At 40.7% G+C, this 61,673-nt stretch overlaps 1 protein-coding gene across 1 annotated transcript; it reads left to right on the top strand.

The window, feature by feature from the left end:
- Positions 1-17,563: 17,563 nt before the first annotated feature.
- GYS2 (glycogen synthase 2) lies at positions 17,564-59,985 on the top strand. Its single transcript, XM_037515271.2, has 16 exons — positions 17,564-17,684; positions 22,405-22,586; positions 25,314-25,505; positions 29,405-29,587; positions 33,054-33,198; positions 33,479-33,596; positions 33,769-33,889; positions 37,203-37,309; positions 39,070-39,129; positions 40,850-40,928; positions 42,273-42,386; positions 53,325-53,451; positions 56,461-56,556; positions 57,869-58,032; positions 59,074-59,154; positions 59,628-59,985. Exons 1-16 carry the CDS (start codon positions 17,564-17,566, stop codon positions 59,847-59,849), a joined length of 2,112 nt encoding a protein of 703 aa, XP_037371168.1. The 3' UTR covers positions 59,850-59,985.
- Positions 59,986-61,673: the final 1,688 nt, after the last annotated feature.

The raw sequence follows: 61,673 nt of genomic DNA, 5'->3' as shown, positions 1-61,673 counted from the left end.
CATAGCCTCCCCATTATTAGCACTGTTTAGCCGGAATAGGACATTTGTTATAAATGATGAATCTACACTGACATGCCATTACCACCCAGTGTTCATAGTTTGCTAGGGTTTGTACTCCAGGTACATTAAATGGATCTGGACAAATGTGTCAGGTCATGTATCCATCAGTATAATATACACAGTACTTGGATTGCCCTGAAAATTCTGCTGATTGCCATATTTTAAGGTTCTCTTGAAGTAGAAACTAGAGAGGATGGATGGTGATTACAAAGAAGCCCATTTTATTTTTCTAAAGGAAGAATCTCTTAAAAAAAAAACTTTCTAAATTGAAATCAACTTTGTTTGAGTTAGATCTATTGGCTAATGAAAGAAAAGGAATTCAGGCTGAATTATCCAGACCTAGCCTACTGGGAGACAATTTAATATAGGCTCAAGAGAGAGACTTAAGTCAGATTTCCTCTGCCAGTTTCTAAATTACATATACTAATATCTAGGGTTTGGGGAATGTTGAAAACAGGGACTTTGTTATCACATAAAATTTGGGTTTCATGCTGATTTGGTCATCGATCAACAGGGGCAATTTCCTATTTAACTACTAACTCAATTTTCTCATCTATGAATTAATGATAAAAATGGTGCTGCTTCAATACAGGTTGTGTAATTTAAAAAAGTTTGTCAACTTTTTATTTTGCCAAACAAAGACACTGAGCAAAATGCAACCATCTATTTTTATCACCAGACATAAAAATAGATATTATAATGCCAAAAGAATTAGGATCATAATCTCAAATATATTAGCTGTTCTGGCCCATCAACAGAAAGGCATAACCCCTGGAATGGCAGAGCTCTGAGCTGGAAGAGGCCTGAATGCTTAGTTTTTGTGGGTCTGCTACACCAGTCATAGACTGCCTGCTTCCAGACTATTTTTACAATAGGAGAAAATGAAGTCCTGTCACTCACTGTTGGCTAATTCTAGCTAACTAAACAGTGGCACACTCCATAACACTTTATTCATAATAACCAACCATATGGCAAAGTACCTGTTACCTAATGCCTCCCTAGCTTCTTGAGAAATAGACGTAAACAATAAACAGCAAAACAAGGGGCTATGAAAGTAAGAGAAAACAGTACTGGTATTCTCCGTTGGAGCACTTTAGCTATTTTCTTTTTTTAAGATTTATTTATTTATGCACACAAGAGCTGGGGCACAGGCAAGAGATGTGGGGGGGAGGGGAAGGATCTACCAGAGACAAAGTGGGGAACAGAACAGGCAGACTGAAACACACTGCTGAGGGGAGCAGCGGGCAAGACCAGAGAGGTCTGCTGCGCCATGTGGGTTTCTCCCTGGCTGGCCGGGAATCGAACTCGCGCTGCAGAGGCTGTGGACTGCCCCATAGTGCGGTGCTTAACCCCTTGCTCCATCAGGGAGGCCCAGCTATTTTCTTATACTGCACAGAAAATGAAACTGTTAGGCTTGCCTGGGAGTAGACACCCAGTAACCCTAAGTAGTTAATACATGGATTCAGATATTCCATGAGCCAAAATACCAAATACAAAACCACACACTCTTTGGGACTGATAGTTTACCCACAGAGGAAAGTTCAACTGATAGTTTTAGCACTGGAAGTAATCTTGGCCCAAATTATTTTACAGAAGAGAAACAGAAACTCAAGTACTAAATGATTTGTCTAAATGCAACCAGGCTAGTGAGTGCATTCCTTCAAACTGGCTAAAACAAATGGAATAAAAAGGAGGAAGGGCTGGTCAGGGCACCTAATTGAAAAACCTAGAAGTGGGGCCTCCCCTGGTGGCACAGCCACTGGGCTGCGAAGCTGCCCGCAGCCTCTGCAGTGCCGGTTCAATCCCCGACTGCTGGCGAGGGTCCCACATGGCACGACAGATCTCTCCTACCATGCCCGCTGCTCCCCTCAGCAGTGTATTTTGTCGGTCTGGGTCTGCCTGTTCTGTTCCCCACTCTGGCTCTGGTGAATTCTCTCACCCTCCTGCGCTTCTGACTGTACCCAGTGCTTGTATAAATAAATAAATAAATCTTTAAAAAAAAGGAAAAACCTAGAAATGGAACTGACATTAAGCAAAATTATACTCAGAAGTGAACAACTGCCAGCAAGTTTATCGACTTTTTCTCCAACTTTTCCACTTTTCTTTCCTTTGTGTATTTATGTGCTTGTCAGGTTCTGTGTAGTGACATTGTGGCTAGAAGCTCCGGCCTTCCATCCTCTCATGCTCAGTCTCCTACTCGACCTACTGCATTTGGATCTCATTGCATCTTTTTGACTGTCACAAGTCAATGAGCCTCCCTGAACCTTTCTCCATGGCCTGGGAGATGCTGTGCTTTCACTGATGGTGACTTGGGTTTCTGGAGCCAAAGCCCATAAACTGAGAGTGGTGAAGAAAAAGGGTCTTAGAAGAAATTTATGGGGCTATGACCAGATATTGGAGAACTGGACCCTAGGTGATAATAGAATACCTGTTGTCAAATCCTATTCACAATTCTTCCTATTACCCCATTTTATTGCCTGATGGAATAACTGTGTCCCAATAGCCAGGTAAATAAATGCTTTTCCTTAGACCTGAATTCCGTCTCAGTGAAGTTAAGTCAAATTCAGGCTTTCGAGAGAAAACCACTGCATTTTCCCTTGTAATATCTGGCTCAACTTGATTTTTGTTATTACTGCTTCTCCCATATAGAAACAGTATCCACTGCTTTAGAAAACTGGGAGATAAAAGGAGCCCAGGAGTCCTGTATCCAGTTTTTGGAGTAAACACAAATGAACAGAGAATTAACAAAATGAACAGAGAATTAACAGGGGACGCTAGCACACTAAACAGTCTATCCTTGCCTCCAGGGAAGTAAAAAACATAGAAGAGTAGTGATAAGAGATGTTTCAGTTTCTCAAAGTACACAAAGCCCTAGTGTGCAACTGATACACTTCCAGAGTCATAGCTCTTTGCTTCAAATGCACGTAATCTCAATGCCAGGTTCTTCACTTTAAAATGTAGTGAATAAGGATCTAGATGAGGTGCCATGTAGGAGAAGACTCAATTATAAAACCCCACACACATATATTACTATCATAAAATAACAGTATAGTGAAAAAATCCCAAGTACCATGACAATTCTGAAAAGTAAATCTTTGTGGATTGAGAGATACCTTTGGAGGAGATTTAGATAAGTGGAAAGGATTATGAATAATTCAGCACTATGACGGAGTTGGGGGAACCATTACATACAAACCCCACACCCTAAACCAGGATTATTTCTAAATGAATCAAAGATAGGAATGCAAATATAAAAAAAAAATATGTTTTAAAAGAAAATGATTCATTCCTTCATATGACTGGGAGGGTATTTCTAACTATGTCCCCAGATCTAGAGGCATTAAGGAAAAGAATGGTTCAATATTCAACCACAGGAAAAAAAGAACAGGTAAGGACAAATCTTCCTCATGTAGAAGGATTTCCCAGAAACTGATTTCTTAATCATAGAAAAATAATCAAAGGACTCTGAATAGAAAGATCACCAAAAAATGCAAATTTCTATAGAATTTGTGGGAAAAACTCTCAATTTCATTCATAAGAACTGCACATTAAAAGTACTTTGGTATGGGGCCTCCCCAGGTGGTGCAGCGGTTGAGCGCTGGGTTGCGAAGCTGCCAGCAGCCTCTGCAGCGCCTGTTCGATCCGCGGCTGCTCCCCAGCCACCGGAGGAGGGTCCCACATGGCGCGCAGACCTCCCCTGTCGCCCGCTGCTCCCCTCAGCAGTGTGCTTCGGTCCCTCTGCCTGTTCTGCTCCCCACTCTGGCTCTGGTGAATTCTCTCACCCTCCTGCGCTTCTGACTGTACCCAGTGCTTGTATAAATAAATAAATAAATCTTTAAAAAAAAAAAAAAGAAAGTACATTGATATGTTCTTTTTATTGATAAAGCATTTGTTGCTATACCATTGCTATACCTTTTTCACCTAGTAGGAAAAAAAACCAGACGTTTGATGACACTATCTATTAACATGACTATGGAGAAATGGAACTCACATGTTGCTAGAAGTAGCACAAATTGTTAGAATCTTGTGGAGAACAATTTGGCAACATCTATCAAAATTGTAAAACTATATGCTTTTGACCGAGGACTTCCATTTTGGGTGATTAATCCTACATGCTAGCTCAGGAGCGACAAGATGTATATTCTAGTTTAGTCAGGCAGCACTGGTTATACTGTCTCAAGATAGGAAACAATTGAATGTGTACCTATGGAGAAGTGTGAAAGTACAGTTATTCATTTACTAGGGTACTACTCCATGTGTAAAAGCATTCCATACCCTCTACACATCAATACAGAAAGATGCATTGGTTAGTTGAAAGAATGGTGTGCAGCAAAGTGGACAGAGAAACAGAAAATTCTTTATATTTCATTGTATGTACATTAAGAGCCTTTAAAGCTATAAAGGAGTCCATGCACCTTCAAAATTAACAGGGAGACCTGGGGTGGAGGAATGAGGTGGACCCAGACATCTTAAAAAAGGAGTGTTTTATTTTTATACTTTCTGACATCTGAAGCAGGTGAATATATTAAATTTTTGAAATTAAAAAAATGTTAAAAATAGTTTGCAATGTAAAAAAAACAAGAGCAAATATATTATAATCTTCAGACATTTTGGTAGATCAATTTTGTTTCCCTTTTTTCCTACAGTGTAGAAAAAATTACAAAAACAATGAATCGTTCATGAAGTGTCCTTTGCAAACATTCCGCATGTTCTAGTCATGATTTGTCTTTGGATGCTCTTGCCTCGGTCATAAGTAAAGCAAGCGATGGCATCACAGCATTGACTGTAAGAGCTGCTCACCATTGTTCTACAACTCAGAGCCCACAAAGCTTTTTCAAGAGCCTTTAAATTTCTCTTGGGAAGCCTGATGATATTACACTGTACAAGACCTTTTCTTTGTAGTAATGAGTAAGTAAGAAATATCATTATAAGAAATAAATTCTGTGTCTTTTTTCAAGCCCATGAAACCAGTTGTTTGTAAATAGACACTGTTTCAGGATCATTTGAATCTAACATTGAGACAAGTTATTTCCTTACTTCTAGACTATTAGCTTGAAACCCATGGAAGTTAATGATAGAGAAAGCACCACTCTTTACATATTCTGAATTCTTTTATCTTTCCTCAGATAACAGAGGACAGACTTCATGATGTCAAAACTGAGTGATAGGAAGGAAAAACAAATTCTTATATCCCTGGAAGACAGATTTAATTTACTTAAAGTAACCGTGAAATTTTATTATAAGGGATCAGAGAATCCATACAGGTGATGAGATTATTATGAGATGAATCTGGTTTGGGGTGAAAACAGCATTCCAAAAACAACAAAAACCCTGAGGTTTAGAAGGGTTCAGCAACACAGAGGATCTTACTCTGAGGGAGAAAAATCAATTAGGAGATGATGACAACTCTCTTCCCAGGTAATCTCCTGTCTGTTCTATGACATGGTATTCGGCCGCCTGCATGACAAAACACCCACGGTTGCTGGGCACACCCCCTTAGCGATATGGAACCAGATGGCCCCCTGGTTTTGTAGACGCCCACCTGATGCCAGGCAGCTGATGTTTTCAATTCATGCCGATGACTTAAATGGTCCTCCCTAATCAGATTCTCATTCCCATGCAAAGGATATTTTTAACAGTAGACAAAATAACACAAATATATTAGTCAAGGGCTTTGTAAGGAGATCTCTTGTGCTCACTTACAATTTAAAGATTTATTGTCCTTGTTTCTATCCCTAATAATTATGTACAGGTAGTGGGAGAAAGGAGAGAGTGCTCACCATGCTTGACACAAAAGGTCCTAAACAGTACTAGCTCAACTGCATTTTAACAGAACATAGGCTAAAAGACCTACTTTACATGTAACTATTATGTAATATTCATAGAGAATCATAAGTTTTTTTCTGTAAGTCATTTTGAATACATCCTAAAATAATATTGTTATATATTTTAAAATTAAATACATTTTCAAGTCTCAACCCATGCAATAAATAGTCATTGAATTTTTTTTAAAGATTTATTTATTTATACAAGCACTGGGTACAGTCAGAAGCGCGGGAGTGTGAGAGAATTCACCAGAGCCAGAGGGGAGAGCAGAGCAGGCAGACTGATGAAGTACACTGCTGAGGGGAGCAGCGGGTGGCAGGAGAGGTCTGCGCACCATGTGGGACCCTCACCTGGAGGCCTGGGATTGAACCGGCACTGCAGAGGCTGCGGGCAGCTCCGCAACCCAGTGCTCAACAGCTCTGCCACCAGGGAGGCCCAGAAGTCATTGAATATTAATAATAAAATGTATGTGGACACCTAAACCCTTTTAAAAACAAAAGGTACAAGGGATTGATTTTTTTTTTTAATTTTTATTTGCAAACACTGAGAATGGAATAAGAGAAATGAAATTAGTCCTACTTCATGGACTAATTAATAGAAAGTTTGGAGCAAATTTCGAGGCTGATTCATAGTTAAGGAGTTTTACTTAAGGGATCCAGTTTTAAACTTATTCCTAGATATCTGTTATCCCTTCCTGTTATTCTTTTTTTTTTAAATCACATTTGCATATGATCCAGCAATTCCACTCCTAGGTATTTACCCAAAGGACACAGAAACATCAATTCCAAAGAACACCTGCACCCCTATGTTTATAGCAGCACTGTTTACAATAGCTAAGCTTTGGAAACAACCCAAATGCCCAAAAATAGATGACTGGATCAAGAAGATGTGGTACATATATACCATGGAATATTACTCAGCATTCAAAAAAGATAAACACATGCAATTTGCAGCAACATGGATGGCGCTGGAAGGGATCATGCTCAGCGAAATAAGCCAAAAAGAAAAAGAAAAATACCAGATGGTCTCACTCATAGCAGGAATCTAGAAAACTTAAATAAGGGACCAGGAAAATGAATATAAGGAAGTGAAAATCAAGATCAACAAAAAACTATGAACCAGAGACACTTTTTGGAGGGTGGGGGGCGGGAGGGGAAGGATTGGGGTCAGAATGGGGCGTTTGCAATTGTATGGGGGAATATAAAAATAAAATTTATTATTTTAAAAAAAAAAATCACATTTGCATTAAAAAAAAACCCTTTAGCTGTCAAGTGGCAGGAGTAGATCTATGGAAAACACCGCAAGAGGTGATTATAATCTAGATTAGGGTGGTGGTAAAGAAATGGAGAGTACAGGGATTCTGCAGATATGGACAAGATTATATCCATTGGATTTAGGAGCGGTAAGCCATGGTTAGGCATGCAGATTCTAGAAGAAGGTCGCCTGACACTTGTTAACTGCGTAACTTTAAACCAGTCCATTAACTTTGGCCTCAGCTTTCAGATAAGTAATACTGGTCCTTCACACTCAGGGATATTATGTGAAATAAATACTTGCCAGATATAAATTGCCTCAAATACTGCCTAGCACATGGAGTGCTCTGGAAATGAGTGATGCTATCAGCTTAGATATGAGGGATGTAGATGGAGAAGGAGTCAAAGAGGACTCTCCTAAATGAAAACCATTATATTTAAACATGGCTAGAATTTGTTTAGAATGAAAAAGATAAGGGCAAGTAATCACTAACTTTCAAGATGGTAGCAATCTAGAAGATGTGACTCTGTTCTCAGTGAGGAAATGACTCTCTTCAAAAAGTGATTAAAAACAAAAGGACACCATTTTGCCAAGAAATGCTGAAAATCAAAGAGCAAAATCACAAGTAGCTTCTTCAGATGCCACCAAGCACTAACGTCAAAATGATAGAAGAAACTGTTCCTTGAGCAATATGAAATCAACTGCAACCTCCTTGGGAAGCTATTGAGATGCAGTCATGCACCCATTCCTTCAGCAAGTATTCTGGAGTTTTGCTATAATGTGTCAGACAATTGGCAAGTGGCAGGGAAACAGAATTGACCAGGACAATGGAGTTCCTATCTACCTATAGATTAGTATGGAACGTCAGTGTGAAACAAAAGAAAACCCAAGAAATTGTTTAAAATAAAACTAATCTGTAATTTTAAAATTGGTAAAAGATAGAGCTGATAGTGTAAAAAATATTAGAAAAATTACTAGGGCCTCCCCTGGTGGTGCAGGCAGTTGAGGGCCGCACTGTGAAGCTGTCCACAACCTCTGCAGCGCCAGTTCGAGGGTCCCGCACGGCGCAGCAGACCGCTCCTGTCTCGCCTGCTGCTCCTCTCAGCAGTGTATTTCATCAGTCTGCCTGTTCTGTTCCCTGCTCTGTCTCTGGTGAATCCTCTCAACCTCCTGAGAATCTGGCCTGTACCCGGTTCTTGTATGTATGGATAAATAAATAAATCTTTAAAAAAAAAAAAAAAGAAAAATTACTAAACATGATAAAGGCTGTGTTTCAGAGGTGAATAGCAAGCATTATATTAAAATATTAATATTTAAAGCATTCTCATTAAAATCAGGAAAACAGATGCTGGTCATTGTTACATGAAAATATTTGGAATATTCTAGCTATTGTAATCAAATGAAAATGAAACATGTTATAAATATTGGGAAAGAATTACAATCTTTAGATGATTGCCTATCTAAAAAGAATCTAGTAAAAACCACTAAAACTTATCAGGTAAATAAAACAATATAGTAAGATGGCAGTTACAAGATAACTGCAAATATCAATAGCTTTCCTTCATACTAGAAGAAATTAAAAGGTGAAATGGAAAAAAAATCTCATTTCATATGTCACACTAATAAGGCTTTAAAATACTTATAAATACATTAAAGAAAGTAAAATCTTATAGGAAAAAAATTTAACTTATATTTATTGAGGTGATGTTGATTTACATCACAATATGCACCTTAGAGGTACAGGTTTAAACCCCTACTGTTACAGGATAGGGAGAGGGGCACCCCCAAACCTGCCTCCTCTAAATTGGTTCTGTCATCCTTCGAATCAAGACAAAACATACTCTAGTGTGTAAGGCTTCAGTGGAAACAAACTTTAATACAACTAGTGTGTAATACAGAAAAGGGGAACAATGGGGAGGAATTAAGTTTCAAATCAAGCACCTGAAGTTACTCATCCCCTCATGGTTAAATGCCCAGCCAAACAGGGTTGGCCCAAAGCAGGGCTCTGAGGCCCGAAAGCTGCCACAAGTCTAAAGCACCTTGTGGTGGGGACCCATAGAAAAGGATCAGAAAGAGCCAGACAAGTCTGGAAGGAAAAGAGCAAAATCAAAAAGCAAAAGCAAAGCTGCCACTGCTAACCTCCCCATGGGTCTCTCACCTACATCTGTTTCAACCAGTCCAGGTCCAAAAAGCAGTGCAGCTTCTTCACATCTCTCTCTGCTCCATGTGCCTCCTCCAGGTCTCCTTCTTGCTCTCCATCCTACTTCTTTCCTTCCTAAGTCTTCTCTCCAGCTTCTTTTCCTCCCTGCTCAGCTTCACCCTCCCTTGGGTGGGGCAGGGAACCTAGAAACTCCCCTTATCCTGGGGACCACCCTGTTACGCTACACCCACCCCCAAAGCCCCAGTAATCCTTCATTAGAAACCCCTCTCCTCTTTGCTCTTACCCCTCTATTCCTCCCTTCTGGTAGCCTCTCCACTTCCCTTCTCCTCCTGGATGTCTTAGATCTATGGTCAGCTTTCAAGGTTTGTCTTTGTCTAACCTTTTGTTTGGTGTCTCTACAACTTACAAATTATAATAATTTTATGAACTACAGAATTTACTAACAAAAAGACTTGACTACAGAAATACAGTACCTGTGCAGTATCTGTCCCTCTCAGTATAAAATTACTTTGTGTTCCCAGAAGAATCTGAATTAATTGATACTTCTGTTTTGGTAGAGGGAGGTGTGTAGAGGTGGTGGTGATTTGGGTAGGGGTGGGTTTTTCCCAGCACAATGGAACCAGATAAGATGCTTCAAGTACAATATCAACATGGTAGTAGTTCCTATTAAGAGGATCGTTGTGACTGCTCTATGGAAAATGGATTCTGTGTGTTTGTGGCAGGAAGGAGAACTAGGGCTATGTGGTAAGACTAGTTAGGAGTATGAAGGCTAACGCAGACAACAGGATATAGCTAAGGGGGACATGGACTGTGCTGTTGGCAGAGGCAAGAGAGAAATGCATACCTTGAGATATATTTACAAGAAAAACTGATAGGGCTTAAAATAAACTTGGAATGTATCCAGATGCAGAATGAAAAATCTGGGAGCATTTATAAGGACCGTGACATGAGATACTAATTCCCAGTGCGGGGTGGGACATCATGAGCCAGATTGCCAGGAGATGTTTTGGAAAGTACCAATAAAACCTGGGCATCCCAGGAAGAAGAGAGATGGAGAAATGAGTAGAAGAAGGTTTTTCTCTTGATCACATCTAGCTAAGGGCTTTCTGTCGTTCCTTGCCAAGAAATAGAAATTAATAACAGAACTGCCATTTGCATTTGCTACATAGATTACACTAAGATTGTTTAAAAAGTAATCAGTTATTTATGGCATCAAGTGAATTCTTCCACTCTTACTGAATCTGTTGTTTTCATAAAATCCTAAGTAATGAAACACCCTAGAGAGGGCTATGCATTAAATATCTCAAGGGGTGAAGACTACCTGAATGCTACTAAGGCTTCTGCAATCCAGAGTAAGAAACATGGGTGAGTGTATTGCTCATGGTTTAGTTTTAACAAATCTAGTATCCACATGGTACACTGACTCTGGAGGATGATGAATTAAATTGCATCAGGGGAGGATCCATCTCTACCTGAGAGGTTTCAGGAGATCAATTCTCCTTGAGAACCTATTCACCATTACAAAAAGAGAGAGAGAGAGAAACAGATGTTTAGGACAGATAACTTTCTCTTCTTGTTATTCTACAAACTGCCCTGCTCCTTCCCAAAGAGACAAAGCTTTTTATTTCAAATGCTGTACTTTGTATTTGTATGTGGTTATTAACACTTACAGAATATTTTAAAGTTGTTAAGAGACTAAACCTTAAAACTTTTCACCAACCAAAAAAAAAGGTAACTGTTGGACAGTGACAGATGTTAACTGGACTTACTGTGATGATCGTATTGCACTGTGTACAAATAGTGAATCATGATGTATAATGGAAACTAGTAAGTGTCAACTATACCTCAGTAAGCAAACAAAGAAATAAATGCATTTTGGTAGAGTTGAGTTTCTAATGTTCTTGAAAGCTAAGACAAAATTCTTAATACTAATTTATAAAATGATACACATGACCCAATATGTCCCTAATGCCCCTGTGGTGTGACAAAGGGCACCAGGTGTCGAATTAACTGTTTGTAAAAAACTTTAAAAAGCCATTCTTTGTTATATGCAGAATTCACCCAGTTTCAAATATGTGGAACTTTTCTCTTATAAAATAATTTAAATATCTTAAAATTTCAAATTAAGATGTTTATTTATCTTTGAGACAAAAAAAGCTTTAAAAATTACTTTCAAAAACAAAGGAATAGACAAAACCAAACCAAAAACAAACCCTGGAAATCTGACTGTAGGATTGATGCAGAGGGTGGAGAGTAAGTGGAGAAGGGCCCCAAGGGATTACAGTGGAGGGCTATGAAAATAATAATAATAATAATAAAGTAATATTGAAAAAATAATAATAATAACAAAATTAAATAAATAAAAAGAACTTCCAATTATTTTCCCACAAGTAATCTTATGGACACAATATGTTCTATTCTGGAATCAAGACCCTAATATTAACCAGTTGTAAAATTGTGAAAATAAGTGCTTTTAGAACAAACAGTATCTTTGAACTTCAATCCAGAAGTAAATCTGGTATAGGATTTAAGGGCTCAACATTTCTTTTTAATTGCATACCTCTAACCTAGTGTTTCCATGTATTAGCCTATATCACTTGAAGGTAAGAACTTTAAGGATAATTGCTAAATAGATAATAAACAACTTTTAATTTTAATACTTCCTTACTTATTTTAGAAGACACTGCATGCTTATATTCTGATTATTCATTTCCTGAACATATGGGAGAGGTATCTGCTTGCACTACAGTTAGTTTAACTTTTCTGATTGGGCCATTTTCAAGAATAGTCTGTCCCTTACATAAAAACTACTGTTTACTAATTGGGATGTTATATGATATATTTTCAGGAAAAACCTACTATATGAATCAGGAAAACAGAAATCAAGGGCAAAAATCAATTCTGCTCACATTTCTTTGATGAAAATTTCCGGAAAGCTGGGAAATGTGTTCTTGGTCAAAGAGGCACATTCCCAAAATGAGCAGGAAAACCAGCTTTAGCAGACCATCTCAAAAGTGAACATTCTTTTTTTTTTTTTTTTTTTTGTGGGATCCTCGCCAGTGGCCGGGGATTGAACTGGCACTGCAGAGGCTGTGGGTAGCCTCGCAACCCAGTGCTCAACCGCTGCGCCACCAGGGGAGGCCCAAAAGTGAGCATTCTTAAAGTTTGATTTTATTCATAAAATAAACTTTTGTTTTTCAGGCGAAGCTAAGTTATCAAAGTAATGATGCTAAAAATATTTAAAGAGTAATTACGTTGTGATCATTCAATGGACTTAGAATTTCTACACTTTACTACTTGGGTGTTACAGTCCGACTTAAAAATTAAAAATACATAAAGTAAAATATGGTTTTTCCTTGTTCTTAAGATAAACAACAAAATTTTTTTCCTCTCTCTCCAGACCTCCCCTCAATTATTATGAGGGTTCAGACACATTGGTCTTCCTTCTATCCCTGTGAGAGTTGAAGGCATTGCTATCTCTTCTGCCAGAGCTTCAAGTGTGCTCATCATTTGTGTCTCAACTCAAATATCACTTCCTCAGAGCAGTTTTCCATGCCCTGCCCAAGTAACACATATATCTCTATTCAATGTCTCTCCCTACTCTTGTGTGTTTTTTTCCCCTCTTCAGAAACTTAGCAGCACCTGAAATAATAGAATTTATTTATTTATTTACATGATTAATGTCCATTTGTCCATGCAAACCCAAGGTCTCTACTGCTTATTGAATATACCTTCAACTCCTAGAATAGTCGCATGTAGTAGGTATCTATAAGTATGCTAACTGAATTATTCTGGATATGCAAGTGTGGACTACTCAAGTCTTGAAAATCTTGAAAGGCTTCCATAAGATTCCAAAACAGTGAAACAAATGTGTGGTTTTCTAAGTGCCCCTAGCGACCCCTGCTGGAATAATGAGTAAGGAAAACAAAAACAAGTCTGTTTTTTTTCCCCCTAATTGCCCTCTCAGCTATTTTCATTGAATGCTAAAATGCTGGTGTGAGTGTGAAATTAGGGATCAAGAATTTTAAGAGTCCTTCTCTCATCTTGGAGAAACCCAACCTTTCTTTCTGCATGATGTCTGTTCTCCTTCTGCTCCCAGTTCAATGATTTGTACGTTTAGCACAAATTTTAGAGTAATCAGGAATAGAGGAAGCAGAGAACATTTTCTGATCCCTTCCTATCTTAGAGTTGACTTCATTTCTCTTTACATATATTTTTGAAAGAAGGGAGTTCACTCAGATACAATGGATAGATGAAAATTAATCCCATGGGGTCCTCCCTGGTGGTGCAAGGGGTTAAGTCTCAGCACTATGAAGCAATCCACAGCCATTACAGCGCGAGTTTGATCCCCAGTCGGGAGATGAACCACATGGTGCAGCCGACCTCTCCTGTCGCTCCCGCTGCTCCCCTCAGCAGTGTATTTCAATCAATCTGCCTGGTTTACTCCCCACTCTGTTTCTGGTGAATCCTCTCACCCCCCATATCTCTGGCCTATACCCCAATTCTTTATGCATAAATAAATAAACCTTAAAAAAAAGACAATTTGTCCCATGGATGTATTTCATATGGTCCCAAACACCCTTCCTGACTCAGGGAGCAACACTAAAAATGGCATTTGCCACTAGAAAACTAAAACTTGGCAAATGCAACATATAAAAAAAAGTTCAACATCACTTATTATCAGGGAAATGCAAATCAAAACCACAATGAGATACCACCTTGCACCTATGAGAATGACCCAAATTTAAAAAAAAATAGAAACAGCAAATGCTGGTGAGGATATGGTGAAAAAGGAACATTTTACAACTGTTTAGATTGGTCCAGTCACTGTGGAAAGCTATGTGGAGGATCCTCAAAACACTAAAAATGGTCCTATCATATGATTCAGCGATTCCTAGGAATCTACCCCCAAAATGCAAAAACACTAATTTGAAAGGAAACCTAAACTCCTATGTTTATTGCAGCATTATTTACAATAGCCAAGATACGGAAAAAACCCAAATGCCTTAAAAGAGAAGACTGGATCATGAAGATGTGGAAAATATACACAATGAATACTACTCAGTCATCAAAAAAGATAAACTCATGTTATTTGTGGCAATGTGAAACTGGAAGGGATTATGCTCAGTGAAATAAGTCAGAAGGAAAAAGATAGCTTTTGGATGGTTTCACTTATATGTGGAATATAGAGGAATAGAAGAGAGGGTCAGGAAAAAGTCAAAACTAGCAAGCTGACCATAGATCAGAGGCATACATCAGGGGAGGAGGAGGAAGAGGGGTCAAAACAGGAGAGGGAAGAGCACAAGGGACTATGGTGATGCATCATGGGTGCTATGGTGGTGAGAAAACTATGGGGACTATATCTGAGGGAAGAAATCAAATATTGTCCAAAAATTAACAATGATGTAAGGAAACATAAATAAATTTAATAAATAAAAGAATTGGCAAACAGTGTCCTCATTTTGGGAATGGCAAGATCAAAAGAGATACATGAATCTACTTTGAAGGGGCATTAGGTGATGATGTGTTATAAGAGAGTTGGCTCTTTAGTCAAAATCCCAATAGAACTCAGTACTAGGTTGTCAGATCACAATAATGACAGTAGGAAATGAATCAGGAAGTGAGTTGATTAAGCCTTTGAAAACTATCCTGTGAGAGAGAGAGATATATATATGTAATAAATATACGACGTAGAATACAAGTAAACCAAAAAGTTCACAAATATTAATCATAATCATTACCACCTAGAGAAAACCATTAGAAGAATTTAATTGATACCTATTTCAGTCTTCTATTTATTTATTTTTAAGATTTATTTATTTTTATACAAGAACCAGGGCACAGGCTAGATGCGCTGGAGGGTGAGAAGATTCACCAGAGACAGAGCGGGGAACAGAACAGACAGACAGACGAAATACACTGCTGAGGGGAAAAGTGGGCGAGACAGGAGAGGTCTGCTTCACCATGTGGGATTCTCGCCCGGCGGCCAGGATGGAACCGGTGCTGCAGAGGCAGCGGACAGCTTCACAGTGCGGCACTCAACGGCCTGTGCCACCAGGGAGGCCCAATCTTCTATTTATATATATACTTCATGAGAAATGGATGTATACTTTTTTTAATAAAATTGCCTCAGCCAGAATATTTTACTTTATATATTTCTTATTTTCATTTATTATAAAATATCTAATGGCTCTAAGTTTATTTTCTCCCAAAATGTTTTAAAAATGAATTACTTGAGCAGGTAATATATGCTCATAGCATAATATTCAACAAATAATAGAAAAATAAGTCTATTTTTTACTCCTGTCATATGCAGTAGTAACAGCTACTACTAGGGGACATTTTTAATAGACTACTGCATGTCTTATAAATAAGGCTGAGCATTGCTAAAGTGGCTGGGTTAGTGCCAGGCACTATATTAAGATCCTTACATAAATGATCTCATCCCTATTTTAAGAAGAAAGCCAAAACTTAGTTAAGAAATTGGCTTGAGGTTACCTAGCTGATAAGCAGCAGATTGGATTCCCGGGGTCACCCAGGAGTAACTACCTCACAAGCTAGCACGGCACGTGGTACCTGGCACAGAGTGTAAATGAATAAGTCTTATGCTATAATTTGGATAATGTGAACCTGCTCTGCTGGGGCTTGTTCAACCCTGGAAGAGGCAATCCTAGGACTGTTGAGAACAAGCACTGCAAACGTGAAGTTCTGTCCTCACCCTGCCATCCGATTCTCACTGCTTGTCAACATGTTCCTATTTGGTTTTACTGGAATTTCTATTTGCAGGACCCACCAAGGTTATGTCAACAAGAGCAAATCATTTTGTGAAGGAAAAAGTCATTTTGACAATTTGGGTTCCTATCTTTACTATTGTAGTACGTGACTTTTTGTTCAGTATATAACAATTTTTTGTTACTCAAATGGATAATAATCTATATATTTAAATTAACTTTTATAGACAATGAATCAAAAATGTCACTGAATCATGGAAAATACCTCATTTTCTTAATTCAAAGTGAAATATTAATATCACATAATGAAATATGATTTATCTAATGCAAGTAATTTTTTAAAAAGGCTTAATAGGGTCAACTACACAGAAAATGTCTAAAAGTCTAATACAGAATTTTATAACAATACGAACAAATGACAAGTTATCCTAGGAGACTTCTGTCTATAAAATCTGATGTGAAGGATATTTTGATTGAATTTCAATTATGTGGCCAAATGGAACAAAAGTGTAAAAATACTGGCTTTAGTCTAAACCTCTAAATAAAAGTGATTCAAAATTAAGTATCTTTGTGAATGAATGTCTTTACTCAGGCACAAAATAGAACGTGTCTGTATGTATACAAATTAGCACATACATATTTATATACATACAAACCACATGGAAAAGTAACTATATGGCATTTATCAGTCAGGTGATTCTGGTCAAATTTCAGAATCTAATTTCCATATCTGAACATTTTTACATTTACTGAAATATCCCTTATCGATTTGATATTTGAGGCAAATAAACAAATACAACTATAATTAAGTTCTACTACATAATTAAAATATGATCTGATAATCTCTGATTAGTCAAAATTACATACTTTATATACTATACCCAAAGGCACACTGCAATTTACTCTTTCTCATAGGGAAATTTTTAAGAAAAACCCTAAGTAAAGGTATCAAAAAATCTATGCTTATCATCAAAACTCAATTTGTAAGTGTACAATAAAATAACCAGGCATAATTTTTCAAAGCACACTGGATATAGGAATCAAAAGAAGGATTTTAGAAAATCCAAAAGGACTTAAAGCATAGAAACATGCCTCAATCCATTTTACATGGAATCTAAAGCAGTCCAAAATCTTTATAAGCAGAATTGCTAATCTTTTGGATGGCTTTGGGAAGTGATGAAACCAGCGTTGGTAACTGAGTGAGTCTATGAGTTTGGTCAAAAGGACAAGGGCTAAAGGTCTGGAGCTGAATCAGGCTCAGCCTATGAGGATTCCACTATCAGAGGGGTTGCTCGCCCAAGCCCTAGACCAGAGGATTTCACTTATGATTGGATTGTGTGGAGATACTGTCTTCACTGGACCTGCCCAGAAAGACTGAAAGGGGGCTGAGAATTCACTCATCAACAGGGAGTTCTCTGGGAAGAATCAAGATTTCATTCTGCTGTTTTAGTCTTATGAGATTCTCCCACAGTCTGAGGTCTTCAGATCTGAGCCTCGGCATTTCAGGAAAGTTTCAGGGGCTGGAAGAAGAATGCTCCGGGGGCGATCCCTATCCGTGACATCCCTGAGCGGCCTTCCGCGGTGGGAGGTGGAAGAACTTCCAGTGGATGACTTACTGCTCTTTGAAGTCGCTTGGGAAGTGACTAATAAAGGTTTGTACTGCCCTTGAAGGTGCCTGTTTGCCAAGTTGTTGAAGATGTAGATTAGGATTTCACAGATGACTAGTGAGAATGTATTAGCTGCCAAGGAGTGAGCAAATGTAAATTTAGGTTGTAATTAGCCTTGTCTCTAAAAGGGCAAGAAAACAGGCTCATGCTATGTATGTGCTGAAGGGGAAGAAAGTTGAAAATATTAGCTGTTTCCAGGGAATGGGCCTTTAAATTAAAAATTTGAAATTCATGTTTATGACAAAACAGGAATAAAAGTGAATTTTTTTGTTTTATTAATTTTTTCAATTAAAAGCCACAAGTGTGTGCTTATTTTAGGAAGAAACACATCTGATTAAAACATTTAAAACTTGAACTCCATATACTCTTAATAATCATGAAAAGTTTAATAGTGTTCTCAATAATTCAAGATTAACTTGAGATTAAAATTTTAACTTAGCAGCTGTTTAGCATTCCATTAAGAAGAATGAAAGTAATTTTGTTCTCAATGCTATCCAGGCGTAGCACAGAAGAAGATATGATCAGGGATATTGCATTCACAGCAGAATCCCTGCATAGTAGTATAATTTGTGTATGTGGGGTTGAGGGTTCTCTGCCCTGCATGGATATGCAGTCTACACGTCAATGGTCATACCACACGCAGCACAGTAAAAGTCATGCTTGGTACACATATCATTTCAAAACAAGCCTGTTTCCTCACATCTTTCTTGTCCTGACTGCCTTGTCTATGCCCCCCCACCATTTGGAACTGCCATTGTGGTGTCATCAGAGTGGGGGAGGGTGTTCGTGGTCTCAGATATCACCTCCCACTGCCCATGACTGCAGCTGCTGCGATTTAAACTGCACACCCAGCAAAGTGCTACCACATAAATATTTGTTGGGCATAGTCATCAGCAGCAGTTTCCTACCAGTGCTGCACCCTCAGGGAATGATGTCCCCAGTGTGTGCTCCTGCTTCGGCAGTTGTCTAGAGAAGGAGGGTCAGATTAGTCACTTCCCTGTTCTGTGGCTTTTAAAAACAGCGATGAGTCTCTCCTCTCTTTGTGTGTATATAAATGTGTATGTATCTGTGTGTGTGTATGAATATACATGCATACATATATAGCTTTATTTTGTTTTTTTGACATATTTCAAAGATTGATTTATTTACTTATACGTACAAGAACTGGGGTGTAGGCCAGAGGTGCAGCAGGGGAGAGGATTCACCAGAGAGAGTAGGGAGCAGAATAGACAGAGCCACTGAAATCCACTGCTGAGGGGAGCAGTGGGTGAGCCAGGAGAGGTCTGCTGTGCCATATGTGGGTTAGCTCCCTGGCCCGGGGTGGAACTCAGGCAGGGATGGAACTTAGGCGGTAGCGTTCATAGCGCTGAGACTTAACTCCTGCTCCAACAGGGATGTCCCATATATAGCTTTATTTTGATAGGAAACCTAATTTAGCAACATTAGCAGAGTTTCTAGGGGAAAGGGCGTTTTAGTGCCTTATGGACATATATGCCACTGTAGCTCATCTTTTTTTCTTTCTTATGAAAGGTCTGATACTTTGCCCTCACACTAAAGAGAGTTCCCTGTTGTTTCAGGAAAATATAGATCAATAAAACACAAAGTACATGTTTGAAATTGAAGGGTAGGTCCAAATTCAGTGACCTACATTGAGGTAAAACAATAATTCATTAAAAAGATATGTGTGGGGCTGAACCTTTGGCTTACACTCCAAAATTGAAGATAGGAGTGACCCTATCTCTGCACCATCCCGCTCACCTCTAGATAGCATTCCAGGAGGGAAATCTGGGGTAAAAGGTGAAGAATAGTATAAAAAATGAGGGAAGTAGTTGGTATATAAATATGTGGAGGATAAAGAGGGGCTATTAAGATGCTTGAGTAGGAGGAATACAAAAAGAGGAAGGCCTTCCCACAGAAATGGTGCACAGGGAAAAGTAGGGGGTTATTAACAACCAGGACTCAACCGAAATGGGGTAAAATTTTTCTTTTTTATGTTTTAATTCTGAATAGATGGAAGCAGCATATCCATTGTATTTATAAACACCCTGAGGCTATTTGGAGACTATATTAAGACCCAAGGTTTCAAATGGGAAAAGAAGTAGCATATCAGTTAATTATGTTTATCTTCGCATTTCAATTCCCAAATCTAACCATCCACCTTTTTCCAAATAAAGAATTTCTCTTCTCCCTTATATCCTTTAACAAATAAAACTGTGTTTGCATTTATCCAGGTGTATATGAATTTGAAACACATAATCAAACAAACAAGGACGTTTTATCATCTCTGAGGAAGACACACTGTTGCAAATAATGAGTTTTCAGGAATAGAAATATGAATAAGGTGTTTAGTAATTTTGTGCCATCAGAACCGCATAACATATTTCCCCCGAGAAGATGATGTTGAAGGAAATAATTCTATAGAAAAAAGAAACTATTTGAACTATTTTGCATTTTTATGGTTAGTGGGTTTAAATAAAATTTATGTATATGCAGGTATGTTGCCAGGGTGTAAATCTCATGCTTTAAAGATAATTTTCTCTTTTCAGTTGCCCTTTTAAATTATTTCTCTAAATTTGTCTTTCCTCTATAAATAGTTTTGATGGTTCCTAAAATTTCCTGGAATTTGGTGAACTGCTTAGGTGTACCTGATGTTGACATTCACTGGGGTAGACCCAGATTCTTTGTTGAAGGGCTGTGAAGGGTGTCACTTCTGGTCTGGTCTGGAGGGCTCTGCTGAGAGAGAGGCTTTCCTCTTCACATGTCCATGCAATCTCCATCACTGGCATCTGAGCTGTGAGTGACAGTGTCATTATCAGTGCTCAAGTAACACCTTGTTTCTTTTGGGTACAAACAATTTTTCTTAAGGATGAACTTTTTTTTTTTTTAAGATTTATTTATTTATGCATAGAAGAACTGAGGCATAGGCCAGAGTTGCAGCAGGTGAGCGGGTTCACCAGAGACAGAGTGGGAAACAGAAGGGGCAGACTGCCCGAAAACACTGCTGAGGGGAGCAGCAGGCAAGACAGGAGAGGTCTGCACCATGTGGGCAGCTACCTGGCCAGCCTGGGATTGACCTTGTATTGCAGAGGCTGGCACAGCTTCATAGCGCTATAGTGCTGTGCTTAAAAACCCCTTGTGCCACCAGGGAGGCCCTACACAGAAGTTCTTAAGACCATTGTCATCTAAAGTTCATGAACAAGGTATTGCTCAAGAATTGACTCAAATTGTTTCTATATTCTCTTGCTTATATTCAACATAGGAAATATCCTACCTGCAATGACTGAAGGTTTTCTTGTTCCTCCCCATTTCTCCCACCTGGCTACTACATCTCAACCTTCTCCCGTCCACACCTACTGCTCTTTACTTGCACACCGCCCTGTCCCAAATGAGGCCTTGATTCTAACTACCTCTCTCAGCCTAAAAAGTTCTTCCCTCTTATGCCTGCTTACCTAATCACACCCTTTTAAGTGCTCACAAATCACCATTTCAATGAGACACAATTTTAATGCTGCTGCTATATATAGAGTCCTTTCTCCCAGGCTGAGTACTAGTCTGCCCCCATGGAAGGATGAGCTCATTGAACCTTGGACGGGTTAAGCAAATTAACTAGCTCCATTTATGTTGGTTACACATTTTCATCAAGATAATGCTTCTATAAATATCCTTATACTCCTATGTCCGGACCTGCCAGGCAATTAACGTAGTACCCGGGGGAGGAAGCAGGGGCTAGGTAGGACAGGGGTACGCAAGGAGTGGAGACAAAGCCAGGATCATTGCTAGTCTCATTTATTCAGGATGTGTACAGTGTTATATAGGTACAGAAGAGAGGTTCAGGTCGGGGCCTCTACACTCCTATCTCTGGGCTTTCTCCTTATCCACCCTTCCCCCACTTCTCCCCCCTTCCTTTCCCCTCCCCCCCAAAATCGCACAGTTTTCTAAAGCTGGACTTGCTGGACCCAGGGATATTCCTATTTTCCAAGTGTGTTTATGTGCATACATGTATATATACACACACACTCTTGAGACATATATATTGGGCCTCGTGTTTTAATAGTGGTGTCGGTAATGGGGGTGGGGGTAAAAGAAACAACACAGGAAAATGTGTACCTCTGTTATTGCTTTGACTGGGGGTGGGCATTCCTCATTCTGAGGGAAGAGGATCCCCTCCATACCTATCAGTTCCTTGCCCCTGTTCAGAAGGTACCAAGCGTGGTGCCACCAATGGGAAGTGCCTCTAAAGATAGGTGCATAATGAATAGTGAACCTAATAGACCTACTATTAATGATTTGCTAGAGTCCCTTAAAAACACTCTTTTAAAAAGTTAAATATGGGCTTCCCTGGTGGCGCAAGGGGTTAAGCACAGCACTATGAAGCGATCGCAGCCTCTGTAGCACGAGTTTGATCCTCGGCCAGCCAGGGAGGAACCCACATGGCGCGGCAGACCTCTCCTGTCTTGCCCGCTGCTCCCCTCAGCAGGGTATTTCAGTCAGTCTGCTCTTCTGTTCCCTGTTCTGTCTCTGGTCTGTACCCCTGCTCTTGTATACATAAATAAAATAAACCTTTAAAAAAAATAAAAAGTTAAATACACCCCTGTGTGTGGTGGATCCTAAATGTTAACTTAAAAAGGACAGTTCATCTCTATCCCTGCATCACTTAAAAATAAACCACTAACCAGAATGATCACGGGTCTCTTCTTTCGAACAGTTGGGGGCATCTATACTGTGATTCAGACGAAGGCCAAAATCACAGCCGATGAATGGGGAGATAACTATTTTCTGATTGGTCCATATTTTGAGCACAATATGAAGACTCAGGTGGAACAGTGCGAGCCTGTAAATGATGCTGTTAGAAGAGCAGTGGACACAATGAACAAGCACGGCTGCCAGGTAAAACATGCTGACCAAAGCTTCACTCCGCCAAGTCTTAGAAAACCCTTATGGAAAAACAGACCAGTTTTCATGAACTCTCTAGAAGGCTGTTCATCTACTTGGGGGAAAAGGAGCAGGTTTGTGAGAAAGATGATGACTTTGATTTTAAATAGGTTATTTTTGAGACATGTGGCAAAAACCACGGAGAAATGTCTAATAGGATAATGGGTTTGGAGTTCAGTAGAAGGTATCAGATATTTGCTTGAAAGTCATTTTGCATCTGAATTAGAGTTGTTGTTATGGGTGTTGACAACAGTATTCAATGAAATTTATAGACTAAGAATATTTTATAGACTAGGTTTTCAAATAATCCTTGGGGAATATCAACACCTTAGAGAATCTAATTAAAAGAACTCAGAGATATCCCAATTCTGATTCATATTCTTTGTCCCGATTTCAGTTTATATTTATTCTTCTATTACATAGCATACCACTTCATAAATCACTTCACTTTCTTTCTGGAGTTATCAGCAACCAAAAGCCTCTCTCATTGCCTATCTAGTCTTCTCTAGATAGGATTAAGTGAAAATCAAGACAGAAGAATGAGTAAATTAAAAAATAGAGACCAGGTTAAAACTTGGATATTTGCAATAACTGTATGATTACAAATGGGAAAAAAATTGAGCTAGCTAATATATTATAACTTGCAGATATGGCAGTGTACATCAATGTTACTGCAATAAAAAATAAACTTTTTGAAACATGCAAAGATAAAACATTTAGGAATAAAGGAAGTCAGCTTGAAGACTGGAATACAATTAGACTTTAGATGCTAGATTAAAGAGATAATGTGTCCTGGGCAATACAATTGATTAAGCTCTGTGGCAGGAGTCATAATGGGAAATGCTTTGCATCACCTTACTTTTTGTTTTGGATGGGAGGAATAAAAGAAATTATGCACATTTGTCTACAGAAACATCTTTTTGCTAGCAGAAAACATCATAAGCCTCATTCCATAAAGGAAAATACGTGACACCAAAGATATTACATACAACTACAAGTTGCTCAAGATAGTGAGCAGCTCATCTGAGGAGTCTATCATAAAAGACCCTAATATTTAATCCTAAAATCATGAGCTCCAGGTCACAGGAGGGTAATGAGGAACAGAAGGACAGAGATACATGATCTAGAAACTTTGTTTTCATTTGATGTTAATTTTTGATGCAATGTGTTTAATTTTACAATTAAGTTTTTGAAAACCACAGTGAGGAAAGTTAACAAATTGGGAAAAAAAAAAAAACACAGCTTGTATTATGAACAAAGGACTAACTTTTCTCAAACATAAAGATTCTGCTCCTAGAAACTGCCAAAAATATCATCAACCCAGTAGGAAAATAATTCAGGGACACAGTGTCCCACCTAGGAAATTCAGTTGGTCCTTCAACAGATTAAGAGGCCAGTCTTGTTCCTGGCAGGTTTTTAAAAACCTAAAGGGCCTCTTCCTAGAGTCTCTTTGAAAATCTAGGTCAGCTCTGTTTTGCTTTTAACTTAAAACCTGCCCAGGGCTGCACATGTGCTCTGGTTGTTTGCGTTTTTATTGAAGGAGGATCTTACCTTTCTGATCTGCTAGTTTATATATGTTTATCCTCCATTAAAATCAAGTTTCAGGACCTGGTGAAAGGGAGGCATGCACTTCTTGTCCTTCCTGCAATTTGAAACCACAGTTGATTCTCTATGAAGTGTTAGTTCGGACGGGAACACACTGGCCCTCCATGAACCTATGAACCAGTCCTGGGAGAACACCAACCTCCAAGGGTCTTTCCTACGGTGACTTTCAACATAATGCAGTCTGCTTAAGTCTCCTAACAACGTTGGAAACCTGCAGACCAGAACAATCGCAGGGGTGGGGGAGGGCAGGGCCATCTGTGACGGAAGTGGCCTGTGTGATAGGGGCCTGAGATAAGGCAGCACAGGGACACATACTGTGTCACAGACCAGCTCTGTGGTCACAGGGCAGGTGGCTCAGGTCCAGCTGTGGAAGTTCCTTCCGGAATCCCAGTATGCAGATTCCGGCCGCAGCCCGCTGCAGACCCTGCAGAAAGCTGACTTGGGACTGGGGCCGACTTGAGGAACCAGGACTCCAAACCAGTTCAGAGTGTGCAGGGGAAGGCAGCGACTCGGGTGCTGGGGAGACCTTTGCACCTGCTCAAGCTGCCTTGCAGGGGACAGCTGCTCAAGATGGTGTCTGCACCACAGCTCTCACCACCCTAGAACTCGGTAGTCAGCCCTACTTCTTACAGGGGGAAAAGCAGGCCTGAGTTTCCATGCAGGAGGCAGACTTCAAGGATCCTACCCAGATGGCACCCATGGAACTTCAGAGAGTGAGAGCCAACTCTCCTCCCAGTGCTCTGTGCCACCAGCCCAGAGGGATGTGGTGCCCATCCATCCAGGCCCCCAGGAGCAGGAATCCACCTCTGCCAGTAGTGGGTCTGGTGCTGCCTGGGCACCAGTGCACTCCCTTTTAAAATGACCACATTTAATAACACCAAGGATTTGAAGTCTGAAAGAATTGGGACAAGCCCATTCCTCCTTTAGTTTCAAAAAGCGGAGGGTTTGTGTTATGCCTACACTTTCTGTATCTTGTCTCATCTGCACCTGCTAATGTGGTTGGTATCTTCCAGGCGCAGATGAACCGTGGCTGCATTTCCTAATGTGCCCACACGGCGGCGTGTTCTTTATATGCAGGTGCACTTCGGCAGATGGCTGATAGAAGGCAGTCCTTACGTGGTGCTCTTTGACATAGGCTATTCGGCCTGGAACCTGGACAGGTGGAAGGGTGATCTCTGGGAAGCATGCAGTGTTGGCATCCCTTACCATGACCGAGAAGCCAACGATATGCTGATATTTGGATCTTTAACTTCCTGGTTCTTAAAAGAGGTACAGTCTACCGTTTACTGTACACAAATGCGCAACCTCTTTGTGCTCCATGATGTCAAGGTGACATCACCCTTGCCTAGCCTCAGAAATCTGAGCAAATGTTCTGTCTTTCTTCAATGAGATAAAGGCCTTTGGAACATGGCAACAATAATGTATATTAATTTTTACCTCACTTGGGTTTTTTTTTAAGATTTATGTATTTATGCATAAAAGGACTGGGGTGTAGGCCAGAGGTGTGTATGTGTGTGTGAGGATTTACCAGAGAGAGTGGGGGGCAGAACAGGCAGAGCTACTGAAATACACTGCTGAGGGGAGCAGCATGTGAGACAAGAGAGGTCTGCTGTGCCGTGTGGGTAGCTCCCAGCCTGGCCAGGGAACAAACTCATGCTGCAGTGGCTGGTGATAGCTTGGTAGCACTGTGTCTTTAACCCCTGAGCTACCAGGGAGGACCTCACTTCGGGTTTAAATAGAATGATATATATATAAAACACCCAGTTACATCACCTGCTATTTTGATGATTCTCAATATGCACAAGAAAAAAAGAATAAACAGCATACTTTGTGTCCATGAATTCTAGCATGGTGGGAGTAGAAAATAACTCAAAATATTCACTTTTGCTTTTGCATGGGTACTGAACAACTGTAGTGTCTTTTTTGATATTTTCGTCTTTGGCTAGGGGCTGAAGTTATCTCAGCCATCGCTAAGGAGTCCATAGCGGCGAAATATCATATAGGTGTAAAAAAGAAAACTGGGAGGGTACCCGAAGCCAGTCTTTGTTCCATGAACCATGACTGCTCTCTGAAGTTTTCACAGTTTAAGTGTAGGGTTTCTGTGCGATCCCTGCATTACCTCCAGATGATTATGCTAATCTAAAAATCAGAAGAAGAAAAGGTATCCCAGGCAAAGTGGGGATATGACTAAATGACAATCTGTTAACAGGGCAGGGTGAGGAGTACCATAGGACCCCCAAACTTGCCTGCTAATGTGGTCGGTATCTTCCAAGCACAGATCCTGCCATCTGCCCCATTAAGACAAAACATACTCTGCCTAAGAACTTCAATAGAAAATAACTATATTACAATTTGGGTGCAATAAAAGAAAGAGAAGAAAAAGAATATAGTTAAAAATAGTTTTTAGGGGCCTCCTTGGTGGCACAAGGGGTTAAGTCTCAACACCATGAAGCTATCAAGTCACTGCAGCATGAGTTCGATCCCGGCCGGCGGGGAGCTGGCCCACGTGGCACAGAAGACCTCTCCTATCTTACCTGCTGCTCCCCTCAGCAGTGCATTTCAACAGATCTGCCTGTTCTGCTCCCCACTCTGTCTCTGGTGAATCCTCTCACCCTCCTCCCCACACACTTCCAGCCTTCACCCCAGCTCTTGTATGCATAAATAAATAAATCTTTTAAAAAAATAGTTTTCAAATGAAGCACCCAAAATTACCCATCCCCTCAAGGGCAAATGCCCAGCCAAACAGGTTGGCCCAAAGCAGGACCTCTAAGACCCAATAACTTGCCACAAGGCTAAGCCACCTTCTGTGAGAACACATAGAAAAGAGGCAGAAAGGCCCAGGCAAGTCTGGAAGGAAAGCAATGATGCAAAACCCAAGTCAAGATAAAGACGACCATTGTCAGCCTCCCCACGGGTCTCTCACCCACGTCTCTGTCTCAAGTTTCTCATCCATGTCCCGTAAGTCCCTGGTACCAGTCCAAGGCCAAGAAGCAAGCTCAGTTTCTCCACATAGCTCTATTCCATTGCCTCCGCCAGGTCTTCTTCTTCTTTTTTTTTTTAAGATTTATTTATTTATACAAGAACTGGGGTACAGGCCAGAGGTGTGGGGGTGAGAGGATTCACCAGAGTGGGGAGCAGAACAGGCAGATTGACTGAAACACACTGCTGAGGGGAGCAGCGGGCAAGATAGGAGAGGTCTGCTGCACCATGTGGGTAGTTTCCTGACTGGGGATCGAACTCGTGCTGCAGTGGCTGCGGATAGCTTCATAGGTTGCATTTTAACCCCTTGCGCCACCAGGGAGGCTCCTCCAGGTCTTCGTGATCTCCTCCTTCCTTCAGGCTTCTCTCACTTCTCCTCCCTACCCAGCTCCACCATTCCTTGGGTGGGACAGGGAACTGGAACCTTCCCTTACCCTGGGGATTGCCCTGTTACTAAGTCATATATTCCAGTAACCAGCAGGGGCTGCCTTAATGTGAACCCAGAAGTGTGCTTGAGTGGAGAGGGGTGTCCTATTGCTTTGTGCTGGTGACAGAAAGGGTGAAGGTGCTGCTAGGGCCTGTTCTAATGATGGATGTGCCACTTCGTTTTAGCATCAGTTGGTGGGACACTTCTTCCTCTGTACCTGACTCCCTGAGCCATTGCCCCAGGGGCTCAGGTCAGACACCAAGTGTGCATGCCTGTGTGGCATGTCTGCAAGATGTTTGTCTGTCTGCAGGCAGCCTTTCCATTAAAGGGAAATAAAGGGGAGAGAAACAAGGGGCGAGCTCTGCTTTTCTTTAAAGTAAAACAGTTCCAGAAATAGTGGAGATTTTTTAGATTCAAAGGATAAAGACAATGAAAACAAATCCAAGGCTGCAGGGCAGGCCCAGTTTCTGCTCTTTGTCTGCTGCCAGTGATCAGGGCAACTGTGACAGCTGCAAGGAATTTTTTTGAAGAGCTGGTACTTTGAAAGACAAAGGTTTAGCTTCAGTCAGTGGTTCTCAAAGAATGTTCACATGTACCAGGAACAGCAGCACCTGAAAACCTGAAAGAAATGCAAATTCTGGGCCCCAGCCTGAAACTACTAAATTGGACTGCCTGGAGATGGGACCCAGGCATCAGGGCTTCCCAAGCCTTCCATGGGCCTGATGCCTGTTAAGGGGGAAGACCACTGGTCCAGGTTAATTCTGCAGACTTCCCAGGTCTCTGCTCAGACTTCTTGAATGTAATGTGAGCATTTTTTTCTTTTTCTTTTTTTTTTAAAGGTGAATAAAGTAATCTTAAGGCAAAGAGACTAAGGATGTCCTAGTTTTACAAACAGTCTGGAATTAGAATTAGAATTAGAATTAGAATTAGAATTAGAATTAGAATTAGAATTAGGAGGGCCTCCCCCGGTGGCACAGCGGTTCAGCGCTGGGCTGCCAAGCTGCCCTCAGCCTCTGCAGCGCCTGTTTGATCCCAGTCACTGGCCAGGGTCCCACATGGCGCGACAGACCTCTCCTGCATCAGTCTGCCTGTTCTGTTCCCCACTCTGGCTCTGGTGAATTCTCTCACCCTCCTGCACTTCTGACTGCACCCAGTGCTTGTATAAACAAATAAATAAATCTTAAAAATAAAAAAAAAAAAAAAAGAATTAGAATTAGAATTAGACCTGAGTTCTCAGGGTGCTACTAAATAACAATTTAATTCTAAGTAAGTCATTGGCCTCTTTCGCCCCAGTTACACATTCTCAGTAATAGATTATTCACAAAGCTTTTGACTTCAAAGAACACAAAACCCAAACAGGACTGATTTAGCATGAGCCACTCGTTGTTGATTGAAACAGAATTTTGCAACTGAGTAGTTGCAGTTGGTTCAGCTCTCAGGGGCACCTTCCAGGCATTATTATTGTCATTATTCATTCATCTGTTCCGCTGTGCATTTATTTAATGATGTCCCTCTTTGGATTCAAGAATAAATCTCACTCACCCCTGAACGTGAGGATTAAGACATAAAAATATGTAGACTTCATATGAACATGCCACTAACTCCGGAACCACACTTAAGCACTTGCTAACTCTGCATACAAGCTATTTAGACCCCCTGACATTGAGAACAGATTTGCAGGTCTCACTTTCCTTATGCTTTGAACCATAAGCAAGATCAAGCCTCCTCAACCATTTTCCTAAACGCTGCTTTTCTGCTGTAGGTGACAGACCACATGGATGGAAAACGTGTCATTGCTCATTTTCACGAATGGCAGGCGGGGATTGGACTAATCCTTTCTCGAGCCCGGAAACTTCCTATTGCTACAGTATTTACCACTCACGCCACACTGCTGGGGCGGTACCTCTGTGCAGCCAACACTGATTTCTACAACCATCTTGACAAGGTAAATGGTCCTCCCCCCACCCCACCCCCACACCACCATTACCTTTCTAGTCCTTGGAGCTGAACCATGAGAAGTATTGATCTTAATGTGTCATTTGCTGGCCAGCTGGCAGAGTGCCCTTTTAACTAATCAGTATTCATGACAAAGCCTCCCTTGAGACAACAGAGAGCTCAGTTCTGTTCTGAGAGCACTATAGTGTGGCGATGAGATGCTGGACATCTGTCCACTTGGGAGTCACAGATCTAAAATGCAGAGGGACATGGTGGAAGTGAGACACCAGACACATGTTTCAGGGCTCCTGTCCCACCCTGCTGCTTGGGGGATGCTGTGTGAATATGGGGTCCACACACATCTGAGTCAGGTGAAAGTTCTAGGTGCACAATCACACTAGGCTTTCTCCCTCTACCTCCAGATGAAGGGATGGTCATATTTCCCCTACAGCCCTGTAATGCATAGGTGGAGTGACCGTGGAGTTCAAGTTAGACAGAAGTTACTGACAGCAGGAATGTATGTGAGTCCCTGGGGACCAAATGCTTGTGTTTGCTCCACAGAGGAGACTGCCTGGTTCTGCGACTTAAGTCACTCCATCTTGGTTTCTTTCTCTTATTTTCTATCAATTAACTCAGATTTATAAAAGTATATCTTCATGTCAATGGCATCAGCAAAGCATTTGAATATCAAAGTCAGGAGTTTTGCAGATTTGGTGTCTATGGGCTATCAAATCAGTTTAGCCTTTTGGGGTTCTGTTTCACTGTCGGGAAAACTGGGTAGTTGGAAAGTTGATTTCCAAAGTCGCACACATTTTGAAAAGTTCTAGGATTTTATAAAACAAATATTTGCATTTGTGGTGTGTGGGGGGGGCGGGGAGAAAGAGAGAGAGAGAGAGAGGTGTGACTATTTCTCACGTAGTAGTAATGGAAGGTTATGGAACTATCTCAAAGAGAGTTTGAGTACAGAAAAGTTCTTTCTGACAAACTTTAACATTTGCAAAGCAATGAATAGTCCCAATGAGAATTTTCCTATAAAAAGGCCAGCCTAATCTAAAGGTCAAATTGCAAACATAAGAGGAACATTTAAAATAAGGCCACCATGGAATTCTGCAAGCCAGGAGATGAGGGAAATTTCCTAATAGTGTGTGATCAATGGTAGACTAATAAGGGCAAACCAGTGATGTGTGGTAAGCTCAACAACCGTTTCCTGGAGAAGAGCAGACTTTCATTTTTGTGAAAAAAAAAAAAAAAAAATTAAAGAGGCCTATCAAATATTTCTCACTACAGATTACTAAAGAGCAAGGTATTATAACAATTAATAAAAACAGCTAATATACACCAGGTATTGTGAGTTGTTTTTAAAGAACAAATGCATAGTACTATTTAGTTCAATACCACCACTTTACCCATTGATGATAGGTCAGTATTTATATCATATTGTGTTCAAATATGAGTCTGTGTCAAAATGCATAAGCTGAGTCAGATCCCAGTCCACCATTCTGTAAAACATCCTGCCCAGTAGTGAGTAGTAGATAACTACATTTTGAATTAAATTCATCATTGTTTGTCACAGAAAAATCTCCATAATCACTTTCTACAGCAGATCCCATGTTCAGTCTAACTTTAGAATTTGGGTGATTTATAAAAACACTTGATTGTATACCTGAGAAGATTTTAAAAGGTCAACACAAGGAATGAGCCATAAGTTAGTCTTTGGTGCAAGACCCAGGATCATTTCTGCCTCAGGCAATAAAACCTGGGGGGAAATGAGAACAAGAATCAAAATTTCAAGTTTTGTAAAAGAAGAAACGTTACAACTGTTTTACTCAAATACTGATTGCTGCCTGAAAACGGTTTGTGATAATAGTCAATTCACAAGGACCTTGATATAGTGTAAGTTTTTCAATTTATTAGCTAAAATAAAATTGCAACCATTTCCAGCCAGAATATGAATTCTCTGAGGCTTTCCAAAAGGTGTTTCCAAAGTTATCCCTATAAGTCTAGTCCTTGGTTAATTTTGGCAATAACTATAGAGAGCTAGATAATTAGTGTTTTTTCTTGTAAGGTTTTCATACTTTTGTTACAGGGTAGGAGAAGGGGTACACTTGCCCTTACTAAATGGATTCTTCTCATTCTAAATGGGTTCTGCCACCCTCCACATCAAGACAAAACATACTCTGACGCATAAGACCTTCAATAGAAAATAACTTTAATATAATTAGTGTACAATAAAGAGAAGAGAAATAATATAGTTAAAAGGGTTTCCAATTAAACACCCAAAGTTACCCATCCCCTTGTGGGTAAATGCTCAGCCAAACAGGGTTGGCCCAAAGCAGGACAGCTGAGGCCCAAAAGCCTGCCACAAGTCTAAGGCACCTTCTGGTGGGAACCATAGGAAAGGGGCAGAAGAGCCCAGACAAGTCTGGAAGCAAAAAAGCAAAAGCAAAATCAAGATAAATGTTGCTACTGTCAGCCTCCCCAGGGTCTCTCACCTCTGTTTCAAGATTCTCCTTCCAGGTGCCCCAAGTCCCTGTTACAAATCCAAGGCTGAGAAGCAAGTGCAGCTTCTTCACATGTCTCTATCCCATTTGCTTCCTCCAGGTCCCCATTCTGATCTCCATCTTCCTTCCTTCCTCCTGCCTCCTCTAGCTTCTCCTCCCTGCCCAGCTCCACCTTTCCTGACAGGGCAGGGACCCTGGAACCTCCCCTTTCCCTGAGGATTACCCTGTTATACTTTGACTTCTCTCTCTTTTTTTAATTGAGGTAAATTTGGCTCATACTGCTGTATATGACTTAGGGGAACAGTTTCACATCTCCTGAGCTGTATGCCACCACACCACACCCTCCGCCAAAGCACCCATAGACCTTCTTTGCTCTCATCCCAAAAGGCCATAGCTCTTACCAACTTTTCAAGTAATTGTTGGGGGGTTGGCTTGCTCTTTCTTAAGATAGCCAGAATAATAAATGATTGAGCAATCTAACACACACTCTAATTAAAGTAACTGTATAGTCCCTAAAATTATACTGTGGTGGGAGTTATATAACCATGGAAACGCCTTTTTTTTTCTCTGTCAGGTTCCCTTTCAGTGAATTAAGGATGGTAACAATTTATTTTCAGTATCAAGTTTAATGTCATCTTTGCTTGTTTAGGAGGGAAATAGGCTAAGGAATTAACTGAATATTTATATAATGTAGGATAAGTAAAATACAAAAAAAAATCAAGAAATCTATGTGATTATAACAAAGTAGAAAACTCATTTACTTACTTAGGTAGTTAAATAGTATTTAGAAGCAGAAGTGAAATAAACAATTGTGAAAATTAAGAAACTATGTATTTTAGTATAGGTCGAATTATTACTTTTCTTTGTGGTCATAAAATTTCCCACAGCCTAAAAGCACTATGAGAACGTGTGAATTTGTTTTGCTCTGCTGAAGGATCAGGGCCTGCAAATGTAAATGTGTTTTCTTTGTGACAGTTTGACATAGACAAGGAGGCAGGGGAAAGGCAGATTTATCACCGGTACTGCATGGAGAGAGCTTCTGTCCACTGTGCTCACGTGTTCACCACAGTGTCTGAAATAACAGCCATAGAGGCAGAACACATGCTGAAGAGAAAGCCTGGTAATTATCACAATTATTATATTATTATTATTTATTATTATGATTATTATTACTTGGCCAGGTGCAGTGTACCTTAAGGTGGCACATTACAGTCAGAAACTAGCAAAGTAATCTAACATCTAACATTATAGATTTTAATTATTTTTTATTCTTTAAATATTTTTCCTTGAGTTAATGTTAGTTCACATCATTGTTTCCATAAACTTTATAGATTTTAAAACAGTTTTGAGAGTCTATCTCTCAAGAAACTTTTCATGATGATTTTATTTTGCTATTCCAGATGTAATTACTCCAAATGGTTTGAACGTTAAGAAGTTTTCAGCAGTACATGAGTTTCAAAATCTACATGCCATGTACAAGGCCAGGATCCAAGACTTTGTTCGAGGTCATTTCTATGGGTATGTTTTTCTTTAGTAAAACAAAAAACAACAAAAACTGGCATGGGATCTATGGTATAGAGAAAACAGGTAAATGTTTATCTTTTCCTGTCCGCTTAGATTTGAACAGAATTCCTGTGTGTACGTCATTCCATTGCTCGATTTCATTTGAACCTGTTCTGTTTTGTTTTAGTCATCTGGACTTTGATCTTGAAAAAACTTTGTTCCTTTTCATTGCCGGGAGGTATGAGTTTTCAAACAAAGGAGCTGACATCTTCCTAGAATCTTTATCCAGGCTGAATTTCCTGCTGAGGGTGAGAAAGCTCTTGGAACTAACTAACAGTGCTTTCTATAGGACTTTCTTTGTGGGAAGTAAAGAACTTTCAGGTTCCTTAAATAACTTTCAAGAGAATATATGCTCTTGAAGATTCACAATGACAACCACATTCTACAAATGGCCTCTGTCTGCAGTGTACACACCGGATTGCCCCACTGTCCACGTGTGTCTTTTCCTGTGTTGTCAGATATTTTTTAAAGAGAGTCATGAGCTGATTGCATCCCACGTGCTATGTTTTAAGATGTCATAATAACACACACACAAACACACGTACCAGCCAGAGTTTGTAACCAACTAGAAGATAAGTTTAGAGAAAGCAGGTCAATGGAGAACAAAATTTTACCTTTTTAATTATGGGCAAAGACTATAATGGAAGAGGCAGCTTGGGTGATATGGCAGCCATTGACTTGCTGATCCTGAATGGTGGGTTCAGCTCAGCTATCGAATTACAAGCAGCTCTGGTCACCACTATCCTGCCCCAGAGGAAGCAGTAACTTGTTCCACATGGGCGACAGTCAGGTAGCCACTGTGTAGACCTGAGCAGATAACACACTCTGCTCCTTCCAACTCACTGTTCCTGCCTCCTTCTTGAGGCTCAGAGCCTGGAGCTGTGAAACTCAATATCCCACCACCAGGAAACAGGAGGGGAGGGGAAGGAGGTTCCTCAGCCAGCCCAACAATGTGGAATTACTTTATGCTCAGGAAGGTGGCACTAAAAATAGACTCCTAGCTAGTCCGGCGAAACAAAACAAACAACCGTGCCAATAGAAACAACTTTGGAAAATGATATCATGTCATAACTATGGATTAAAGCCACTGTCATATATTCTAGGACATAAAAATATATAATAAATAGCAATAAAATACTCACTGGAGAGCAGTGTGAAATTTCAATGTTGTTGAGATACTGAGGTTATCTAAACTTCCCTAAGCTCTCTATTCCTCGCTAGTCAAATTTCAATTTCTGGGACATAACAATAGATCTAGCTTTACCTTAGGGCAGATATTATAGCAAGTATGTAAAAGAATTACTAAAACTACAATAAGAAAGCAATGTGTCAGGAAAAACCCAAGTCTGCACAATAGTACTGAAGTTCTGAAAGATGATTCCAGAATAAGATGGAATAATCTTTTATCATACTATTTTTCAGTATGTGTCTATACTACAAGCTTCATAGATGGAAATAACAATGATAGCCGACATGCATTATGTTCAGGGACATTATCAGTCAAATTATCCATAAGTTTATTAAGTATCCCCTTTAGCTTTAGGTGTGCAGAAAACAGCAACTGTTTTGTTGTGGCTATCAATGGTGATTACAAACTTGCAGAAGGTAAAAGAAGATATTCTCTCCCCATGTCATTCATTTATTCGTGAATACCTCTTTGGCTGCTCCTGGGGTGAGCTTCTTATTCTATGACTTATGCAGATTTTTAAATCAGATATCAAACCCAGAGTGTGATAAAGTGACCACACTCAGGATACTGTCCTTTTCAGGACACAGAAGCATCAGATGTTTTTGGTTTTGTGTTTGTTCATTCCTGCAGCTGTTTGATATATCATTTCGAGAGATCTGAGCCAATGGTATTTGCAGGAAGAGGAAAAGAAAATAGATTTCTGAGTGAATATTGTTATTGGATTTTGAGGTGCCTGGATTTTGAGGTTCCTCGGTTTTACCTGTGTGAGAAGAATTCACAGTCATGTCTTTAGAAGAAGCAAACACAAAGTTTATTTGGAGACAGAATAAAAGGACCCCCAAGGAGAGGTGCCTGGGCAAACAGAGTTCCTGTAAGAACAACTGTAAGGGATTTGTGGAGGCTCTAGTCTTAAATGGGGTGCAGGACCTCTTCACTCCATCCCATCCTGGGGTATACTGCCCAGGTGCTCCTGGGGTGTTGGTTTACTGGTCCAGGCAGCAGACTCTAAGTCACTCCCACTTCTAATGGGCCCAGGCCACAAGGAGTGGTAAGGGAGAGCATTTGGGGGTCTTTGGGGTATTGCTTGTCCTATTTAGGTAAACTGTCTTAACATCCAGAAACCAGCTGCTGGTTTGGGGAAGTCCCCTTTTCTGGGTGTGTCTTGTGCTCCTTGGGTTTTATCAACCTTCCTGTAGATTGGGGCATTGGTGGGGGGCGTTCTTTCTACCTGCAGGCTTTATTAGCTCTGGAAAGTGTTTCCTGGGTCCTGATATTGATTTTCATTAGGCATTTCCCTCCTTGCCCTAAATGTCTAACAATATTGAGTCTCTAGTGTCTGTCTTTTGCCATCAGTCAAAGAAGAACAGTGTCATCTACTGTGCTTTGTTATTAGAAGGATTGGGTTAATAGGTCTTTAAAGGACCTTGCTCAGTGCCTGCCACAAGAGAAATGTTCAACATCTTCCTGTTCCTTTATGTTAGGGAGAAAACACCAAAATGCAGCATCCTGAGAATTAAGACATTTAAATGAAAAATGCAGTCTACAAACCACTGTGGAAAAGCAAGAAACAAAGTTAGAGTGAACCAAACAAAATCCTCATTAACTTCCATCTAAAACTTTAAAGAACTCATTTTGTTGTTGTTTTTTTAAGATTTGTTTATTTATTTATACAAGCACTGGGTACAGTCAGAAGCGCGGGAGGGTGAGAGAATTCACCAGAGCCAGAGCAGGGAGCAGAACAGGCAGACGGTCAAAGTACACTGCTGAGGGGAGCAGCAGGCGTGGCAGGAGAGGTCTGTCGTGCCCTGTGGGACCCTCACCTGTGGCCAGGGATCAAACCAGCGCTGCAGAGGCTGCGGGCAGCTTCACAACCCAGCACTCAACCGCTGCGCCACCGGGGAGACCCTAAAGAACTCATTTTGGCCTTATAATGTTAGCACATACCTTATGTTCCTTTTGTTAACCACAGAAAATCACAGTGGTATCAATAGCAATCATTAGTTTTTCTTTTTTAAATTAAAGTAACTCTGCAGTATAACATAATGTACATGTCAGGGGTACACCATTGAGAATCTACCAAGTGTCTATACAACATTAAATTTACCACTTGTTAGATATTTTAGATGGGTGAGGCCTTGAAAATATTTTGTCTGAATTTTCTAATTGACAGATCTCGATCGAAAATCAAATTGAAATTAAATTTTCTGAAAAAGCCTCGGGACACTGGGCATCATTTCTTTGTGAATCAGACATTAGTCATCTTTTTCTCAAAAGATATTTAAAACCAGTTTCCTACAACTTAAGGCCCACCCGTCACACATCCATTTCATCTGTCTTTGATAGGTGACTCTTGTGTCTCACTCCCTCCTCAGATGCACAGAAGTGATGTCACGGTGGTGGTATTTTTCATCATGCCTGCCAAGACCAATAATTTCAACGTGGAAACCCTGAAAGGCCAAGCAGTACGGAAACAGCTGTGGTAACCTCACTTCCTGTAAACTTCCTCAAGCCACAAGAGTAAAGGGTGTCTTTTTAAAAATATGTTCATTTATTTATTTACAGACAAGAACAGGAGTGTAGGCCAGAGGTGGAGGGGTGCGAAGATTCACTAGAGACAGCGTGGGGAGCAGAACAGTCATCGACTGAAATACAAAATGCTGAGGGGAGCAGCAGTTAAGACAGGAGAGGTCTGTTGTACCATATATGGGTTAGCCCCCTTCAGGTATCAAACTCAGGCTGTGGTAGTGATAGTGCTGAGACTTAACCCCTAGGCCAACAGCGAGGCCCAGGGTGTTTTGTTTTGTTTTGTTTTTAAGTGAATGATTTCTGATATTGTTACAGGGCTACCCAAAAGGGATACCCCAAAGCACCTGAATGTGAATCTTCACCCTCTTGCTTAACAACTCAATAAAACTCCAGGGCAGGCACCCAGGGAAAGGTTAATAAAAGGTTTATTTCCAAGGAATATGAGAAGAGAAGGAGAGATTAATAGGTAATATGTCCTACCAGTGATGCTGTCTGAGCTGGGACCCCAAGTGCATGCTGTAGGCAGTCAAAACCAAGCCCCCTCCAGGCCCACATATCTTTGGTTTTATACCAGCATGTCTGTTTAACTCCACCCTTAGTTCCCAATAATCCCTCCTTTAAGAAGTAGAGAGTCATGCAGATCCATGGCATGATGGGAGATGTAATCCTTGGGGGCCTGGGATCTCTTTAGCATGCAGGTAGGGGTAGAGTCTGTAAAACAACAGTGGATGGATTTCATTCAGGACATACTGTTCCCCCAACAATATATCTCCTTGAATTATTTTTTCCTTAAGTTTGGGATGGCACAAATACTCCAGAGATCTCTTCTCATTGTGCTAGATTTAATAGCCTGCAAAGCTGTGTTACTATGGACCTTTGGAATGAGTTGCCAGAGAAATTGAAAGTCTATGTAGACATCTTTAAAGATGAAAATCTTTTTAAATCATACTGTGGACTTTTTTTTTTTTTTTTGTGGGGCCCTCGCCAGAGGCCGGGGAACAAAGCTGCGCTGCAGAGGCTGCGGGCCTCGCAGCCCAGCGCTCAACCGCTGTGCCACCAGGGGAGGCCCCATACTGTGGACATTTTAAAAGATAGGTCAAAGTAAAAAGAATAGTATAATGACCCCTCCATGCTGACAGCCCAGAGGCAAAATTATCAATGAATGCCCAGTCTTGTTATCTCTACATCTCCCTTCTCTCCCTCTGCCTGCCTTTTGCCTTCCCTGATAATTATCAAGGAGAATAAACAAAATGGGGCCTCCCTGATGGTGCAAGGGTTAAAGACAGAGCTATCAAGCTATCACTAGACGCTGTAGCATGAGTTTGATCCCCAGCCAGGGAACTAACCCACATGGCGCAGCAGACCTCTCCTGTCTCGCCTGCTGCTCCCCTCAGCAGTGTATTTCAGTGGATCCACCTGTTCTGCTCCCCACTCTGTCTCTGGTGAATCCTCTCATCCCCCACATCTGTTCTTGTATGCATAAATAAATAAATAAATCTTTTTAATAAATAAATAAAATGAGGTATTTTGGGGGTGGTCAGACTGCTCTCCTCTGCTTTTGTTCTGAAGTACTAACTCAGGCTAAATGGACAAGTAGGAAAATAATTCAAAAAGATAGACTTTCCCAGAATGGCTGACAAAATAATACATTGGCATGGAAAATAAGGATTCAAAATGATGATATTTCAATGAGAAATCTTTCTGTTCACACAGGGACACGGCACATACCCTGAAGGAAAAATTTGGAAAGAAACTCTACGATGCATTGTTAAGGTAGGTGCTGGAAATAATTAATCCTTCAAACATTTAGGGCTTCACTATTCAAAGTGAATAGGGAATGCTTGATAATATAGACACTGGGATACATTTATTTCATTCAAAATACTGAGGAAGTAATAGCCTTTGAAGAGGTATTACATCATGTGATTTTTTTATTCTGCATCTGACAAATACTTGCAAACAGGTCATATAAATGAGGACATAGTTGCATATACAGGTAGCTTCTAATTCCCTGGGAATCTTGTTCAGGATTAACATCTCAGAGAGGATATTTCCTGAGATTTTAAGTTAAAAAAATGATTTATTAATATATTTAATTATATATAAAATTAACCCATATTAACTAACCCACTGATTAATTTTAATAAGCATATTTACTCCATAAAGAGCAGACATTATTTATTAAAATAAGTAATAAGGGCCTCCCCTGGTGGCACAGCAGTTGAGCGCTGGGCTGCGAAGCTGCCCACAGCCTCTGCAGCACTGGTTCGATCCCCGGCCACAGGTGAGGGTCACACATGATGCACAGACCTCTCCAGCTGCCCGCTGCTCCCTTCAGCAGTGTATTTTGTCAGTCTGCCTGTTCTGTTCCCCGCTCTGGCTCTGGTGAATTCTCTCACCCTCCCGCACTTCTGACTGTACCCAGTGCTTGTATAAATAAATAAATAAATCTTAAAAAAAATAAGTAATAAAATGAAGAGAATACCTAAATGTATATATAGAGTGACTCAGAAGAAGAAAATCAAATTTAAATGTATCATGAGATAGTATACTCCTAATATGTGGCTATGGATATGATTCCAAGAGGGTTACATTGTCTGCCGACCCCTGTGGCAGGTGTCCATCAACATCAACCTGCAGAGGGATGAGTTATAGTCACTTTAGACCCTAGTACTCAGGAAGAGGCTTCTGGATGGTCAACCTTAATACTTTCAAATGAATTTCCACTATTTTTCTTCATTGTCATTCATTTTTGTACAATAATTGCTTTTTCCCCTCAGCTGCAGTCTCTTTGTTCTCCCACTACCACACGATCCATGATCCATCACCATAGTCTTCCCTCTCTTGTTTTGACACCTCTCCCACCTCCTCCCAGATGTATGCCTCTGATGTATGATCAACTTACAAATTTTGTCTTTTTTTAACCTTTTCTTCAGTTTCTCTATTACCACATATAAATGAAACCATCTGGTATTTTTTTCTTTCTGACTTATTATACTTAGCATAATTTCTTCCTGCTGCATCTATGTTGCTGCAAAAGGCATGAGTTTCTCTCTTTTGATTGCTGAGTAGTATTCCATTGTGGATATATGCCACAACTTTTTGATCTATTCATCTGTTTTGGGGCATTTAGGTTTTTTCCATATCTTAGCTATTGTAAATAGTGCTGCAACAAATGTAGGAGTGCAGGTTTCCTTTCGGGTAAGAGTTTTTGTGTTCTTTGGGTAGATTCCTAGGATTGGAATCACTGGATCATATGGTAGATCCATCTTTAGTGTTTTGAGGACCAACTTTCTGATTTTTTTTATGTTATAAAATGTGTTCTTTCATCAAACTTCCTCACACTGTAGGAATGTATCTGTGAGGTTCATCAGGAAACTCTTTTTTTACTGTCCATTTATTATTAAAGTGCTCAGAACAGTGTGTGACACAGAAAGACCTCAATTACTGCCAGTTGTTTTTATCTTTATGATGAACATTGTTTTCCCCACAGAGGAGAAGTTCCTGACATGAACAGCATTTTGGATCGAGATGATCTAACAATAATGAAAAGAGCCATCTTTTCGACTCAGGTAATAAAGGCAAAATTGCCCACCACTTCTTAGATGATTAAAATCCATTTCAGTCATGATTTTAATTTATTGGGATGAGTTAATTTGAGGAATTTTTAAACCCCAGAGCTAGGAAAGTCATTCTTTTTTTGTTTTTAAAGATTTATTTTTATTTATGCATACAAAACCTGGGGTACAGGGTAGAGATGCGGGGGGTGAGAAGATTCACCAGAGACAGAGTGGGGAACAGAACAGGCAGAATGACTGAAATACACCGCTGAGGTGAGCAGCAGGCGAGACAGGAGAGGTCTCCCGCGCCATGTGAGTGGCTCCCTGGCCGGCCGGGGATCGAACTTGTGCTGCAGAGGCTGTGGATTGCTTCATAGTGCAGTGCTTAACCTCTTGTGCCACCAGGGAGGCCTAGGAAAGTCATTCTTGGGTGTTTACCATAGTGACAACTCTGTGAGTTCTCTTTTAGGAGTGGCTTTAGGAATGCCTTAAAAAAAAAATCTCATGGGGGGCCTCCCCGGTGGCGCAGCTGTTGAGCGCTGGGTTGCGAAGCTGCCCGCAGCCTCTGAGGCGCCGGCTCGATCCCCGGCTGCTCCCCAGCCACCACAGGAGGGTCCCACATGGCGCTCAGACCTCTCCTGCCGCCCGCTGCTCCCTTCAGCAGTGTACTTCCGTCCTTCTGCCTGCTCTGCTCCCAGCTTTGGCTCTGGCGAATTCTCGAATTCTCTCACCCTCCCGCGCTTCTGACTCTACCCAGTGCTTGTATAAATAAATAAATAAAATAAAATAAATCTTAAAAAAAAAAAAAATCTCATGGGGCTTTTTTGGTATCCACTTAAACTATTTATTCAGAAATAGCATATCTAATTGAAAAAGTATATATTGTAATGATAATGACAGCCAAAAATCCCTCATGTTGTCAAAAAGCATGGATTTTTGAGTCACAATAGAGAAAAAAATGTTTCTCAGTTGAGCGGTTTATCACATAGGGGAATGCTGTGTCTGTCTTGCATCCAGGCTCCAGAGGTGAGCCTGCTAGATGGAACCCGGAGGGGGGGCCACCTTGAGTTCAGATTTCAGGGCATCCTTCTCCCATTCAGGCCCAGAAGCTGTCAGGAAACTCTTCACAGCTGCAGGTAAAAAGCAAAAGCATCAGGTGTTCACAACATTCCAAGTTCTTCAACCCATTATCCTCTTCTGAAACCCACGAAGAATCTAGTCATCATTCTAGTGTCATCGTTAGTGTTAGAAGACCAGGCAGAAAGCTTGGATGACAAGTTGCTGCTGACCTATGGCAGCAATTAGTCACACGCCAGCTCCCTCCATAATTGACATTTTCCGTCCCCTGCTTTGCAGCGACAGTCTTTGCCTCCAGTGACCACACACAACATGATCGATGACTCCAGTGACCCCATCCTCAGCACCATCAGACGCATCGGACTTTTCAACAGTCGCACAGACAGAGTCAAGGTAGATCTCTGCCTGTGGACAGAGAATCCACTTACTGATGTTTTATAGACAGAGAATCTACTGAAAATCTCTTAGAAGCCTCCCTTATTTGTTGTCACATCTCTCAAAAATATCTTAGAATATCTTTCTAAACAGCATGAATTGTGTTGCCTGTTTTGATAGCATGACTGTTTTTTTTTTTTTTTTTTTTTTAATAATTTTATTGTTATATTCCCCATACAATTGCAGCCCCCCCATTCTGACCCCAATCCCTCCCTCCCGCCCCCGCCCCCCTAAAAGTGTCTCTGGTTCATAGTTTTTTGTTGATTTTGATTTTCACTTTCTTATAGTTATTCATTTTCCTGGTCCCTTATTTAAGTTTTCTAGATTCCTGCTATGAGTGAGACCATCCGGTATTTTTCTTTTTCTTTTTGGCTTATTTCGCTGAGCATGATCCCTTCCAGCGCCATCCATGTTGCTGCAAATTGCATGTGTTTATCTTTTTTGAATGCTGAGTAATATTCCATGGTATATATGTACCACATCTTCTTGATCCAGTCATCTATTTTTGGGCATTTGGGTTGTTTCCAAAGCTTAGCTATTGTAAACAGTGCTGCTATAAACATAGGGGTGCAGGTGTTCTTTGGAATTGATGTTTCTGTGTCCTTTGGGTAAATACCTAGGAGTGGAATTGCTGGATCATATGGAAGCTCTATGTTTAGTAGGTCCAGAAATCTCCACACAGCTCTCCACAGTGGTTGGACCAGTTTGCACTCCCACCAACAGTGCAGAAGAGTTCCTTTTTCTCCACACCCTCGCCAGCATTTGTTGTTGCTAGTTTTTTTAATATGTGCCATTCTCACTGGTGTAAGATGGTATCTCATGGTAGTTTTGATTTGCATTTCCCTGATGGCAAGTGATGTTGAACATTTTTTCATATGCCTGTTGGCCATTTGCATTTCCTCTTCAGAGAAGTTTCTTTTTAGCTCTTCTGCCCATTTTTTGACTGGATTATTTTCTTTGTTGTTGCTGAGTCTCATCAGCTCTTTGCAGATTTTTGTGATCAGTCCTTTATCATTAGTGTTGGGTGCAAAAATGTTCTCCCAGTTGGTGGGGTTTCTCTTTGTTTTTGTTATTGTCTCTTTTGCTGTGCAGAAGCTCTTTAATTTGATGTAGTCCCAGCTGTTTATCTTTGCCTTCACTATCACTGCTTTGGGTGATGTGTCTGTAAAGATGTCTTTGATGTGCAGATCACGTAGTGTTTCGCCTATATTTCCTTCTATATATTTTATGGTTTCAGGTCTTATGTCTAGTTCTTTAATCCATTTTGAGTTGATTTTTGTGTATGGTGTGAGGTAGTGGTCAAGCTTCATTCTTTTGCATGTAGCGACCCAGTTTTCCCAGCACCATTTATTGAACAAACTTTCTTTGCTCCAATGCATAGTCTTTGCTCCTTTGTCAAAGATTAGTTGACCATAAATCTGTGGATTTATTTCTGGATTTTCTATTCTATTCCATTGGTCTGTATGTCTGTTCTTGTTCCAATACCATGCAGTTTTGATGATTATGGCTTTGTAGTATAGCTTGAAGTCTGGGAGTGTAATGCCTCCATTCCCTTCTTTTTTTTCAGGAGAGCTTTGGCTATTCGGGGTTTTTTGTGATTCCATATGAATTTCATCAATAATTGTTCTATTTCTTTGAAGAATGACATTGAAATTTTGATTGGAATAGCATTGAATCTGTATATTGCTTTTGGAAGAATGGCCATTTTAATAATGTTTATTCTTCCAATCCACGAGCAGGGGATGTCTCTCCATTTCTTTGTGTCTTCTTCTATTTCTTTTAACAGTGTTTTATAGTTTTCTTTGTATAGGTCCTTTATCTCTTTTGTTAGATTTATTCCCAAATATTTGATTTTTTTTGTTTCAATAACAAAAGGGATGGTTTTTTTGATTTCTTCTTCTTCAGATTTATTGTTTGTGTATAGGAAGGCTACTGACTTTTGCGTGTTGATTTTGTATCCTGCCACTTTACTGAACTGATTGATGAGTTGAATTAGCTTTTCTGTGGAGTTTTTGGGGTTCTCTATGTATAATATCATATCGTCTGCAAATAGTGATAGTTTGACTTCTTCTTTTCCTATTTGGATTCCTTGGATGTCTTTCTCTTGTCTTATTGCCCTGGCTAGGACTTCCAGTATTATATTGAAAAGCAGTGGTGAGAGTGGACATCCTTGTCTTGTTCCAGATCTTAGTGGAATTGCTTTCAGCTTTTCACCATTGAGAATGATGCTGGCTGTTGGCTTGTCATAGATGGCCTTTATGATGTTGAGGTATGTTCCTTGTATCCCAAGAATTTCAAGGGATTTTATCATGAATGGGTGTTGCACTTTGTCGAAAGCTTTCTCAGCATCTATTGATATTATCATATGGTTTTTATATTTCTTTTTGTTGATGTGTTGAATAACGTTGATTGATTTTCGGATGTTAAACCATCCTTGTGCCCCTGGAATGAATCCTACTTGGTCGTGGTGAATTATCTTATGGATACATTGTTGGATTCTGATGGCTAAAATTTTATTGAGGATTTTTGCATCAGTGTTCATTAGGGAGATTGGCCTGTAGTTTTCCTTTTTAGTGTTGTCCTTGTTCGGTTTTGGTATTAGTGTAATGTTGGCTTCATAGAACGTGTTTGGTATTGTCCCTTCCTTCTCAATTTTTTGGAAGAGTTTGTGAAGGATAGGCACTAATTCGTCTCTGAATGTTTGGTAGAATTCATTTGTAAATCCATCAGGTCCTGGGCTTTTGTTTTTGGGGAGGTTTTTGATTACCATTTCAATTTCGCTAATTGTAATTGGTTGGTCTTAGGTGTTCTATTTCTTCTTTATCTAGCTTTGGGTGATTGTAGAGTTGTAGGAATTTGTCCATCTCCTCTAGATTATTAAACTTATTTCCATATAACTGTTCATAGTAGTTACTGATTATTCTTTTGATTTCTGCTGTGTCCGTTGTGATTTCTCCTCTTTCATTGATGATCCTGTTTATTTGTGCTTTCTCCCTTTTTTCCTTTGTGAGCCTGGCTAGGGGTTTGTCTATTTTATTATTTTTTCAAAGAACCAGCTCTTGGTTTCATTGATCTTTTGGATTGTTTTTTTAGTTTCAATTTCATTTATTTCTGCTTTGGTTTTTATTATTTCTTTTCTTCTACTGGTTTTGGGGTTTTTTTGTTGTTCTTTTTCTAGATCTTTGAGCTTCGAGATTAGGTTGTTTCTTTGAGTTCTTTCTTGTTTCTTGATGTGAGCTTCTATTGCTATATATTTTCCTCTTATTACTGCTTTTGCTGCATCCCATACATTTAGGATATTGGTGTCCTCCTTGTCGTTCAATTCAAAAAATTTTTTAATTTCTTCTTTGATCTCCTCATTAGTCCAGTGGTCTTCCAGTAGTGTGGTTTTTAATCTCCATGAGGTAGGAAAGTTCCTTGCCTTCTTTTTATGGTTTAGTTCTAGTTTGATGCCTTCATGGTCAGAAAAGATGGTTGGTATGATTTCAATCTTGGTGTATCTGTTGATGTTTGTCTTGTGCCCCAGTATGTGATCGATCCTGGAGAATGATCCGTGTGCGCTTGAGAAAAATGTGTACTCCGTTTTTCTGGGGTTTAGTGTTCTATAGATGTCTGTTAAGCCCAATTGCTCTAGGTCCTTATTTAGAGCTTTGGTTTCTTTACTTATTTTTTGTCTTGTTGATCTATCCATTGTTGATAGTGGTGTGTTGAAGTCTCCCACTACGTATGTGTTTTCTCTGATGTCTGTTTTCAGAGAAGACAACAGTTGTCTGATATATTTTGGTGCTCCTTCGTTTGGTGAGTATATGTTAATGAGTGTTATTTCTTCTTGAAGTATTGTCCCTTGATCATAATGTAGTGACCATTGGGGTCTCTTTTTATCTTTTTGAGTTTGAAATCTGTTTTATCTGATATAAGTATAGCTGTTCCTGCTTTCTTTTTTGGCCCATTTGCTTGTAGGATTGTTTTCCATCCTTTGACTTTGAGCCTATTTTTATCTTTTGTAGCTAAATGTGTTTCCTGGAGACAGCAAAAGGTTGGGTTTTGTTTCTTAATCCAGGCTGCAACTCTGTGTCTTTTTATTGAAGAGTTTAGTCCATTTACATTTAGAGTTAATATTGATATGTTAACATCTGTATTTGCCATTGTGTTTGTCTTTCCTTTGATTTTATTTATTTATTCTTTTAATAACTTTTTTTTTTTTTGGCCTTCTTTCATTGTTATTCGTCCCTCTGAGGTTCTGGCTTTAGGACTCCTTGTAGTATTTTTTGGAGTGGGGGTTTAGTTGCAATGAAATTCCGGAGTTTCTGTTTGTCTGGGAAGGTCCATATTCTTTCTTCAAAGAGGAAGGAGAGCTTTGCGGGATAGAGTATTCTTGGTTGGCATCTGTTTTCTTGGAGTCTGTTGACTATGTCCCTCCACTCTCTCCTTGCCCGTAGTGTTTCTTCGGAGAAGTCTGATGTCAGCCTGATTGGTTTTCCTTTGAATGTTATCTGTTTCTTCCCTCTTGCCAGCTTCATTATTTTTTCCTTGTCCTGGATTCTTGGGAGCTTTACTATTATGTGTCTTGCTGTATTTTTTCTTTCGTCGTGGAAGTTTGGTGTTCTTCTTGCTTCTTGTATATCAATTTTCAGCTCCTTCTTCACATTTGGGAAGTTCTCTTCAATTATCTCTTTGAATATTTTCTCTGTTCCTACTTCTCTCTCCTCTCCTTCTGGTATTCCTATAACTCTTATATTTCCTTTCCTCATGGAGTCAGATAGTTCCCGAAGTCTTTCTTCATTCTTTTTCCTTCATACTTCTCTTTCCTTTTCTGTTTTGGTTCTTTTTATTTCTGTGTCTTCAAGAGCACTTATTCGTTCTTCCATTTCATCAATTCTGCTTTCATTGCTTTTCCCAGAATTCTTTAGTTCTTCCACTAATTCTTTGATCTCCTGCATTTCTTTTACTTCCCTCTTTAGGGACTCAATTTCATTCTTCTGATCGTTGATTATTTTTCCCTTATCATTGTTTCCTTTATGACTTCTGTCAGTTTTTTAATCACGGCAATTTTAAATTCTCTTTCTGGAAGGCTCAGAAGTTCTTCCAAGTTACTGTCGTTGCCATCTGGGGGCTGGTTTTCTTTTTGTGGTGTGCTTTTTCTCTGGAGAGTTGCTAGGTTGCGTGTGGTTCTTCTCCTCCCTACTGTCTGTTTTCTAATTTGCCGTATGCGTTGGGACACTGTGTTGTTGGGACTGGCCGGCATCTTGGGTGGGCTTCTCTTCTCCCCTCTGGTTCCTCCTGGAGTCATCTGTCAGTTTCAAGCAGTCTTTATTGGAGAAAGGTCCCTGTCCTAAAATGTTGATGTGGGGACACACTCCCCTGTGCGCCTGGTCTGCCCCGGCGGTGGGTTCCTGCTCCCCCTCTGGGCTTGGACTGCAGGCCAGAGGGGGTCTGGCGTGGGCGAATTTCCCCCGCTCACCTCTGGCTCCTGAGGAAGCCTTCTGCAGGTAGTCTTTACTGAAGAAATGTCCCTGTTCTAAAATGGTGATGTGGGACACACTCCCTGCGCGTCCGGTGTCAGGCACACTCTTCTGCGTGCCTGGTCTGCCCTGGCTGTGGGTGCTCGCTCTCCCTGTGGGCTCAGACTACTTGTTCGGAAGGGGCCGGGTGTGGGCTAACTCCCCAGCTGGCCACTAGCTCCTTCAGGAGCCTGTGCTGTCTACAAGTCGCTAGGTGGTGCCAGAGATCTCTCCTAGAGCCCTTGGGGAGCTGATTTTCCACGCCGTGGGACAGGGAGCAGAGCGGGGATGGTAGGGTACACCTCAAAGGCTTTGGGGTGCTGTGTCTGCCTTGTGCCCCACCGTCGTGGGGAACCCACGCCCCTAACTTCGTGCCCCGGGTCTCAGTTCAAAGCCCTCAGTTCCAGGACGCGGGCTGTAGCCCAGTTCAGTGGCGCGGGAAGGGCGCCTTTTGCACCGCTCCCCTGCCTGGGCGCCTGGTTCCTGCTCACTCAGGGAGGGACCTTCACCTCAGTGAGGACCTCTGCGCCTCCCCGCAAGCCTAGGTCGTCTCCCAAGCCTAGGTCGCAGGCGCGGGGACCTGGGCAGCCGAGATCCAGGTCTGCACTTGCTTTTCAAGCGCGCCGAGCGCCGCGTTTCTGCGCCAGCTTACCGGCAGCCCGGGCTGTGTGCGCGTCTCCCGGGGTCTTTGTTCTTCTCTAATGGCGCCCGGAGCCGTTCGCTCACCGCCGCGGCGGATCCTGCAGGGTTCTCCACAGCTCCCGTTCACGGGGTGTGGTGGCTGCAATAGTTCCTTTCCACTCACAGTCCCGCTTACTGCGTCCGTTTTTCTTGTTGGCCGTTTTGGTTTGTTGTTTCCTCCTCTCTGCCGGTCGGAGAGTGCCGCCTCTGTGGGCGGGGGAGGGGAGCAGGGTTCTGCGCTTCCCTCCCTTCTGGTCCTCTTTTATGGCAACTTTCTTCTTTGGGCAGTTTGCTGGAGTCACCCGTTTATCTTCCGTGTCCCAGTTCTCACTGGGACCTGCCGCTTTTCCTCCCTATTCACTTTTTTTAATGGGAGATCTTACTCGCAGCGTCTCCTCGCCGCCATGTTGCTCCGCCCCTCTCTGTCATAGCATGACTGTTTTAGTATCCTTCTCATAGGAGTTTGTGAGTTTGAGTCATTATTCTAGCATTTATTTTCCTTGTGCCCTAAGGTCAGAAAGCATAAAGACCTAAGGATATAAATATTACTTTAATTAATGAATCTCTTAGATTAACATGAATCGTCCTGGTTTCTTCTCGAAAAAGCTCAGCATAGGAGACACTGAGAAGTCTGCAGCTTCAGAAAATGTGATTAATGATGGTTTTGTGTCATTTAACTCAGTCAAATCTATTTTCATAACTCTTGAGTTTTTATGGTGATTTGGCTTAGTCACAGGGGCAAGAATAAGACCTGGTTTCTGTCACTGTGGACCTTCATTTCTATGGTGTTTACAAAGTGGTATCCACTTAAAATATTTTTTCAGAAATAGCACATCAAATTGAAAAAGTATATATTGTAATGATACTGACAGCCAAAAATCCCTCATGTTTTCAAAAAGCATGGACTTTTGAGTCACAATAGAGAAAAAATTGTTTCTCAGTTGAGCGGCTTATTGCATAGGTAAATGCTGTGTTAGTCTTGCATCCAGGCACTGCACTAGGGGACAAGGAACATATAGACAGAGCTTGCTTATCCTCACTAAGTTTCCATTCTCCAGTCTTCAAGATCAAATTGTCACAAGCTTTTACCACTCTTTTCAAAGGTTCCACTTTCTTTTGTTTCCTTCTGCTTTGGCAGAAAACCTAACTGAGAATCCAATGAGTTACCAATTGCTTCAGTGACCCTCCAGGCTAGCCTCAAATGCAGATTTTGACCTATTCTTATTTCATTTTCTTCAGGTTCTACGGGATGTTCTGGGACCCAGTCCCTCCCACATTGTAGGACATTTGCCCTCTCTGTTTATCCTCTCTTATATTGTTGGTTGGCCAAATCCTTCCTGTGCTATGACTATCCCTTCAATTTCTCCCCACTAAAACCAGACAAGCGGCAGCAGCCCTTCTGCCCACCTGTGCCAATGGAGGCCTCCCTTTAAACAAACCTTTCCCTCTTTAATAGCACTTTCTGCCCGCTTGTGCCTGTGCAAGCATTATTTTTTTTAATAATTTTTTAAAAGATTTATTTATTTATTTACACAAGCACTGGGTACAGTCAGAAGTGCAGGAGGGTGAGAGAATTCATCAGAGCCAGAGCGGGGAACAGAACAGGCAGACTGACAAAATACACTGCTGAGGGGAGCAGCGGGCGCAGCTGGAGAGGTCTGTGCGCCATGTGGGACTCTCGCCGGCTGCTGGGAATCGAACCGGTGCTGCAGAGGCTGCGGGCAGCTTCGCAGCCCAGCGCTCAACCCCTGCGCCATCAGGGGGGGCCCATTCTTTTTTTTTTTTTTTAAGATTTATTTATTATTTATACAAGCACTGAGGTACATTCCAGAGGCGCGGGAGGGTGGGAGGATTCACCAGAGATAGAGTAGGGAGCAGAACAGGCAGAAGGACCGAAATACACTGCTGAGGGGAGCAGTGGGCGAGACAGGAGAGGTCTGCTGCGCCATGTGGGCATTTCCCTGGCTGGCTGGGGATCTAACCAGCACTGCAGAGGCTGCAGACAGCTTCACAGTGCTGCACTCAACCCACTGCACCACGAGGGAGGCCCCATGCAAGCATTCTTTACTCTTCTTTGCCTTCTATAATAAACCTGCCCTTTTGGATGGATATGTGTATATATACACACACTTACATACATACATATATTCATACACACATATATGCGAGGTCTGCTGCACCATGTGGGTAGCTCCCTGATTGGAGATCGAACTCCTGCTGCAGTGGCTGTGGATTGCTTCATAGTGCTGAGACCAAACCCCTTGCACCACCAGGGAGGCCCTAAGTCAACATTTATCTTGTGACCATCTGATTCAGAAAACATTGCAGATTATTTTGGATTTGAATTTATCTTCATTTTTATATACATCATTTTTTTATTGCGTTAACATTGTTTTACAGCGGTGTATATGACTTAGGTTCCCTATCATAGACCACTGGACCCACGCCTCCCCTTACTCCCTCCCCACACCTGCCCCCTCTAGTAGCCTCAACTCTATAGTCAGATTTCTAGGGTTTGTTTTGGTTTAGTTTTCTCTGTTCCTTTGCTCTTTTCTTTATATTGCACATAGGAATGAAACCATCTTGTATTTGATTTCTCCTGACTTATTTCTCTTAGCATCATCCCCTCCAGTTCCATCCATGTTGTTGAAAATGAGTTGCTCTTCTATTGGGCTTCTGCAGTGTTACAGTGAGAGAAGATATCTGGCCTGTAGATTTCAGGCTACTCTGTGATACTAAGTTAACTTCCTAGGCCCCTGTTTCACTCCTAGGATAAATATAGTCAGACAAGCTTTTATTTCTTTATTTTTTCCCTACTGATACAGGGCCTGCGGTGAGCCAGTGCCCGGGGTCCTGGGGGAGGGGATGGAGGAACGTGGGGGTGGGGGGCTGCCCATTGGCTCTCATTTAATCCTCTCTCTGACCTTGGGCTGACTTCTGGTATCCTTTCCAGCTCTCTGGGCTTCTGCCTTTGGCTGTTTTAGGGCCCAGAGCAGCTGCTTTCTTATTTTAGCTGCGCTGTCATTCTGTCTGTCTGGAAACAAAACAAATGAGCCCTGCTATATTCGTGTTCTGAAAAGGGCTTTGGAGAGTGCACATTTTCCCAAGCTCAGAATTGCTCTGTTGCTGGCTTTCCTGAAATCTGCCAAGAGACATACTGATTTTCTGTTGCCCAGAGGTTGCCCAGAGGTCGTCCTTGAGTCTGTTTTTTCCTAATAAAGCACTTCGCATGTAATAAGAACTGAAATCATGTTTTGAGGAGAAAAATATTTTACCCATTTTATTTTGCCAGTGTGTGATTCTTGAGATTGAATAAACTATCATTTTAGGTCCTGGTTTTGGGCATTTTATAATTTCATTTCTTCTTAAGTTTAACACATCTCCTATGTAGGAATGTATTGAAATTAAGCTAGTATCTGTAAAGTCTTGGATTCCTTGTTTCTAAAGCCAGACAATGAGAATGTGGATTCTGCTCCTCTCTCAATGTTACTAAGATTCAATGAGGTAACAGATGTGAAAATTAGTCAGAATATGTACCACACAACTTGTTACCATTTGGAAGGATATATATTTATTCCATGACTAAAATTCAAAAGGTGTAGTGAACTTGTTTTTATTTATTTTTAAAGATTTATTTATGCATTTAAGAACTGGGGTACAGGCTAGGGGTGCAGGGGGTGAAAGGATTCACCAGAGGCAGAGTGGGGAACAGAACAGGCAGATCTACTGAAATACACTGCTGAGGGGAGCAGTGAGCAAGACAAGAGGTCTGCTGTGCCATGTGGGTAGCTCCCTGGCCAGGGATCGAACTCATGCTGCAGTGGCTGGTGATAGCTTCATAGTGCTGCGTCTTAACCCCTTGCACCACCAGGGAAACCCCTGAGCTTGTTTTTAAGTTTTTTCCCCCCTCTTCTTTCTTTTCCCTTTCCTTTCTAGCAATCCAGGTCTACAGCCCTGGCAGGCAACATGAGCTAGGTGTCCACACTGGTAGGGGGATTGTGGTCCCCAGACACAGGGTCAGATCCTAGACAGGGGGAGGATGGTCTATACCTTGGAACAAACCCTGGCAGTGTGTTGGAACCAGATGGAGCAAGGCCTCTGTGCTTGTCAGGGAGTGGTAGTGGAGAGAGACTCCTGAAGTAGAGGGGACAGTCTTAGTCTCTTTGGATTGCTGGGCCCCTAAATAGCACAGACAGGGTGTCTTATGATCAATACTTTTTTTCCTCACAACTCTGGAGGCTTTGAAGTCTAAGATTACCAGCCTGGCCCATTCTGGTGAGGGGCTTCCCCTGGCTCCATGTCACCAGGCTAACTGCTGCTTGGGCACATGAGGGCAGTCCATGAACTTGTTCCCCATTTTCCTACTTATATTAGGAATGCAATAATGAGAAAGAAGATAGGAGTCAGATGTTACAAAATCCATAAAGGCTGACTTGGAAGATGAGCTCTAGCATGAGAACAAAAACCATGGGTGGAACCCATTCTACCATCTGGGCCTCAGGATTTGAGGCAAAGTTAGACTGAAGAGTCAATGTTTACATGGAGTGGAGAGGAGCAGAGCCCAGACTTTTTCCTTTTTCTTTTTTATTATCTCTTTCCCCCTGCCCTAACTCCAGAACACAAGGAATCTATAGCATTGAAGTAATCAGGCTGTAGGAGATACTTTTGCTTCCATATCTTTTTCTTTTTCTCATTAGATCTTTTCCTTGTTTAGGTGATTTTGCACCCAGAGTTTCTCTCCTCCACCAGCCCATTATTACCCATGGATTATGAAGAGTTTGTTCGAGGTTGTCATCTTGGTGTCTTCCCATCGTACTATGAACCCTGGGGTTACACTCCAGGTAAGAGACATGTGTAGAGGAAGACATTTTTGAATTAGAATATTATGTGCCTGTATATATGTATATATATATATATATATACAGGCACATAATATTCTAATATATATATAATATATATATATATAAAATATACAGAGCTGATATGTCATTTCTACATAGGGGTTGGTTTTGAAGATGGTTTTAAAAGTGATTTTGGTTGGCTCTAGGTCAGGGGTCAACCTTATGCTTTGTACATCTTAAGAATAAAGTTTATGTAAAGGTACTAGCGTATGGGGGCATATTTTAATGGACTCTAAGTTATTGTCTCATTGCATTCAAAAGAGAAAGAATATTTTATAAAGATTTTGTATTATTTAGCTATCGCCACCCATCCCATCCATTAATGTGAAGGGGAAATTGACTGCAGGTACTTGTGATGAGAACAATGGTTCAGAAAAATGGTCCTCTGAAATGTATTTCAGAAGAATACTTTTTTAAAAAAGATTCATTTTATTTATTTATGCATACAAGAGCTGCGATGTAGGCCAGAGGTGCAGGGGGTGAGAGGATTCACCAAAGATAGAGTGGGGAGCAGAACAGGTGGATCCACTGAAATACACTGCTGAGGGGAGCAGCAGGCAAGACAGGAGAGGTCTGCTGTGCCATGTGTGTAGCTCCTAATTGGGTATCAAACTCATGCTGCAGTGGCTGTGGATAGCTTCATAGTGCTGAGACTTAACCCCTTGAGCCACCAGGGAGGCCCCAGAAGAATACTTTTAAAAATACAATGGACATATTGAAATTGTAGTAGCTGTCATAGTCACAGGATTAAAGAAACAAACAGTATAAAGAGGTATAAGTGAAAAGTCTTCACACCCTGTCCCCCATGAAAAGATGTATTTTTAAGATAAAATGTCAACTTGGTGGTAGGTTTTATGACATAGGTCCAGCCACACCTCTTTTTTTTTTTAAACAGATGGTGGATTTTCAGATCCACCATGTTTCTTTCCTGGCTTCTACTTCTTTGATGATGAGGAGGAGCAGAAGGAGGAGTATAGTGTTTGTCTTCTCTCCATCAAACCCAGAGCCAGCCACTTTCCCCAGGCTGCCTGGGAGGTACAGGAAAGGGATCATATCCAGATCGCCTCCAGATCACAAAATGTTTCATCTTCATAATTCAGTCTATGAGCTCCCTCACCTTGATTGCTGCTGCCAGTTTAACTCTTCTGATCCTTGTTTAAATATAGAATTTAATATTTAACAAATCCTGTAAATGTTACAGTTGAAATGACATGAAGGCTCTGCATTTTTTATAGATCATATTCTATTGCTCTAGGTTCTACCAAAAATAATTTGTCAGCAACTATAAAAATATTACCACATTTAGGGGTAAACAAAGGATAATTCTTGAAACATGACGTAGAGAAGTTAGTGATCCGAGTCTCCCGCTATCCATCTTATAATTCTAAAAATTGTTATTGGCATCAGTTCCAATTGTGTAAAGTGTTGCTTTCTTCTTGATGAATTGTTCCAATAATTATCTTAAATTGCTTACAATAGACTATTTTTTGAGATATATAAAACACTGATGAATTTAGCAATCTGTTATCAACTCTTGTCCTATCATTTCTAGTAAGTAAAAATTAATTATCAATAACGTTTCAAAGATAAGAGAAGCACAAAGCAAATGCATGAGAATGAGGGAAGTTATTTATATTGGGGGAAGACAATGTTCTATAACTTACTGCAGATGTCTCACCACAATGTTAGTTTTGGTGAAATACTAAAGGTAGTATAGCTAGTGTTTTAAAATAGAGGCCAGGAGAGGTGTTATAAAAAAATAGACAGAAAAGGGAATATGGAAAAAACCACATAGTGAGTCACTGTGTTTTGAATTAAACAAGGCACCTGCCCCCTCCTTATCTCACCTGTAATTACAGAAATAATGGAGACCTCTGGTGGTATACTTTGGGTATTAGCATACTACATAACCAAATTTTTTAGAATGATTTTTTATGTGGTACTATGTATAACTTATTCCAGAAAGTATTCCTTAAAGCCCATTTTGTGTGTTGAGAAAATCTAATGAATGCAAGTACTTATTTCATTCAATGAACACCTACTCAGTTTACATGGGTACCTGGGATTTGTATACATAGATGAAAAGTTTTTTGAGGAGGAGCTCCAGTCTCCACCAGACTATCAGGTAGGTCAACATCTCCTGCCCCACCTACTTTCTGCCACCCCCTCTACCTCCCACTAAATTAGGAAATCAGTGCTCTCTAGCTCCAAACCCAGTGGAAATATTTACAGAGTAGGAGCAAGTCTGCTAACTTGTGCTTCTTCATGGGGAATGGGCAAGTCTCTTTCATTCCCACCCAACCCTGCTAGCCAACCAAAAGTGATTCCATGATCAAATGTAAATTTTTTGTCAAAAATGCAGATATCCTTGAGAATATGTTGCTTAGGACCTAGCCAATATTTTCTGAAAAGCAGGCTTTGACTAGAAGTTGAGAGAGGACTGGTGGACACCGCAGGCCCACTGAGCCACATGAGAAAGGAGAAAAAGGATTTGGGTCAAGACAGATTTATGTTGGGTTAGGCCCACAGCCTATGGTTCTATCCCATTGAGATCTTGCCAGACACCTAAAGGCATAGCCTTAGAATGGAGCTAAACAGAACCAGCTGGAATGAGACAGGCAATAGATATGTGAGTGGAACTTAGCAAGAGCTCTGGAGATGGCACCTGTGTCAGAATTCAATTCCACCAGGGCCCCTGGCTTCGTAAAGTTTGGGTGAGATACGTAACCTCTCTATGGTTCAGTTTCATCTGCAACATGGAGCTAGTGATAGCCTCCTTCACTTGTTGTTGAAACGATTAAATGAGTTCATACATATGGAGAGCCTAGTGTTCTGCCTGGCACCGCACCAATATGGCTGTTACCATGTGAACTCAGGTCGTTTTCCCCTCTGCGGGCAAAGGCCTATACAGGCACTGGTCAGCAGCCAAACCATTGTCTTCCCCTGCAGCTGAATGTACTGTGATGGGCATCCCCAGTGTGACAACCAACCTGTCTGGCTTTGGCTGTTTTGTACAGGAACACGTGGCTGATCCCACTGCATACGGTAAGGTTTGCATCATTAACTGGCCTCTAACAAGACATGGGGTCTTTAGAGAGCCGAACGCTAAAGCTACCCTGATGATTAACACCTGTTTATATAACACCTATTTATACATCTTGTTTCAGTAAAAGTAGGTGATAGTATGTGGTCCTTAGAAAAGAGAAAACTGCTATTATCACCATTTATATTAGCCAACATATTGAAACAACCTAAGTGGCCAAGGACAGAGGAGTAAATAAAGGTGTGGTGTATATACATATGGCATACTACTCAGCTCTAAAAAAGGAAGAAATCTCAGTATTCGTGATACAATGGATGGAGCTGGAGGGGGTGATACCAAGTGAAATAAGTCAGAAGATAATGTCACTCATTATGTGGAATATAAAAAAACAAAGCAAAAGAATAGACAGAGCTAAACCAAAAACAAAGCCTAGAAATCTGACGGCAAAAGTGAGGCTCCCAGAACAGGAAGGTGGAAGTGGAGAGCAAACGGCGGAGGGGGCACAGTGGGCTGTGGTGGAGGACTATGGATGTTTTGGTGGTGGGTGTGGTATGAAGAGGTGTGAACCTGTACCCCCCTAAATCATAGAGTGGGAAGCAATGTGACCTCAATAAAAATAATACAATTTTTTTAAATACTATTAATATGAAATAGTTACCCAAAAGACAAACTGTAAAAGTAGGCTAAACTTTGACTAATCTTGCCCGGTTATCTTTTTATTTTCTGAACTGGTTTGACCCTCTGCTCCCCAGAAGTAATATTATAATAGCCACAGTCTCAGAGTACATACACTGATCAGCAGCATTATTGAAAGTCCATGCCCACTTAGTGAAATTCACTTAAGTTGCTGAAGATGGCAGGAGAATGTGCTTATCATCATCTGCATGTCTAGGCTGCCTAGCAGCAAGAGTCTGGTGGATTCTCTGCCCAGACATGACCAGTCCCCTGCTTTTTGCTATTGCTGTTTCTGAGCCCTGGCCTCATCAGGGTGGAAGCCTGGGGAACAAACCTAGAAAGCATGGACACCAGGTCCCAATGGGAATTCCTGGTTAGTGAGCAATCCCAGGGGGAATCACTGATCCGGGTATTCCTATACCGCCAGATTATTATTATTTTTTAATCAGGACTCATTTTGTTGGCAGTGCATTGGTGACCTGTAAGTACTTAAGAGATCAGAGAAGAAAAACAGCCTTAGAAGGAAAAGTTGAAGCAGGGTGTGTAGGGGAGTCAGCCAGTGGCTCATGCATAGAGTCTATACAGAAGCTGAGGAAGGGGAGCAGCTTTCACACCTTTCTTGGTTTTTGTGCCTTTCAGGTATTTACATTGTTGACAGGCGGTTTCGCTCTCCAGACGATTCTTGCAATCAGCTGACTCAGTTTCTCTATGGATTTTGCAAACAGTCACGCCGCCAAAGAATTATCCAGAGGAATCGAACTGAGAGGCTCTCAGATCTTCTGGACTGGAGATACTTAGGCAGAGTGAGCAAGTTTGTGACCAACATGAGGAGCACTTAAAAAACTCCACTGGACTCTCAAAGTATTGATTCTGTTAGCCACCTGAGAAGTCAGTTCAGGATCATCATTGTTGAAATTTCAGTGATGTTTTCACATAATTTTAAACTGCATGAGTTTTCAAAATCCTAAAGTCAACATTTTACATTCACACATATGAATCTTACTAGTTATTCTGTGTCCACGCTTAAATCGATGTTACAGGCAGGTAGAAATGTTTTATGAAGGCAAGGAAAACATCAGCAACCCTATTCCTCCACTACAGTGGGGGTTGAAGGTTATATTGTTTTTGAAAATGACAAGAACAGAAAAGTCTCTTCAGTCAGAACATAGCTTTATAATCACGCAGATGTTTTTATTCCTAGTATTGATGATTTAATAGAAAAATACATTAACAGCCCAGTAGCAGCAGGTCTCAGTAGTAGCAGGTGAGATCAATTAAATGGTTAAGCGGACTTTGCTTTCACACAATGTGTCTGCTTAATACTGTCATGTGTCCCCAAACACATGCTAGATGGTACCATTTGCTGAGCTTCTACACACCCCAATGCCAGTGCTCATTGCAACCCTGGGTGATTCATTTCCCTGTCTTGTTTTGACAATACAATTAGAATTTTAAGGCCTTTGCAAGTGTGTCTTACTTGAGGTCCAAAGCAGGATTTAAATTCAGTTCACCTGATTGCTTAGGCCCCATCTTTTCTCCAGGCCACAGCAGCTTTTCTGGAGAATGAGATCAGTGATTTCAGTGGCCTTAGTGCCACTGAATTAGTGCCCAGTGCCACTTAGAATTCATCAGTGTGGCTTTTTCCTCCAAGTTTCTGTAGCCTTTCTTTACCCATTCACTTAAAAAATAATTGAACTCTATCATTTTTTTCTGATACTCAATTGTAGGATAAATAAATTTGCCACTTAAAAAAAATATTTCATAACTAGGAGAACAAGAGTTTATAACTTAATTATTGAGATATAGAACTTTTTTTTGACCCACAAATTGGTTTTCTATCCTAGTATCACCAGCATGCCAGGCACCTGACATTAAGCAGAGCTTTTCCAGACAAATTCCATATGGAACCCATATCACCACCAACGGTAAATATATTATATATTGCTTATTTGTTTTGAAAGCTAGTTCTTTATGGTAAGTTCAAACAATACCTTTTAATTGGTATTGTTTTAATTGGGATAACTAAGGATACAGACTATTATACTTTATAATAATGTTGCTTCCACTTACATGCTGCGTGACCTTGGGCAAGTCATATAGCCTCTCTGATTCTCAATTTCTTCTGTAAAGTGGGAAGAACGAAGTTATCAGTGTTGTTACAAAGATTAAATAAAAGGAATACATTTCATATTAGCATCATATAGCATTAGACATCATATAGCATTAGACATTAGTGCTTAATAAAGTTATTTATACAATGAATATTTCTTGAGCTTGGTGAAACCAGAATCAAAATGAATCCAAGCTAACAGCTATTGTTTATTGTATGCCCTCCCAGTGTTTACCACTGAAAATCAAGGCATTGTTTACACTGTTTGTTTCATTTTTGTCTTGGCAGACAGAAGGGTTTAAATACCCCAGACCTTCCTCAGTTCCTCCTTCTCCATCAGGATCTCAGGTCTCCAGTCCTCAAAGCAGTGATGTGGAAGATGAAGATGAGGAGGATCGATACGATGAGGAAGAGGAGGCAGAAAGGGACCGGTTAAATATCAAGTCACCTTTTTCCCTGGGTCATATTCCTCAGGGGAAGAAAAAGCTGCATGGTGAATACAAGAACTGAACTCCACCCTTGCTGGGCAGAGTTAATATAGTGAGAACACAGTAGGAATGACATGTATTCTTGAAATGTATTCTCTGCCTGGAACATGGAGATTGAGTGGCAATTTTTGTAATTTATAAAAAAAAAATCCAAATTCTTTTCCAGATTCCTTTTCCCCAGCGCATTTAGGTGTGAGGAAGGATATTAATTAAAGAGGAAAGACTGGGGAGTGTTTTTTTAAATAGATAAGAATTTTCCTTGACGACTATTTTAAAATTTTTATTTTAAAATTGCCATCACCATAATTCTTTGCTTAGCATTTATACAGCTTCCATACCCTACCAAAACAGTCCCCCATCGCCCTCAAAGGCCTTGATCTTAGCCATGAATGTGAACTACCTACATGTTTCAAACTTGGCCTTAGCAATTATTTTCATTTTTCACATGAATCAGAACCATGAATTTATAGCTAACTTTGCAGACAATCAAAATTCATTAGAAATAAGCTATCCTAGGTCCCGATCTAGATGCATATTATTGTATATTACAAGGTCACTTCTCAAATAAATCATAGGAAAATGTTACTATTTGTTCTGTCCATCCAACTGTAACAATTTTTCTGTTAAAAAGGAAAACCTTTTTGAAAACTTGTTCAATCATCTGCAAATAATAAATTGTTAGCTACAAATAAATAAATGCATCAATATTTTAAAAATTTAGTTTTCATTAATAATGGCTTGTTTACTAGACATTTAGGGCCTCCCTGGTGGCGCAGAAGTTAAAGACAGCACTATCAAGCAATCGCCAGCCACTGCAGCACAAGTTTGATATCTGGTCGGCCAGTGAGCTGACCCACATGGCGCAGCAGACCTCTCTGTCTTGCCTGCTGCTCCCCTCAGCAGTGTGTTTCAGTAGATCTGCCTGTTCTGCTCCCCACTCTCTCTGGTGAATCATCTCACCTCCCGCACCTCTAGCCTACACCCCAGTTCTTGTATGCATAAGTAAACAAATCTTTAATAAAAATAGACATTTAAATAAGACCTACTAGGAAGCACCTGCTATGAAATAGTGACTCATGAAGGGTTACACTGGAAATCAATCATCTTTTAAAAAATTAACAAAAGGACAATAAAGAAGCTACTTATTTTTAATAATGTCTCTATCATTCTGTGATGTGAATGGGTTCAATTAAACAGATTTATAGTTTCAATGTAATCAAATCTAAATTGAGAAAAAAAGCAAAAACAAAACACATTCATTCTTGGATTGCTTTTTGTAACAACTGAATTTCATTACCTTTAGATCCCAGTTAACACCTTGGCTGGCATTGCCGTTGGCCTAGGTCAGTATAGGCTCTAAAACCATGTTGGTCGTCTGGGTACTGGATTTGTGGATGGCAACCAGGGAGGAATAAGAATGATGATGTGACAGTTGGTTCAGAGCAGCAGCAAATTATAATCCAGCTCACCTACTGCCTCATTATTAGGAAAAAGGAGAACAGTGGATATAGGCAGCAAAATCCAGCCAGAATGAAAGATGGCTGCCGGCTCACTGCAGTTAGAGGTTCAAGAAGGGCAACAAATTACCTAAAAGCCTAACCCTTGAAAAATGCCCTGTGGATGCTGAGCAGTTTACAAAACTCAGGCCCTGGAGAGCAGATAAAACATGAAATGCATTTGTGTTACCATATTAAGCCTCATTTGCTGAAGAGCCATAAAAATCTCATGATAAACAGAGGTTTCATCCTTACCATAACTGATGTCAGTTGGGAGAGGTGTTGGGTTCAGAGAGCCAGGACCTTGGGTTACCTCTCAGAAAACTTTCTTCAGAGCTCCCCTTTCAGCG

Source organism: Talpa occidentalis, unplaced genomic scaffold (genome assembly GCF_014898055.3).
Source record: "Talpa occidentalis isolate TD23 unplaced genomic scaffold, MPIMG_talOcc4v2.1 talOcc4.16, whole genome shotgun sequence".
NCBI classification, from domain to species: domain Eukaryota; kingdom Metazoa; phylum Chordata; class Mammalia; order Eulipotyphla; family Talpidae; genus Talpa; species Talpa occidentalis.
This window is presented reverse-complemented; position numbering and strand designations above follow the sequence as displayed.

Bases quoted from the DNA above. Each gene is read 5' to 3' on its own strand.
- GYS2 (XM_037515271.2), top strand. From the start codon at position 17,564: ATGCTCCGGGGGCGATCCCTATCCGTGACATCCCTGAGCGGCCTTCCG. The intron at 29,588-33,053 runs GTAAATGGTCCT...TCTTTGTGACAG, and splicing joins TCTACAACCATCTTGACAAG to TTTGACATAGACAAGGAGGC. The intron at 58,033-59,073 runs GTGAGCAAGTTT...TTTCTATCCTAG, and splicing joins ACTGGAGATACTTAGGCAGA to TATCACCAGCATGCCAGGCA.